General features: G+C 47.0%; 3 protein-coding genes across 6 annotated transcripts; 1 reads left to right on the top strand and 2 right to left on the bottom strand.

The window, feature by feature from the left end:
* The first annotated feature begins 10,851 nt into the window (after positions 1–10,851).
* On the top strand, positions 10,852–14,515 carry SSTR4 (somatostatin receptor 4). The gene has a single exon (XM_073339713.2). The coding sequence runs from the start codon at positions 11,886–11,888 to the stop codon at positions 13,125–13,127; it is 1,242 nt and encodes a 413-aa protein (XP_073195814.1). The 5' UTR covers positions 10,852–11,885; the 3' UTR covers positions 13,128–14,515.
* A 7,480-nt stretch (positions 14,516–21,995) lies between these two features.
* On the bottom strand, positions 21,996–26,804 carry THBD (thrombomodulin). The gene has a single exon (XM_073339712.2). It carries the CDS (start codon positions 26,693–26,695, stop codon positions 25,052–25,054), a length of 1,644 nt encoding a protein of 547 aa, XP_073195813.1. The 5' UTR covers positions 26,696–26,804; the 3' UTR covers positions 21,996–25,051.
* Positions 26,805–34,618: 7,814 nt separating this feature from the next.
* On the bottom strand, positions 34,619–58,052 carry CD93 (CD93 molecule). Of its 4 annotated transcripts, none has more exons than XM_078852360.1 (3): positions 55,909–58,051; positions 36,797–36,901; positions 34,722–34,807 (listed from the first exon to the last, which is right to left on the bottom strand). In XM_078852360.1, the coding sequence occupies exons 1-2, from the start codon at positions 57,795–57,797 to the stop codon at positions 36,856–36,858; spliced, it is 1,935 nt and encodes a 644-aa protein (XP_078708486.1). In that variant the 5' UTR covers positions 57,798–58,051; the 3' UTR covers positions 34,722–34,807; positions 36,797–36,855. The 4 variants fall into 4 exon arrangements, with proteins under 4 accessions (XP_073195811.2, XP_078708486.1, XP_078708487.1 ...); XM_078852361.1 differs by having other exon boundaries at positions 34,723–34,804; XM_073339710.2 differs by lacking the exon at positions 36,797–36,901 and having other exon boundaries at positions 34,619–34,804; positions 55,909–58,052.
* Between the last annotated feature and the right edge of the window lie 13,225 nt (positions 58,053–71,277).

The raw sequence follows: 71,277 nt of genomic DNA, 5'->3' as shown, positions 1-71,277 counted from the left end.
AGGTTCTACTCTACATGGCTCTCCCACAGACTTCCTGTGAGATCTGGGTTTCTTTGTGTCCAAGTTCCCCCCAATCCTTGCTGCCTCCTCCCCTTTTCCTGTCGAGAAGGTAAGCTCCTGGGAGAGGGGCTATCTTTGTCCACGTGTATGAACTGGTCTGCACCTAGCACTGGTCTGGAAGGAACTGATTTCAGATGCGACCTCTAGGTGCCACCATCATACAAATAATAAATCTAATTATACCAACAGAAAGGAATATTTTTTAATGTTACACTGAAAATGAGCCCTACGGACTCAGTGAGTGTTTCACAATAATACATTCAAAAATGATGAGTATCCAGTCAAATTCCCTTTGACTTCAGTGGGACCAGGATTTCACCCTCCATGTATTAGATTACAGGTGCTTTGAATGCATTACCTTAACGCATACCAGTTGTGGTAAGGAAGTCTAAGCAATAAGCCTTCAGCACTAGTACTGTATCTCATATGAAATTACTTCAGACAGTTCATGAAATCAAGAAGGAGTGGGTTTGTAGCTCCATAGTTGCTGAATCCAAAAAGATGCACCACTGAGAAAAGCTTCATGCTTGAAGATGAAACTCTAGGTTGACCATATTGTAGGGAGGACAGGACGTATTTTCATTAGCCAGCTGTCAAAAGATGCAAAGCCTCACCCATTGATTGCTTAGCAGATAAACAAATACAGTGCAGGGGACAGTTTCCCTAAATCCAGATTGAGCAAACATAGTTTTTCACCCAGACACGTGCAGAGCAGGAGGCGTTACAAGATAAGCATATTTTCTTCTCTCCATAGAGGGTAAATCCTGAGTCCTGTTACAGGTGCTGAAAGCCCCTGGCAGCGGAACCAGTGTGCTACAGCAATATAAGGTTTCTAGGACTGTAGGGGTTATGCACGAGACTTGCACATCCTTCTTGGGGTGGGTCTCTGTGCAGCAGGGGATAGGGGAGTTTGGTTGTGGCGCAGTGTGAACCAGAGGAGGGACTAATGACCTGCACCACACATTCTCTTGCCTGCCTCTCCTCTGTAACGGGGGGCATGAGGAGGGAATAGCTTCTGTGGAATAGCTCTACTGTTGTTCCATGTCTTAGGAGAAGGATTCCTCCTTCTCCTGACCTCCTGTGGATCTTTTCAGGATTCAGTTGGGTTCTGGGAGGTGGATTTCCTCCTAAGAGAAGTTCTTCCAATAAAGCGGGAGGGATAATTTTGTGAATTCTGTTTCTTCTGGTGTTTTTAGCTGTGCTTCACCAAAGTCTAGTACAGTACAGACTTTGGCACCCAGTAGGCACCCACAGGACAACTTTAGAAGAGGGGACACAGTGTTCTCATTCATTCATAGGCATTGCCATTCGGGCAGATCTTGATTCCCTTTGCTCAAGTTGAGTAGCACTGATAGCATTTGTGGAGTCCGATGGTATTAATGGGATCAGAATATGCTCCACAGAGCACTTAGCACTGTCCCACCAGTTAAGGGTATGAGAGAATTCTGTAAGTGAGCCTGGGATAAACTGCTTCACTTTGTCCTGGGCAATGGATCTTCTGGAGATCCCTCCTTAAAATTCTCCTTTGCTGTGATGCCTACAGAACACTTGACAATAGTTAGACAGCTGATATGCTAAGACTGCTATCAAGTTGTCTAGTGTTGTCTCACTGTTTCCTTGTGTCCCCTTTGTCTGTCTATATTCACCTGTTGTCTTTCGACCTCTACTTAGATTGTAAGCTTTTGGGGGCAGGGACTGTCTCTTTGTTATGTGTTTGTACAGTGCCTAGTACCATGAAGTCCTTGTCTGTGATTGGGGCTCTTAGGCAGCAAGGCAAGACATAATATTATTAATTATTATTATATTGATAAGGAGGGACCTTCCAAAGCTGTTGATCCAACCTAAGTCACAGGCACGAAAATTCACAACCAATGAGAGCAAGAGAGAATATACAGGAGGATACATGAAGTGTTATATAAAGATTTCATAAGCATGAGTTGGGAATGGCCATATCACTCATGAGTCCAGCTGGTGGGCATTTTCCAAATTTTGAGTTTTCACCGGACATTTTCATTGGAAATTCAGTTTCTGCCCCAAAACAAAGACATTTTTCAATAATATTTTTCCCAGTAATTTTCAACACTAAAGCTGGGGGAGATGTTGTCATTTTTCAAAATTTAATCAAATTTCCATATATATTTTCTTACCACTTGAGAGGTGAAAACCACAATTGAGTTTCGCTAATCATCTCAATGAAGGCCTGTAAAACCTTTACACCACACCATTGTATATTTTCTGTATGGCACCTATTTTACACACAGTCAGGATCTATGCAGTATTGTTGTAGCCAAGCTAGTGGTGTGCACCAACACTTCTTAGCAATTACTGAGGTTTTAGCAGTTACCATCAGCCTATTCCTACCATGGAGTTTGGCTTGAAAAACTAAGAATTAATCCTGTGTGCTACAGTACGGCATTTAGTTGTTAGTATACTGAGTCACCAGAAACATCATCACCTGGCAAGTAGAGACCCTGTGTTTTGACCTGAAGAAGAGCTCTGTATCGCTCAAAAGCTTGCCTCTCTCACACACAGAAGTTGGTCCAATTAAAAGGTATTATCTCACCCAGTTTGTCTCACAAATTCAGAAGGTTTTAAAACTGTTTTCAAATTTTTGTTGGGACTACTATTTTCTACCTTTCCAATTCCCTTAGTTACACTTGAGTTGGTTGGGAATTGTCCATTGATATAGTGGGTTTGGTTTCTTATTTTGTTTGCAGAAAATGCAGTTTCTGCAAAATCAATGTTTTGATTTTGGCAAAATATTTTTTTTTCTGAAAATTTTCACTTTTCATGTGAGATATAATCTGACCAGGGAAACTCGCCCAGGGAGGATAATGAAGGCATGAGCAACTTAAACTACGTCTCCCATGAGGTACTACAGCAGGGGGACACAGCAGGGACACAGATTAAAGTTGAACCATGCTGAAATGAAATGTTTTCAATTCCATTCACCAAATTAAAAAAAAGCACAGTTCTGAATTCAGGAATGTCAAGATGTTTTATTTCAATCAGAACTGTTTCACCATTTCCGAACTGAAATATTTTCAAGCTTTCCTTTCCACAAAATGTTTTGACTTTTCATGCCAATTTGGATGGAAATCCCAATTTTTACAGTTACCATGAGTCTGACTGAGCAGAAACAAGTGAAAAACAATCAGTTTGAGATCCTCTACAATGACCTCAAATAGCTTTTCTGGACATGCAAATGCCATGGCCTTTAAAGTTCTAGATCTCAAGGACCTGTCAGGGTTAGAAACAAGCACTCACTGGAAAGCCGTGAATATCTCCTATCCCATGGTACAAAATTTCCATTCCCAGTCCAAACGGGCTATAAGACATTACTCCTTAAACCTGTCAACAGTCCAGACTTGGCCTCAGACCAAAGAAATTTAGGTGTGGGGGAATTTCACACAGAGGAAGTGGAAAGAGAGATTTTTATGGTAGGTTGATTTTTTTTTTTAAATAGTGCATGAGTTGATAGTTGCATAACTTTTGTTATTTATTTATGTTACAGTAACACCTAGAGGCCCTGACTAAGATCAGGCCTCATTGTGCTAGGCACTGCATAAACACACAGTAAGGGGCAGTCCCTGGCCCGAAGAGCTTTCAGTCTAAACGGACATGACAGAAAAATGGTGACAGAAAAGAAGGATTTATCATTCCCATTTTACAGATGGAAAACTGAGGCCCAGGAAGTCTGTGACATAGCCAAGAATGGAATCTAGATCTCCTGAGTCCCAGCCCAGTGGTTTTACCACAAGACCAACCTAAGACATAAGCATTGCCTCATCTGTAAGTTACAAGTTGGTTTCAACTACTGGTGTGTCACGTCCAGCTGACAATATTCAGAGCAATGTGAGCATGGACATGGTATGCCTTTGCAAAATGCCATGCATTCAGACATATATGAAAGCCCATGATACATTATTAACACAGTACATGGAACTCTTGATCTCACTTGCCAGCTGATGATGTTTCTAATGACTCACTATACTAATTAAACACTAGATTTCAGGACACGGGATTAATTCTTATTGTTTCAAGCCAAATTCCATGATAGGAATAAGTAATTGCTAAAACCTCGGTAATTGCTAAGAAGTTTTGGAGCACACCACTTTCCTCCTTTACAGTAAAAGAGTATTTAATCATTTCCTGTTCAATTCTAGCACTTGGAGCAATTCAATGTAATCTGCGTTCCATTACACTGTTTTATTGCACACCTTCCGGTTTATTGCTGTAACAGGAACCATGTTTAACACGGCACCCCCACCTCCAGAACAGAATGTATTACTTGGCCATAGCTTCTTTTAGGAATGTTCGTATGAGCTTGCCAGACTGAGGCTTCACTTTCACCACATTAAAATGTTCAGGATCCTCCAGCAAGACACAGAAAGCAATGGGGAAGTTGCTATAATGAAATGCATTGGGCGGTATTCAGGGCATCTGTACCTCCTCAGAGTCTCCGCTCGTATAAATCAGCATAAAGCTGAAGCTGTGCCCAGTTACACCAGCTGAGGATTTGGCCCCGGGTATCTTAGTGTTTTCCATACAGCAGTCAGTTGTGAAGGGAAAGACAAGGTGCAGGAGGTAATCTCTGTTACTGGAGCAACTTCTGTAGGTGAAAGAGACAAGCTTTGGAGTCCCATAAAGCTCTTCTTTGGGTCACTGGCAAGCTTCTCTTTCCCCCGCAGAAGTCGGTCCAATAAAAGAGATCGCCTCCCCCAACTTGTCTCGCTAATATCCTGGGACCAACAGGGCTACAACACCACTGCAAACAAGTTGTGGAGGGAGGCATCTTGTAGAAGAGATGATGGATGGCGGCCGGACATGTGTAAGCAGACTGCTTGAGGGCAAGGAAGAGGTCATCAAAACAAGTGCCAGAAACCATATTGCTAACTTCCAAAGGGTCAAAAATTATGAGTCAGATTTCAAAAAATCATGAGGACTGCCCCCAAAATCAGGAATTGGTTTTTGTTTTTAAAGGTGACGCGTGGGGGTTTGGGGCTGCCTTTTGATTGTTGACCCCCCTCTGCTCACCCCAGTGTGTGTGTGAGACGGTTACAAGTGCCGCCATCTCTCCCGATTTTATACTGTGAGGTGATTTGGCCCCTGCTCTCGGCGCGCTCACTGGCTGCCAGGTGGGGCGAAGCTTCCAGCTTCTCCCTAACCCCCCAAATTCTAACTCATTCTGCGCCCCCAGCCCCAAATCTGCCTGCTCCCCAGCCCAGCAATTACTACTGCCCAGCCCCCCTGCCCTACAACCACCCTGTGCCCCTCACTGCATCTCTGCTCCTCCTGCAGATCTAGAGGTCTTCCACCCCCACCCCGGTCAGTGTCGCAGGAATGGAGAGGGGTGGGAGGAGGAGCTGAGAGCAGACTGGTCCATTGCTCATGGGGGGGGGGGTGAGGAGGGAGCAGAGTCGCCCCAAGCTGATGGGGTTTTTCTGCTCCCTTCTCTGCTCTCCCTTACCCCAAATCTCCTTTTGGGTCCCGCAGGGCTGGGGAGGGGAGAGCTCTCCCTGCCGCCAAAGCAGCCCTGATTGGCTGTTCTTCCCCAGGAGGCAGGGAAGTGGAAGAGGCAACCAATCAGAGGGGCCTTCCCCCTGGGCAGGGCTAGAAATTGGAGGAGGGCTGGAGTTTCTCATGTCATTGTGAAACTGGCTCAGCCGCGGTCCAAGTGGTGAGCGTTGGCACCACTGGACGTTGGAGGAGACTGTGGGCTGCACCGGAATTAACTGGCCACGGCCTCTGAAGCGCAGCCAGATGCCCCGACTCAGCAGATGGGGCCCATGGCAGTGGTCACAGACGGCACTTATGTTCTCGGGATGGCGAGATGGGACGGTGGGCACGTGTTAATGGAGCTGCTGACGCGGGCATGTAAAGGTGGGGGCCCTCCCTGCGCAACCCCTTGTGGTCAGGTGAGGTACTGCTGGTGAGCCCCACTTTAGTTTCCACAGATGGGACACCAGAATGTTCCCTGCAAAGGACCCATGTCAAGGGAAGCCAAAAAACAAACACAATCCAAACGAGTCCGTCTCCTCGAATAGAGTCTCATGGAAGGAGCAGTTGTAATCAGAGCAAAGGCCCTTAGGACCCTGCTTCAGAGCTCCTCAACTCAGAGTCCTCAAACAAAGTCTCTACCTGGTCAGGCTTCTCTTCTGGAGCAGCAAGGGAGAGATCTCACCACCACTTGCAAACTGGATAGCTTCTAGTCCCCTCTCTGCTCTGCTTCCTGTTCCTGTTTAAATAGGACAGCCTTCAGGTGGAGCAGGTAGCCCTCTTGATTACCCGAGGCTGTTTTGGTTGTGAGCACCTGGCTGTCCCTTAAAGGGGTAGTACACTCCTTTGCAAGGTACCACCATTTCCTTCCTCAGGAACAAGAAACAGGCCTGTGATGAAATGCTGAGAATCAGGTGTCCCAGACTACTGGAGACACACCCTTTGTGTTATCAAGGAGGACTTGTGGCACCTTAGAGACTAACAAATTTATTTGAGCATAAGCTTTCGTGAGCTACAGCTCACTTCATTGGATGCTGTAGCTCACGAAAGCTTATTGTAACCCTTCTGCCCGTCAGAGTTGGCAGCAACAAGGGCCGGGTTCAGTATCTAGGGGATCCATTCCAATAACACAATGCAAACCGGCTCGAGCCCCCACCCAGTGACCTGGGACAAATCTATACCACCCCCGCTGGGCGCCTCCAAGAGGCAATACTTCCCCTCTCGCAAGCACAGAGTCTGAGTGTAGCAAAAGTCTTTTAATAAGAGAGAGAAACAATGTGGCATTATGTTGGGGAAACACCACCAACCGGATTCATAACACAACCCATGAGCAAAAACAACCCCACCCCAGGCAAATTGGGGCATGCCCTTTTCCCTTTGGTTCTTGAGTCCAGCAACCCCAAAAGTCCAATGCCCCAAAAGTCTCTGTCCCTGGTCAGGGCAGCCCCAGAGTTCGAAAGTTTATCGGCGGAGCTTTACCTCCCAACCTGGGTGGAAATGGGACGGGGGTAAGAGGCACCTTACGTGATCTGAAGCTGACCGCCCCATAGCTCCATAGCGGCGCTCCGCTCCGCTCCGCCAGCCGCCCCACAAAACTCCTTCGCGCAGCTGCACTCCGCTCCACTAGCCGCCCCACGAACTCCTTCGCTCAGCTGCGCTCCGCTCCGCCAGCCGCCCCACGAACTCCTTCGCTCAGCTGCGCTCCGCTCCGCCAGCCGCCCCACGAACTCCTTCGCTCAGCTGCGCTCCGCTCCGCCAGCCACCCCACGAACTCCTTCGCTCAGCTCCACGGCCCACAAGCAGCTCCTGCCATCCACACACTGCTCCGTGTCGAACTGCTTTGCCAGCCGTCCCGCAAACTGCTCCACAATATATCTTCAGGCTCCCCCACTACTTAACACAACACTCAGTGATTTCAGCGCTTAGGTGAATTCAGCTTATAATAGGGGAGCCCCAGTGCTGGTGCACTGTCAGCCCAAAGTGAGCTCAGCAGCCTATAACTAGACTTCTAATGAAATCAAAATTAGCTCTGATATTCCACAGTGGAGAGAGGAGGAAGTGCAATTAGCATGTAAGGCCCTCACCAAGGGGCCCATGCCACCAAGTATTAATACTTGTCCCCAGCCTCTCTCCATTCACACACTTTTGGAACCCATGACCCTTGCCTAGCGAGTGCTACTTAGATGATGGTGAATCCCTCCATCGTAACAAAAGGCCACGTACAGTTCCAAGCACAGTTCCCATAATCAGGGTAATAACAATTTATTCTTCCTGCCCCAATAACAGAGACACTGGGGATCCCACAGCAGCCAAAGTGACCATTTGGGCAGCTATGGTCTCATTCTAGGCGTGGTGGGTGTGCCTATGCAAATGAGATCGGCCCCTGAAGTTCTTTTCCACAACTTGCCATACCTCACCACCAGATGTCAGGGTGGAGCTCATCCTGACACTGCTTACATCATGTACGGATGCTGTAGCTCACGAAAGCTTATGCTCAAATAAATTTGTTAGTTTCTAAGGTGCCACAAGTCCTCCTTTTTGCAGATACAGACTAACACGGCTGCTACTCTGAAACCTTTGTGTTATAACATTTATATAATGCTTTGGGAACATTTTAATTAACCCGGTGATGGGACAGCCAACCTGCTCCAGAACCTCTGCCAGCCTGTTGTATTCCTCCTTCCATCATGTCTTTATTTATAAAAAGAAGTGTGTCGTTTTCTTGCTGACATTGCATGTCTCAAATAGACAGATTGACCAATCCCATTTCCAGTCACTTACTCCAGAAGCTGGGATACCATCCAGCACAAAGCTTTCAGGAGGTATATGAGCACCCATTTGTGGCCACAGGTCTCTCTGCAGTGCCCTCCCTTCAGTAGCCCCCTCACACTCCACAAAGTCTTTGTTGTAGCTTAGCACCTCTTTCTGGGGCTGGTTCAATACTAAATACAATAGGAGCCGTGATCACAAAATAATCCAACATAAAGTACAAAACCATACGCTCTACCTGAAGCCACCAGTTCCCAGCCCTCTCTGGACAGAGCTCTGGCCGTGCATCCATCTGACCCCCACCTCCCCAGCCTCCCAACCAGCCACACTCCCTGAAGCCTCCTGCTGCCTTTTATGTTAAATCACCTGATTCCCCTCAGGTAAATCTCTTCTTTTAATCCAGGCTGCCTTAGCCCCAGGCTCTCCAGCCCATGAGCAAGCCACCATGTTATAAGATATACATACGTATTTTCCAAATAAAATACGCTGTGGAGAACCCATGTGGAGGATGCTGTGAGTGGTGCTCACTTCAGAGCAGAAAACCCAGAGCAATTATTTCCCTGATGTAAACTATCCAGTTCCTTTTCTATTTCCTGGGGCGGGTTGGGACTCCCATCGCCACAGTCCTCCAGCCCTGGAATGAAAACTCAAACACACAGACATATTCAAAATATCGTCAAAGGACCCCTGATAGACACCACACAGCTGCTACAGAGTAGGGCTGGCTGGAAAACAAGAATTCTGTTTGGCAAAAAACCCTCAGAATTTCAACATTCGTTTCCATTCTACATCAGAACAAACCCAAGACCTTTCCAATTTTGGGGGGGGGGGGGGAGAGAGAGATACCCATCCCAGAATAGGAGACTCATCTGAGAGATGGAAGGTCCAAGTTCAAGTTTCTGGGCTGAATGAGGCAATGCAAGGACTTGAACCTGGGTTTCCCATTGCCCATTTCCCACATCTCTCATTCTCCCTCCGGAAATTCCACGTGAGATCTGAGAAATCTTCACAATGAAAGTTTAGCCGAACTGATACCTTTGCACAAAAAGTTCAGTTTCCCTGAATCTACATTTTCTGATGGAAATGTGAAGCCATGGACAAATCCCCTGCCAACTCCACTACCAAGATAAGACTGGCTTGTTCTGATAGCGACCCCCAGGTGGAGATGCCAAAGAAAGACACTCATGATAAATGAACAGAAAAAGCAAAATGAAAACAAATAGAAAAGGGGACCCAACAAAGAGCTCTGTGTGGCTCGAAAGCTTGTATCTGTCCCCCACAGAAGTTGGTCCAATAAAAGATATTCCCTCACCCACCTTATCTCTCTAGAAAAGAACAGACACACTGGTGGTCAAATCCTTTGCTACCATCACAGCTGACTACTCCATTCCTACGGGCTGATGGCTGCACCTTGATTTTCCTCCACATCACACCTGGTTGGTCCGGGGCAGCCAGGCGTCCCCTCTGGGTGAGGCTGGGGTCATTGCTTTAGCTGCACCTCACTAGGCATAATCAGAGTCCACATTTCCTCCCCAGGTCCCTTTCTCTAGGCCAGCTGTCTGCTTCATTCAAGAGCTCTAGCTCATTCTGCTCCTTGTTCTTTCTGCCCTTTCCCCACTGGGCTTGTTCAGAGAATCCTTCCCTTGCTCCCGGAGGGATGGATTCCGATACCCTTACACACGCCAAACGGGACTTTACTCCACGAATAATCCAAGCCAATGGGACTGCTTGTGGAGTAAGGAGAGTCAGGGGATCAGAATGACTTCTGCACTCGGTTTTTGCTTGGTCTGTTTCAGTGGTTTTCAACCTTTTTATTTTTCATTTGCGGTCACCTTTGGAAATGACGAATGGAGACGTGGGATCCTTTGGAAATCTATTGTCTGTGTATATATTGTTGAAGTCTGTTCAGTCAGTTTTCAGTCTAAGCCTTTTGCGGACCCCTCAGACATAGTCTGAGCAGACCCCCAGATTGAGAACCACTGGTTTATTTGATTCCCTTCCTTCCTTTTCCCTGCTCTGCTTCTGTGTCCACTTCAGTAGACTGGCAAGAGAAATTCCATCTGGGGGACGAGGGGGGGGAGGCAAACCCCAACCCTTTGCTCTTCTCTGCAGTGGGAAGTGATTTCAAACCAAACACTTGAGTGCTAGCCAATCGGGGAGGGCCATCTCTAGTTGCCAAGGAAACCTTCCTTCCTCAAATGCGTAGCCCATGTGGAGACACCTTGCATTGTGCGGTGTGCCGCTTGCCTGCATGACTGTCTCCCAGAGGTACCTCCTTGAGTCCTGTACGTATATAATTTGCGCAGTCCTTTGGGATGATAAATGTAAATGTTGCTACTGAGTGGGGACAATTTTGCCGTGAACCTCTCTCCCCCTCGCCAAGATGCCCGGATTGCCGGTTGTGAGCCCCTGCAATGCAACCAGCAGCTATTACGCAGGGTTACCGGCAACTGTTTGATCTGTGTATTATGAACCTCCCCCCCCCCCACCTTCTAACAGCCTTCTCGGACTGACAGTGGAGATACTGCAAAAGGAAGCGTTTCCCTCAGCCATTTTCAGAGCACTGGCAAGGCGAATATCAAACAGAAGGGGGAAGGGTTGGCATTGATTTTAAAGGTGAAACTCCTGATCAGAAAGTTGTACCTTCTTGTGGAAACATGCCAGAAATGATTCAAGCAAATGAGAATAACTCAGATTAAAATGGAAGGAGAATGGCCTGTCTTTTACTTTTAAAAGGCCAGATCCCGCTAACTTTATTCACCTTGATTAGGACCTTCTTGTGCCCGGAGCCTGTTGATGTCATTGCGGCTGTCTGCCGGGTAGGAGTACTGCTCAGCAGCGGTAAAGTTTGTTCATTCTATGGACCTTCCTTGCAGGGGCTAATGAAATAATTAAGGTCTGGGGAACACCTCAGTGAAGAGGAAAAGTTTAATTATTCTCATTCCTTTGTATTTAACGGCCAGCGGCCACTGCTGCAGAGGCGTCGCAGCAAATGACAGCACCCCCTGGCTCTGCGTCCATTGTCTGAATCGGTCAATGCCGAAGCTTCCGAGGGCTGCATGTTGCAGTACACTATTGTCTCGCCGTGAAGCAAATCAAAGGCACCCTCGCCGGTGGGAGGGCGGCCTGTGATTGGAGCTACCGGAGGTGTGTGACAGCGATTTGACAATTAAGGGAGCAGCAGCAGAGAGCACAATTTTGCAGCTGCTGCTGCTACAGGCACTGAAAACTCACATTTCTGCCTCTTTCTCTCTCTCTGTCTCTCTTTGAACCATCTGCATGCTGAGAAGCGTACCTGCCAGGCGGCATCCTCCAACCCCGGCAGTATTCTTCATCTCCCGGCAGCACCATCCGTTGGCAGGCAGCAGCCACTTGTCCCCCAACAGAATCCAGCTCCTGGCAGCAGCCTCCATCCTTCAGCAGCCTCCATTCCTTAGCAGGCAAAACCAGCCATCCCCCTCCCCAGCATCACCCATGCTCTAGCATCATCCATCCCCAACCACATCCAGGCCCTGCAGCCCTTTGCTCCCTCTCCTCCCGATGGGACAGCTGCCAGCATGAGCACCGATGCCAAGCACCTGCCTGCAGGATCCCAGGAGGGGAGCGGGGCTATGTGGACTCCATCCAGCTGGATGGCTTCTGACGTCCCTCCCAACGCCAGCACCTCCTTGGCACAGCTGGATCAGCGGCAAAGGGCGGAGGAGTGGGGTGGCAATGCCGGAGAGATTACGGGCACGGTAGTGATCCAGTGTCTCTACGCCCTGGTGTGCCTGCTGGGGCTGCTCGGCAACTCACTGGTGATCTTCGTCATCCTGCGCTACGCCAAGATGAAGACGGCGACCAACATTTACCTGCTCAACCTGGCCATCGCCGACGAGCTCCTCATGCTCAGCATCCCCTTCGTGGCGGCCTCGGCTGCCCTGCACCATTGGCCCTTCGGCCGGGCCCTGTGCCGCACCGTGCTGGGCGTGGACGGGCTCAACATGTTCACCAGCGTCTTCTGCCTGACCGTGCTCAGCCTGGACCGCTACATCGCTGTGGTGCACCCGCTGCGGGCAGCCACCTACCGCCGGCCCCGGGTGGCCAAGATGGTCAACGGAGGGGTCTGGCTGCTCTCGCTTCTGGTGGCCTCGCCCATTCCCATCTTCGCCGGCACCGCCAGCACGCACGATGGCCGAGCAGTGGCCTGCAACCTGCTGTGGCCTAGTCCGGCCTGGGCGGCTGCCTTTGTGGTCTACACGACCTTGCTGGGCTTCCTGCTGCCGGTGCTGGCCATGGGCCTCTGCTACCTGCCGATTGTGGGCAAGATGCGGGCGGTGGCTCAGCAGGTGGGCTGGCAGCAGTGGCGGCATTCGGAGGGGAAGCTGACCCGGCTGGCGTTGATCGTGGTGGCCATGTTCATGGTGTGCTGGATGCCCTTTCACGTGGTTCAGCTGGTGAATCTGCTGCTGCCCGGCCACCTGGATGCCACCGTGAACAGTGCCTCTCTCGTCCTCAGCTACTCCAACAGCTGCACCAACCCCATCCTCTACGGCTTCCTCTCGGACAACTTCAGGCACTCCTTCCATGGGGCGCTACGGCGGTGCTGCAATGCCAGCTTCTGCTGCTGCCGCCACCCGGACCTGGATGGCGCTGAGGAGGAAGAGGAGGAGGAGCCGCTAGATTACTGTGCCGTCCCCAAGGGGGAGGAGACGAGCAAGGGCTGCATGTGCCCGTCTTTGCATTGCCAGCGGGAGCCGGTGCACCCTGAGCCCTGCTGTACACCCGGCACCCTCCTTGCAAAGACCACCACCTTCTAGATGGCATGTGTCCTCCTCCTCGGGACCCCTGCCTTCCGAAAGGGTGCCTCCTCCTGGCCCAGCCCGCGCCTTGCAGGACCAGCATCTTGTAATGAGCACCATCACCCTGCTGCTGCATCTCACCCTTCAGAAACAGACGAGCGGGGTAAAGAAGCCTGCGTAAGTCCTCAGCCTGGGGCCATTTGCTTCTAGGTTGGCTCCTGCCTTTGGGCTGTGGCTGGGATGGGGCTTGTATGGCTGCTGGGTAAGCTGGCTGAGGGAGCTGCCCCTGCTTTTTTTCTCTTTGGGTAGCTGGGCTTGTTTCTTGATCGATTCCTTCTGTAGCCTGAGCAGTCCCTTGCCACTGAGACCGTGGGGACCATGCTTGGAGTAAGGTGCCACTCAAGGTGGCAAAGGGTCTAGAATGAGGATTCTCTTAGCCACTCCCATCCCAGGCATTTGCTCACAGGGCAGGAGTACTCTGTTGGCTTCTCTGACATGGGTTGTTTCCTATGAGCCTGCTCAGCACAAGAGGCTAGGGATATAATACAGGTTAATGGTCAGCATTGGGTCCACATCCTGAGCCCGATGACTTCAGGAGGAGTTTTTCTGCAGCTCTCACTGGGAACAGGCTCAGCCCTTCTAAGGCCAGGCTGGTAATTAAAATGCAAGAGAGAGAGAGAGAGAGAGAGAGAGAGAGAGTATATCTTCTTTAATCTTTTGTGACCAGTGTTTGGAAAGGAATGTGCCATCCTTAGCAATTTATTACTAGATTTTCAAAAGGGCACAACTCCCATTAAGAACAATGGGGGCTGCAGGGTCCTTTTGAAAATCCACCCATTAACCTAGTAAAGTGTGTCTAAAGGGAAAATAGTACCCTAGTTTGCAGAAAGTACGAGTGACAGTAACCTAACCCCAAAGTACTGATTTAAGGCTCAGTCTAGCTCCGATTTAGTGAATGAGAATTTTGCCATTGACATGAACATAAACAGAATCTAGACTTTTTAAATGCTTGAGGTTCTTTTAGATCCTTAGAAAGAGCAACGGTGGGTAGGACTGAGCTGCAGTTGTGTCATGAATGATCCAATCTGTAATTGTGCCATAGAAAAATAAAAAGCCATAATGTTGGCCTGTAACACTGTTATTATTATCCCTCAGGATTACATTACAGGAGTGGTTTTGTGTTTTAAACAAACAGCCTTCACAACATACAAGATCTTTAGGCATAAAAAGGGAGAAGCTACAGTCTAAACTGTATCCCGGTGAATCAGCAATAAATCCTAACCATGAACTGACTCTGAAGGTTTGGGTAGTCAGGAGTTTTGTTCCACCCTCCGCAGAATTCCTGCATTTTAGGTGCTCAAATGCACTTGTTCTTGTTTGGCTTTCCTTAAAATTCTTGCAGTACCTAAAAACACTGTCTCCTGGAAGTCACTGATTGTGATGGTCCTAACATGCTCTTGAGCTGCCCGTTCATAGCCTTAAAGAGATTTCTCCAAGTGCTCCAGCAATCACTGGAATCGTTGTTGTCCGAGTTTTCCATAATCGTTCCACTTTGTGGCAGAGCTCTGCATAGTACTTCACGTACGTCTCGTCTTGTTTCCTTTTTATGTTTCTGTCTGCTGGCGTGGCAACATCCATCAACACGGTCTCATTGGTCTTCTCTTCTACAACACTCATTATTGTTACTTATTACCATTACCAAAGCTCCTAGTGAGAGACCAGGACTCCATTGCACTAGAAACCCAGAACAAAAAGACAGTTGGAGAGCTCACAATCTAAGTAGTCACATGTCCAAAGACAAACGCTGGAGACCACTTTAATCCTCATCACTCTCAGTTGACAAAGGAGTACAATAATTTGAGGTGGACAGGTTTATCTGTGATGCTTCAGATTTGGGCCCCCACCAGGGATTGAACCATTTACTTAACATGCTTACCGTTCCACACTGCGAGTAGTCCCGTTGTCAGTCGATGAGACAGCTCGCAGCGTGGATAAGCATGTGCGTCTATCTTTTCGAGATCAGGGCGTTGGGAGCCATAGCAGTCCTGGGAAGATTTATGTAAGGGATTCCATCTGCTGGATATGCCCTGTAAAATGGCATGAAGTGACTCCTGTCCTCTGGCTAACCACTGCACTCTCCTGGCAGCTCATCACGGGGCTGGTTCTCCTGGCTCTTCACTTTGTGCAGTCCTTTCCACCAGTGTAAAGTGTCCCTAGTGTTCTGATCCAGTAACATGTCGCGCCCATTTTGCCTTCATGTAAAGGATGGCACAAGATGCAGGGCAACGGAGACTCAGGCCCCACAAACGCTTGCACAGCGACCACCAGTGCTGGGCCCTGCACGATTTCCCAGAGCTGCTGATCACTCTTCAACTGCATCACTGCCAGCTGATGTACAGGCAAAGGTTATGTTCCCAAAGAACAACTCCGTGCTGCTCTTTTGACTTTGACAATTGTTACGATGTTCTTAACTTTCAATTGCACACAAGGGAGGCAAAGGGATCTTGGCATGGGAGAGGTTCTTTAATAACATTTCAATTATGCTCAAGCAACAAAACGTACAAATCTAATTTCTGGGTGTGTCCTGTGCTGGGATAGTGCCATGCCTTGGATGTGTACAATAGCACTCAGCCCCATGACTACAAATGTTCCCAACATTGAAACACGCCCTTCTCTCCCTTGCTGCTCACAGGAGCCTTGACACGGCATGTAACTCAGGATATTGTCAAATCTCGAGAGTGCTTTAGTTAAGTGTCTTCGATTCAGAGATCTAAGGCCAGAATTGTCACCTAATCTGACCCCTTGTAGCCACAGAACGTCACCCAGCGAGTCCTACATCAAACCCAGCATTGCAGGATGAACTAGACTAGAGTGTATCTTGTAGAAAGACGTCCGGTATTGATTTAAAGACTCCAAGTGGTGGCAAATTTGCCACATCCCTTCGCAACCTGTCCCAGTGGTTAATTACCCTCACTGGTAAAAACATGCATCTTATTTCCCATCTGACTGAGTTAAGATGATAACCCTAAAAAAAAATCCCACTGGATAGCTTCTTTTAGGGGTGGCTATAGAGTAGGTTTTTGTTTATGTTGTGACTTTTTTCACTTAAAACACCTCTGGATATTTAATTGATTTTTTCCATTGTTTTTTGCTATAAAAATTATTCAAAGTAGAAGGGTCAGAGGAAATAGTAGAAAAGGCGTGTTTGGGGGACTTTTACTATGATTAATTTAAGGGGGGGGCCTTTTTCTTGATTTTTCAGCTAGTTCAGATACACTGGATGGGATTTTCAGAAGCCGTCAGTGTTGGCCTATGGCTTTGTCTACACGAGAAAGTTCTGCCTCCTCACTATGCTGGTATAGGGCTAGTGTTATTCTGGTCTGGTTAAAGTGGGGCAAACACACACACACTGGAACGGGGTGGGGATGAGGAATAAACTGTATTGGTATAAAGCATCTTTATTCCAGCATAACTGTATCCTCCTCAGAGCTTGTGCCAGTAGAAGTGTATCAGTAAAAAATATCACACCCCTAACCATCATATTTATACCAGTCCAACTTTCCTATGGAGACCAGGCCTAATTCTGTTCCCATGTGGTAAAACTCCTCTTCATTTCAATGGGAGGCCGTGTCTACACTACAGTTGCTACAGTGGCCCAGGTCCGGCACTGCAGCGACGTGCCGCTGTAGTGTCATAGTGTAGGTGATTCCTACAGCACCAAAAGGGGTTTTTCCATCACTTTACATAATCTACCTCCCTGAGCATTGGTAGCTAGGTTGAAGGAAGAATTCTTCCATTGACCTATCCACGTCTACACCAGGGGTGAGGTCAGCCTAGCCATGTACTCAATGGTGGGAATTGTTCACACCCCCTGAGCACCATAGCTATGTCAACCTAACTTTTAAGTGCTGATCAGACCTTAGACCAGAAGTGGGCAAATGAGGGCCCGCAGGCCACATTCGGTCCACGGGACCGTCCTGCCCAGCCCCTGTGCTCCCGGCCGAGGAGGCTAGCCCCCGGCCCCTCCCCCGCTGTCCCCCCTTCCCTGCAGCCTCAGTTCGCCACGCCACCGCGGTGGTGTGGCTGGCTCCGGCTGGGCAAGCTTCTGCTGTTCTGAGCAGCATGGTAAGGCAGTGAGGGGAGGGGGAGGGGAGGGGGGGGGTTGGATAAGGGGCAGGGGGTTCCAGGGGGCAGTCAGGGGACAGGGAGCAGTGGGCGGTTGGATGGGGTGGAGGTTCTGGAGGGGGGGTCAGGGGATGGCAAACAGGGGCAGTTGGATAGGCCTGGGAGTCCTGGGGGGGCCTGTGAGGGGCAGGGGTGTGAATAGGGCTCAGGGGACAGGGAGCAGGGGGCTTGGATGGGGGTGGGGTCCCGGGGGAGCGGTTAGGGGACAAGGAATGGGGGGTTGGACGGGTCGGGGATTCTGAGGGGGGCAGTTGGGAGCGGGAAGTGGGGGGGCAGATAGGGGGCAGGGCCCAGGCTGTTTGGGGGCACAGCCTTCCCTACCCGGCCCTCCATACAGTTTCACAACCCTGATGTGGTCCATGGGCCCAAAAATTTGCCCACCCCTGCCTTAGACCAACACTGACTGCTTTTGAACGTCCCACCGAAGGCCTAGGACTCTGAACCAACATATATCCTGGGGAAGATTGTTACTGTTGGTGTTCAGAAGTTTCTCTGGCCTTCCCTTTCTGTTCAGGACGTTAACCTAGTTACAAAGCCTGGATTCACTGGAGAAGAGGACAATGTTCAATTAGAACATTTAACATGGAGTACATGGGGGCAGAGAAGCAATTAAGAGTGGCCTGTCCCAAATGAAGGACTTGGAAGTCTGGATCAGACAGGTAACTTCTCTTTGTAAAAGTCTGGATCAGTTTCCCCACGAATCACCACGTTCCAATGAAGCTTCATTTCTCCAGCTTGGTTATTTTTGTCACTTACAAATCAAAATTCAAAAACTCAAGTGTTGGGTATTTAATGCCTCCTGATTTTACTTGTTATTCATCATCTCGGGCCAGTTACTCCAAGACAAAGTGAATGCTAAACACCACCAAACCAGAGTGGTAGCATTATGCAACTGCTTTGTACCTACTTTGCATGCATCCTGCACTGGTGTCAATGATTGCACAGGGAGCAAGAAACAAGGTGCAAGATCAAGACCGTACAGCTGGCAGTGTGAACAGGACATGAATTCCACTGGAAGTAGGGTGACCAGATGTCCCGTTTTTAAAGGGACAGTCCCGTTTTGGGGGACTTTTTCTTATACAGGCGCCTATTATCTGCCACCCCCTGTCCCGTTTTTTCACAGCTGCTATCTGGTAACCCTAACTGGAAGTCCCTTTAGAGGAATCTATTTCTTGGTGGTGGGGGTGCGGGGAGTTTGGTTCTCAGTGTTGTTTATTTTATAAGTATGTGGGGCGGGGGGGGGGGGGGAGTGTCATGGCAGCATGTTCTCCTCCACATAACTGGTTAGCACATCTCCTCTCTATAACTGGTGAGCTCTGCTAACTGGTATTAGTGGATGGCAGGGGGAGGGGCACTCCTTCCACAGACTTCCCGCCCCCCATGAGGTAGGCTGCACCCTCGCAAGCTCCAACAGAGAGCAGTCACTGTGTTTAACTGCAATTACCTGGCCCCTGTACCAAGACTCCTTACGTTCCTCCCCCCGCAGTTTGTACTATCAGGAATTTGTGCTGCAGCTCCCTAATGCACAGGAAGAATTTGTCTGCTGCTACATGCTGCCCACTGAGTGCCTGGGAGCAGAGCTGACCAGTGCATGGAGGGCAGGGGAACAAGGGCGATGGGTCCTCCTCCTCTCCAACCCCTTTAGGGCATCAGAGGGTGCATAGAGGGAGCAGCCTCTGTCTCATTGTCACAGGCATGTGGGCAGGGCACTTAAAACAGATGGCAAGTTCCTTGGGTGCATCTCCTCCACGCGCTGTAGAAAGAGCCTGGCAATATCCGGCCCTTCAATTACATTTTGCTTCACCCTGAACAGTTAAAACAATATTTGGTAGCTCTCCCGCTGTCGGCAGACAGGTGAGCTGGCTGACACAGCAGCCCAGGGCAAAGCTCAAAAGGCAGAGGGAGAAAAGGACTGAAATCAGGGGGGAATCGTTCACCCACAGCTGGATCTTCCAAGAGTTCATTCAAATGAAGGCTCAGCTGGGAGTTTAAACCCTGACCTGACTTTGCCGTCCAAGATCTCCCACACGTAAATCAGGGTGGGGTGGATCATCTGGAACCCATATTCAATGGATTACATCAGTGGCAGGTGGGGTATTTGTAGGGCTGGAATTCATCGTATCACACTAAATCCCACTTCCCTTTCTCATAGGAATTGTCCCATGGGTCTCCTGCGAGCCTCCTGGTGTAGGATTTAGTCTCTCATATGCCATCCAAAGGGAAACACTTGGATGCACTGTTAGATGTAAACTTTTGGGGTTGTTTTAAAACAAAACAATATTATTTATGGGCATACAATGAAGGAACTCTAGGGGAAACATCTGTATTTCATTTACTTGTAGCTGCTTTAAATAAAATTGAAGTGGACGTACATAATGTAAACCTCTTAGAATAATGAAAGCTTGCTTCCCAGTTGCTCCTTTCCTGCACCGGGGCAGGGAGAATGCAGAGATGAAGAGAGGGGATGAAGTGGCTTTTAGTATGGTCTGGGGCTATGCATGGCACTGCCTGCCCTTTGGTATAAGTCAGAGAAGCCTCAAGGTGACTCTAATTTACATGCTGCTTCCCATGGCTCTCAATTAGCTCTGAGAAGCAATGAACAGCCATAGTGCCATCCAGTCCAGCCACACCCCTGATCTATCTCCTGTGCTTGGACCTGGAAGCCAGGCTGCTGTAGAGCATTTCACCAGCTTTTCACTGGCCAGGTGTTCTTAGAGGGCCATTTTCACCCCTTTGAGGTTCCTTTATGTTAGAGTGGTTTAAATGTCACTGAGAATCAGGCCTGGAGACTTTAAAAGCCTGTGAGTAATAAGGGGACATGGCCAAAAAGTCTCTCTGAAAGGAGTTATTAAAATGGCGAATGATGGGTCCTGGAGGTGCTGCAGCAAGAGTTGGTAATCGACTTTTAGAAAACCAAAGGGGCAAATCCTACTCTCCATTACATCGTTACCCTCCAAGGAGTTGGACCCGTGCAGCTGGGGGCGGACAGGAACATTTGGGCTCAAATCCTGGGAAAGAGAGCACAGCTGAGAACAAATAAATAAAAGGTAACTCCTGCACCAAACACAAGCCCCTGGATGCATGGGGCTGGAGCACAGAAACAAGGGCACTTCCGGATGATGTTGGGGTTTTCATTCATCAGCCTGGATTTACAGTAAGGTTGGATTCCCTTTAATTTTCTGGTTCTGGGACTTTTGTTGCTTTGGTTTAGAGAAATAAAGGGGGCCAGGGAAACCAAAATAAGAATTGCCAGTAGTTTGCAAGTTCCTTGAGTTGCACCTATGTGGACTGGTTCCACAACCTAGCTGCTGCCCTTGAATAAAGTGACCAGTTCCTAACCATCCTTGAATGAGATCACTGGAATCCAGCCACCCTGGATGGAAGCTTTGCAAAACCAGCTACCCTTGCCCAAAACCTCCTGACCACCCATGGATAGTGGGCCACCCCTTCATCTTTTATTGTCAATCTTCTCTCTTAGGGGTGAAGTCCTGGACGTGAATGGCCAAACCCCCATGGACTTCAAGGGGGCCAAGGTTTCACCCATCACCTTTTAATTGCATTTTCTTGCCAAAGAAAATGCTTCTGGCAACCTTTCCTCCCCCAACCTTGATCCCTCCTCATTTCTTTGGAACATATGTGCCCATCAGATTCCCCAGCCCCCTCTGTTCCCTGCAGAAGTCAGTAAAACTAGGATACTGGGCAGGACATTTCTTCTGTGATTATTTTTATTCATGCAGCACTTTTCTTTCTCAAAGCACTGTACAAGGATTAATCAATCCTCACAACCCTCCTGAGAGGAAGGTAATCTTTGTACAGATGGGAAAGTGGAGCACAGAGAGTTTAAAGAGATGTGGCAAAGTCACACAGCGAGTCCCGGTGGAGCCCGCCAGGCCTCCCCACTCTCAGTCTTGTGTTTAATTCACCAGTGCCACAATTTCTGATCAGAACACACAGAGGAGATTCTCTTCTCCCCTGTGCAGCGCTCAAAAGTAGCTCAGAACTTTTTGCTGAAGCTTTCTTTAAACAGACTCACCCCTGGGTTGGGAATGGGAGTAAATTCAGCCCAAAAAGGAATTTATTTCTCAAATTTATGAGCAACTGGAAAAGGAAGATTATAGCAGGAGCTGCATTTCAACTTTAACAGGTGCCACTACTGCTAATTTAATCTGCGGTAATGTACAAACTTTAGGCCCAATCCTTGCTCATATTAAACTCCCATTCAAGTCAACAGGATTTGGATAAAGACACATGGCAAAATTGTCTCAGCCACAGGAAACTCCCACAGGGCCAAATCCTGTTCACACTCACAAAAATCCACTGACTTCAAAGGAGTTTTGTATGTGTGTATAGATAGATATTTCAGTGGAGTGACATGAAGGATACATCTGGCCCTACGTAGCTATCATTTTATTTCTATTTCATTAACATTGATCTTTTAATGTTAATCTTGTTCTCCATTATTTACAGTCCATTATCACGGATAATAATCACACTTGCAAAATAGTTATAAAAGAATGTTTGGCCTGATTTTCAAAGGTGCTGGAACTTGCAGCACGCATGGACTCCAATGGGATCTGTGGGAGTTGGGCACTTCTGATAATCTGGCCAGTAACAAAATTGTTCTTGGTAAGGAAAGATCAGCATCTGCTGTTATTAGGGAGGTTGTGGGGAGAGGAGAGAAAGAACATTTCATTACCACATTTTCTATAAACCAGGTTTGTCAAGCTTTATTTGTATGCCTGTGAAATCACGCAGTGATTTTGCATTGCATAGGGTACATTTCCAATAAATAACTATTTACAAATGTGCTGCATTTACAAAACCATGGATTGAACCATTTACAGTAAGAAAGCTAGATTTCATGTAACACATTTCTTCTTCTGTTTGTTTTTTTTCAAAATTTGAAATGTATTTTGATCATTCTGGCATATCAGGAAAAAAATAATACCATGTGTTAGCAGTCTCACTTTGTATGTACCTACAGTTATTTTCACCCCAAAAGGGGAAGATTAGAAAAATCAAGTTTCTCAATCTCTTAACAGTAAACTTTCTTAAGAACAACCAGCTGGTAGCCTGCATACTTCTTTATCAATCAGTTCATCAATCAGGGTAGGGATAGGATACAGAGGGACCTAGACAAATTAGAGGATTAGGCCAAAAGAAATCTGATGAGGTTCAACAAGGACAAGTGCAGAGTCCTGCATTTAGGAAGGAAGAATCCCGTGCACTGCTACAGACTAGGGACCGAGTGGCTAGGCAGCAGTTCTGCAGAAAAAGATCCAGGGGTTACAGTGGACAAGAAGCTGGATATGAGTCAACAGTGTGCCCTTGTTGCCAAGAAGGCTAACGGCATTTTGGGCTGTATAAGTAGGGGCACTGCCAGCTGATCGAGGGACGTGATCATTCCCCTCTATTCGGCATTGGCGAGGCCTCATCTGGAGTACTGTGTCCAGTTTTGGGCCCCACACTACAAGCAGGATGTGGAAGAACTGGAAAGAGTCCAGCAGAGGACAACAAAAATGATTAGGGGGCTGGAGCACATGAGTTATGAGGAGAGGCTGAGGGAACTGGGATTATTTAGTCTGCAGAAGAGAAGAATGAGGAGGGATTTGATAGCTGCTTTCAACTACCTGAAAGGGGGTTCCAAAGAGGATGGATCTAGACTGTTCTCAGTGGTACCAGATGATAGAACAAGGAGTAATGGTCTCAAGTTGCAGTGCGGGAGGTTTAGGTTGGATATAAGGAAAAACTTTTTCACTAGGAGGGTGGTGAAGCACTGGAATGGGTTACCTAGGGAGGTGGTGGAATCTCCTTCCTTAGAAGTTTAAGGTCAGGCTTAACAAAGCCTTGGTTGGGATTATTTAGTTGGGGATTATGTCCTGCTTTGAGCAGGGGGTTGGACTAGATGACCTCCAAGCGGTCACCTATATGTCTGGGTTTGCTATCCCAGAATTGTAAAATGTACTGCTAGAAAACTGAGCACTGCTGCATATCAATATTTCATAGGCACGGGACCCTATCTAGTAGAGCTCAATCATGCTCCTCTTGAAGCCAATGTCAAAGCTTCCATAGAAGCAGAAAAAGGCCCTTGGAGTTCTCTCAGCATTTGGGCTTATTTTCTCCCACAATCTCATTAAGGTTATACTGCCCGTCTCCTTTGAACACTGGTCTGACCCTTGGCTTTTATAGCCTCCTAACCCTTCATCTCAACACTTGATAAAAGGATCTGGAAAGGAAAATGTGAAATAAATTTTTCGGATTTTGCCCACTATAGTACTGGATGGCAGACAGAGGACCTGAGCCTGCTCCCATTGAAGTCAATGGAAGTTTTGCCACTGTGTGGGTAGGACAGGGCCCATAGCAACCATCTGGACAGGGGCTGAGGGATTTAGCAGCGCTGGGCAAAAATGCCCTGCCATCATGTTAATAGGCAGCAGAGTTAAAACAAACAAAAGGAAGTATTTTTTCACACAATGCACAGTCAACCTGTGGAACTCCTGCCAGAGGATGTTGTGAAGGCCAAGACTATAACAGGGTTTAAAAAAAAACAAACTAGATAAATTCATGGAGGATGAACAGGGAGTGTGTCCCTAGCCTATGTTTGCCAGAAGCTGGGAATGGGCAACAGGAGATGGATCACTTGAGGATTCCCTGTTCTGTTCATTCTCTCTGGGGCACCTGGCATTGGCCACTGTCAGAAGACAGGATACTGGGCTAGATGGACCTTTGGTCTGACCCGGTATGGCGGTTCGTATGTTCTCATCAACAGGAGAATATGAAGTGGTTTTATTAATGATGTTTTAAGCTGACAGTGAGAGAAGGGGGAAAAAACCTCTAGAGAAAATGTGAATGGAACACACAACCGTCAGCTGGGAAGGCTTTTCCACCATAGCAAGAATGACACACCATTGACAGTTCCATGTACCCAAACACCCGCCCCCCTCAAAAACAAAAAACCTGTAACAAACAAACAAACAGCAACCAAATCAGCAGAGTTCTGACCCTGAAAGGGAGAAGGGGCAGAGATTCCATGAAGTCCATAAGGGGCTTTGCTTTTGCTATTGATTTTACATGAAAGGTGCTCAGATACTGTGGTAATGGGTGGCAGCACAAACCCCTAAAATAGATAAATGTGGGGAGCTGCAATTTCTTACAGATAACAAAGAGGACAGGACGATGGAAGGTAGGGGAAGAACTGATGGAAAGGTCTTTGCCACTTGTTAGTAATTAGCAGTTTTTAAAAAATAAACCAAACCTATATCTGTCGCAGGAGCATTCCACCTCTTCTCGATTGCTCAGTAGCTCCAGCCTGATGTGGGAAAGAACTCATGACACTGTCTCTGGATGAAAGCTGCTTTCACCATACCACTTCAAAGTCTAGTCAGTTGCATATATTCTCTTGTTTTATAGTCAGATTTCAATAGTCAGTTCCAAACAAGGGCAGTTTTTTCAATGCACAAAAAATAATGAAGTTCTCTCTTTAAACCCCACAAAGCTCGCCAAGTCTGGAAAAGGGGGGAAATCAAAAAGGCATCTAGGGGTTTCTTTAAAGATGCACAAATGGGACTAGCTCAGCATTGTATGCTCTACCATTCAGTTTTCTCATCTCTTGCAAAGCATATTTTTCTGCAGCTCGTTGAAAAATAGTGAATATTTTCCCTGCAAAGTTTTAATGACTTTCCTTGAAAAGTTTTCATCAGAAATTTGAAAAATTTCACCCAATTCCATCTTTTCCCCTTTCAATCCAATGGGATTCTTTACAGTTTCTGGTTAGTAGAGGGGCATCCGGGGGGAACTTGCTGCAGCATCACTCCCTTTTCTGTCCTGTTGCTACATTTATAATCCATGGCTCCATGAACTGGGAAGTGCTTCTTCATCAGGTGGTAGAGAATGGCCATCAGGACCAGAATTGTGGACAAGATGCCAATAATGATTCCGATCAGCACTCCAGGGTGGAGGCTGTCTGCAGGCGGTGGGACATGGGGGGGGACTGCTGTTTTTGGGTAGGGTTCCATTTCACCTGAAAACTCATCTTCAGAAATACAAGAGTGCTGCTTGTCAAGGCTGTACCCCTCCTGGCAAGAACAGGTGTAGCTGCCTGGCTTATTTGTGCACAGCTGTTCACAATAGTTTAGCTCACACTCATCAATATCAACACACATCTTTGCACTACCGTTGTGGTGATCCAAAACAAAGCCATCAGGGCAGTAGCACGTATCCTGTGTATGGGGGTCACAGTCTGCTGGGCATTCAGTCTGGTTGCAAAATAGGACACATTTATGGGGGTCCAGGGGGGATGGGGCGTATCCACTGGAGCAGCTGCAGCGGTAACCCCCTGGCACATCGTCACACTGGTGTTGACATTTCTCTCCGTCGCAATCTCTCACGTCCTCACATTTGCCCTCCACCAGCTCGTAGCCCGCGTGGCACTGGCAGGTGAAGCCCCCCTTGGTGTTGATGCACACTTGGTCACAAAGGCCCGGGTTGGTTTTACAGTCATCAATGTCTCTGCAGCTGATGCCATCCCCGGCCAGCTCATAGCCCTCGTGGCACATGCAAGTGAAGTTGAGGGCGAGGGGGATGCAGTGGTGCTCGCAGGGGGCGTCGGCACACAGGGAAGAGCAGCTGCGTTGGTCCTGGTCCAGCTGCTTCCCCTGGGGGCAGGTGCAGCGCGGAGTCCCGCCGTCCCCCTGGCAGGAATCCTCGCACCCGCCGTTCTCCAGCTGGCAGTGCCAGGCCCCGGGGCTGGCTGAGCTCCACCGCATGCCCCCGCTGCTGTGCTCTTGGCACACCAGCTCCACGCCCAGGGCCGGGATTGAGGCAGTGGTCTGGGGAGGAAGGACCAGGAGGTCACTGTCCTGCGCCCCGAAGGGGGTGGTGTAGGTCACAGCCAGGCCTGCCCCGGGGGAGAGCTTGGCGCACGTGTCAGGGTAATTGTACTCACACAGGAAGCCGTCTGCTTCGGAGTCACACCGCTTCTCCTCCCAGGTGAGATTCAGCGCCGCCACGGCGACACACCGGCGCCCGCAGACGGGGCCGCCCGGCCTCCACTGGGTGTAGTCCGTGCGCTCGTCGCCCGTGACCCAGCGGAACCCCCGCAGCGGGCGGGCGGGCTCCGAGCACGCCTGGCCCGGGGGCAGCTGCAGCCCGATCCACAGGCTGGAGTCGCTCTGGTTCCGCACCAGCAGGGCGATGGCGGTCTCCGCCACCGTGGAGCGCACGGTCATGAGCTGCCCCCCGCGGGCCTGGCAGAGCCGGCTGGCGCCGGGGAACCGCTGCCGCCCCCAGAACAGGCCGAAGCAGACGTGCTCGATGCACTGGGCGCCCACGGGCTGCGGCGGGGCGGGAGCCGAGCGCCCGAGCTGGGCCGTGGCCACCAGCGCCAGGCAGAGCCCCAGCATGGTGCGGGGCGGCGGAGCTGAGCAGGGGCTGGCTGTCGGGGGGCTCCCCGCGAGCAATCGGCTGCTCCCCGGCGCGCCCGGCGCTGGGAAGTTTCGGTCATGCCTCCGCTCGCTCGGTGCCCACGTTTTTATAGGGGCGCTGCAGCGCAGGAAGCGCCGTCCGGGGCTGGGATCGCCCCCAGCTGCCGGAGCAAATCACGGTCACCCGAGGGGCGGAAGGAGGGTGGGTGGGAGACTCATTGTCTGCAGAAGGAGGCCGGGGGGGGGGGCTGATGAAACAATCAGACCCCCTCCGCCCTGTGAACTCGCCTGTCCCTGGAAGAACAGCTTGGCCCTTTGCCGCACCAGGGAGTCGGCCGGATAGGCGGGGGGACACTCAGCGCGCCCCACCCCAAGCAGGGATTTCGGGGGTCTCTGAGCCCACGCCCTGAAACGCGCTTTAGCGCAGCAAGGAGAGGGGGTGGCTCATTCCGGCCCCACAAGAGACCCGTTTGGATCCAGGGCAAAAGGAGGAGGTTAGTTCTGGGAACATGAAGTGGATCGTTATGTCCCAACTCTGCTTTTTGGTCTAGGTACGAACTGCTGCGTGTGAACGCTTCCCCTGCTCCTTGCAAAGAGACCATTCAGGGAGCAGATTTCTCAGCACGGATCTTCCAGGCGTGGGCATGTGTCCCTGTCACACGCCTGGCTGGACGCTTTTAAACCCGATCCCAGCTCCCGTTTCCCCAAGTGCACGAGAAGCAACCCGTGCCTGCTCCCAGGTTATAACAGAGGATTGGTGTTGAATGTGGATTGGCTCTGTGCGGGACTGCCTGTTCCCTAGGGAAGCCATGTGGCTTCCCCTAATAGCCCCTTCTTATTTCATCAGATTTGATATTATTGCTCGTATGTATCGTACTAGTGGGGCAAGATCCCGAACATTACAGGGGAGCCGCACAGCACAGGGTGGAGGATTTACTGAGCGGGTGTAACGAAAACCAGAGGGGGGGGAATGGCAATGAGACCTGCAGACTGTGGAGACTGTCTCATGGGAGCTGTAGGCGCACACCGCCTATAGCTCCAGCTGGGGGCGCTGCTGAGCTCCCCAGCGTCACTGGCGGGAGCACGGACATGGATTCCCCTGCGCAAGGCTGGGGAAGCAAAGGACACGTTGCAGAGCTGAGCTGTAAACCGAACCCGCCTTGTTGAGCTAGCAGACCCGCAGCCCGGTCGGTGCGCTTCGCTTCGGCCTCTGCAGAGCGGATTGCCTGCTCCGCATTCCCCGTTGGGAAGTGAGGGAAGGAACTCGGGTCTCTCTGGGGGGGAGCTGGAGTCTTCTTTCTCCCTGGCTTTTGCAGACGAATTCCGCCCGCGTGTTGAGAGCTCTTCCCAGCCCGCCCGTGGGAAAACGAGCCAGCAACCACACCAGACCCATCCCTGACCCTGATGGACAACAGCAGCTGCAAGTGTCGCTGACGTGAACACAGGGAGGGATACTTAACAGCGGATTTGGGGGGTGGTGAAGCGCCGGAACCGGTTCCCTAGGGAGGTGGTGGAATCTCCATCCTTAGAGGTTTTTAAGGCCTGGCTTGACAAAGGCCTGGCTGGGATGATTTCGTTGGTGTTGGTCCTGCTTTGAGCAGGGGGTTGGACTAGATGACCTCCTGAGGTCTCTTCCAACCCTAATCTTCTATGATTCTGTCAGTTTCTTCTGTGTTGTCTAAAATTACACCCCACCCCCCCAGTGTAGTAACTTAAATAAAAATAATGAATGTACTCCCAGCCCCCAAATCTGGACATTTCTTCCTCATAAAGGGATCACCAGTGAGGTTTCTCCCAACCCTAAAGCCTTTGTATGCAGCGTCCGTGTAAGTCTGCAACCTGCAATTATTAAAACATTTGGAAGCTGGCCAGCTCCATGCACTGCAGCAGGAACTGGGAGCCCCGTGGTTCTGATTCCCATTCACCCTGTTCTTCCCTGCTCTGGGAGAGTGGAGAGGTGAGGGGCACTTCTGTTTTCCCTGAGCTGAAATATGATTCTGGACTGGACACCTTGTGCCTGTCATAGAATCATAGAAGGTCAAGGTTGGACGGGACCTCAGGAGGTCATCTAGTCCGACCCCCTGCTCAAAGCAGGATCAATCCCCAACTAAAACATCCTGTCAAGAGGAAAAGGTCACTTGGCTGCCTGGCTGGAGCCACATGCGTCAGCCTGCACAGCCCCACCAAGCAGGGGTTCCGGGAGGTCAGGAATACCCCTCCTTGTGGGCAGGGCAGTCTGGAGTGACTCAGATGTGCGTCAGAGGCATGGGCTGGAAAGGGAAAGGTTCCCCTCTCTTCCCAAAGTACAAGAGCACCAGCCAGCAGCATGCAAGGGAGCTGGGCCTCTGCCAGGCCAGTGCGGTCTGGAGCAGCAGGAAGTTTCACTACGGACAAAGGGTAAGATCGTCGCAATACATGCATCTGATGAAGTGAGCTGTAGCTCACAAAAGCTTATGCTCAAATAAATTTGTTAGTCTCTAAGGTGCCACAAGTCCTCCTTTTCTTTTTGCCAATACGTTTTGAAGCAGAACTTTCCCTTGAGTTTTCTGGGGAGCTCTGCCCTACACTGGATTGGACCACACCAAGCTTGAAGATCATAGCAGGTGTTGTGAGGAGAAATACATTAAAAGTTGAAAAGTGCTTTGAGCTGTACTGATGGAAAGCGCTAGGTAAGAGCTAGGGATTATCACTCTGATTAAATAATCCACTGCCCATGTCTAGCTTCTTCCATCCAAGACTCTCAAAGCTCAGGAGCCATCTGTATCTATCAGAGTATATCTCCATCTGTGTCTCTATATGTATCATTCATAGTACATGAGTTCCTCAGATAAATTATAAAGTTCTACCTTCATTATTATATGACAGTAGTGTCTAGAGGTCCCGCCCGAGATCAGGGCATTCAGGAGATCTGCATGCTCTTCCCTGCTCTGCCACTGCTTTCCTGGGTGACCTCAGTCAAGTCACTTTGCCTCCCTGTGCCTCAGTTTCCCTATCTTAAAATAGGAATAATGATATCTACCTCCGTTGGAAAGTGCCTTAAGATTTATGGATGAAAAGTGCTACAAGAGAGGTATTCTCATTATTGTGCTAGGCACAGCATGTGCGTAGAGCAAGAGAAAGCCCCAAAGCGCTTACAGGCTAAATAGACAAGACAGACAAAGAATAGGAGAAAGGAAGTGCTATTACCCTCATTTTACAGAGAGGGAACCGAGGCACAGAGAGATTAAGTGACTTGCAGAAAATCACACAGGGAGTCTGTGTCAAAGACAGGGATTTAGCTCAGATCACCTGAGTTCCAGTCCAGTGCCTTAACCACAAGCTCATCCTTGCGCCACACCATATTTCAGGGTGGTGTTATGGGCTACATGCAGCCCTCACTGTGTGCACATGCATTTCTGATATCCAAAGGCTTGAGAAACTGATTTAAACTCACTGAACAGAGCCAGCAGTGAGGACTGTTTAATACAAATAATAATTCCAGTTAATGGGCAGTTGGGGTCTGAGGAACTAAGCTCAGACTATGTGATCTAATGGTGCCTTCTAGCCTTAAAAATCTATTAATCTATTACATGGTTGGGGGCTTAGGCCATCTGAGTGTCTCAGGCTGCCTCCTTTTATTTGCTCCTCTGGTAGGAGATTTCAGTCCCTCCATAGCTGGGACGCATGCAAAAAGAGTATGGATTTATTTCATATAACCTGTTCCCAGCTGTCATTTTGCTGCTTCCCAGCCAACTACTCATACAGGGCTACATGCCACGTGTCTTGCAGCTGTCCTTACTGGCCGGAGTGGGCACGCAGCGAGTTCAGCTCCCACTCTGCTGTACAGAGTACTTACCAACTCCACAGCCTGTCCCGTAACGCACTGCCTATGCAATGTTTCAGGGAGCAGCACAGTACTACCATGATAATACTAAAGTCAATTCTATATCGCACAGTTTGTACTGGTGACCCCTTTCACACAGCAAGCTTTTGAGTGCGACCCCCCCCCTTATAAATTAAAAACACTTTTTATATACTTAACACCATTATAAATGCTGGAGGCAAAGCGGGAGTTGGGGTGGAGGCTGACAGCTCGTGACCCCCCCACATTATAACCTTGTAACCCCCTGAGGGGTCATGACCCCCAGTTTGAGAACCCCAATATAGCACTTCAGACCTGCACATCTCAAAGTGCTCTACAAAGGTGGGTGAGCTCTGCTATCCCCATTACTCCAGAGAGGGTAACTGAGGCCCAGAGAAACTAAGTGTCTTGTTCAAGGTTAGGCAGTAAGTCAGTCCCTGAATTGGGAATAGACCCCAGTCTGCAGACTCTTAACACATAGGATTGCAGCTGCCTCTGTTACAGAAATAGTGTCTTCTGTTAGCCAGTAATTCCTCTCAGCAGCGATAAAAGGTCACTCTGGTACACCATGGTTGAGGAGGATTTTACTGAACATGTAAATAATAGAAGCACTCCAAGACATTCCTTTTAGTTTTGGAGCAGTGCCTTACGCAGCGGTGGCTGGTGCCCAATGTAAGTGGGGGTGGGGGTCCATACCCTTCTCCCCCATCTGATTCCCATCCTTCCTAGAGCTTGACCAGATTTTCACACTGGAAAACCAGGAGACTGGTGGGGTGTTGAGGGAGAGTTATAGTGGAGGATGATAAACAGAGATACTTCACAGTGAAGGACATGGTGGAAGAACACTGGTTTCCCCTCTGTAGTTCCTTCAGTGCCTTCTCATCTCACTGTCCCTCCACTCTAACCTTTTCCTGCCCGTTGCCCTCATGCCCACCCACATCCCTTCAGCCATACTCATCATCATCCCTCATTTCACCCCCACGTGCCGCCTGCCCCATGCTCTTCCCTCCCAGCTCAGAACTCTCCACCCAGTCCCCTGGAGCCCCTTTCCTCCAGCTCAGCCTCCTCTTGTTCAGAAAGTCCCTAGTCCCAGCTCAAGCTCAAGCCCTGCTGCCCCATCCCACCTGACCCCACCAGGCTCAGCCCCTTCTCCCATGAGGAGGTAAAATCCACAACTCCTCAGGCTAGGACTCCCCCCTCCCCCCAAAACAGAGAAACTCTCCACTGCTCAGAATCTCCCCTGGCTCAACTCTTCCCCCATCCCACCCAGGCTCTGAACCCAACCTCCTCTTATAATCCTCTGAATGCTCCAGGGACCATCTCACCCGTGCCTGTCTGCTCCATTCTTGTGAACGGGCAGGGAATTCAATTCCACGGCGCTACCTTTTCACATGAGCAGAACCAGCACGGAGTGGATGACATGACAGTTAAGTGCATGCCAGCCATCACAATATGCTGTGCTCCCTAGATGTGCTCTTGAGGGGTCCCCAGTGGAAAAGCCAGGGGCAAAATTCCAGCCCCCTTAACATCAATGGGAGTTTTGCTTTTGATTTCAGTGTGGCCAGGATCTCACGCCTGGATTTTAACAGCATTGCAGCCATTGGTAGGAAGGTGTGAAAGTTTTTTCAGTGGCAAGGCGACATTTTTGAAGAAGAAGCTCTGTGTAGCTTGAAGGCTAGTCTCTCTCACCAACAGAAGTTGGTCCAATGAAAGATATTACCCCACCCTGCCTTCTCTCTAATATGTTTTAACTCCTGTCTCTGCCAGCAGATGGCATTTGATTGCGCACTCCAAGGATGCTGAGCTGCGGTTAAGTAAGTGCAATGGTGGTTAAACACATTACAATATAGTAGTGTTTTTATTCTGCTAACTCACTTAAGGGAAAACAAGATGCTTTCACTTTCTAATGGAGGCTGTTTCGTTTTTGTAGGCTAGAGACATACAGCAACAGCAGATCTTGACTTCGACATATGAAGCGGGTAACAAAGAGGCCAGGCGCGCGTTGGCGTGTCAGGCTCCTTAATAAAGGGTTAGACTGGGGAAGATTCTCTGTTCTTTGGAAGAGGAGAAAGAAGCCTGAAAGCTTCGGTGGGAATTTACTGAAATTTCCCATAGCAGCTGGGGACTTGGAAAACATTACCTCTTGCTTGAAGCATTATATTAATAATGATGAATGATCATCACAGGCCCCTTGCATTCTACAGTGGTTAACTGCAAAATAAAGCAGAGGCAGGGGAGTGGAGGTAAAATGGATTAGCTGATGAGACAGCCTTTGGGGATTTCCTCTCTGCGTTTTCGTGTTAGCTTCTGGTTACCCAACCCGAACAAACGGCGCTGACCCAGACTCAGCCTCTAGATTAGTCAGAGAATTTCATAAGCTGTCCACTTGCATGCTGTGCCAGCTGCATGGACATGTCCCCTGGGATGGTAAACAGAGCCCAGCATACAGGTGCAGTTGCTGGCAATCTGAATGATTTGGGCTCCAAAGAGGATATTTTTCAGGACTATACACAACTCCTCTCCCTCCCTTCCCCTAGGGCGCCCACCTTTCAAAATGCAAAAACAGAATGCATGGCATTTAAAAAAGTAGGGGGAGAGGGAGTTATAGTATATGTGCACATTTTATATTCTATATTTAATAATGGTAATTAAAAACTAAATATCAATTTGCCAATGTGTCTTGTTCTTCATTGGACTGCATCGCCAAAGCAGATTAGTTTCAGCTGTTTGGAAACCTGGGAGACGTGTAACAAGTCACATGCTACTGGGATGATAACTGAGGTCTTACATTGGCTACACCACGTGTCAGTCGTTCCGGGACTATGTCAGCATTGTGGATAGCGTGGCAGTGGCGGGGCTTTGCACTGCGCTGTAGTTGCTATGGTTTGACCCTTGCTAAGCGGTAAATTTGAACTGTGTCAAGGGGAATCAGGGACAAATGCTGTCCTGGAGTCATTCAGCCCAGGACTGGGACTTGAAATCTACATTTCGGGACTGCCCCGCCCAATTAGGGACCGGTGGTCACCCTACCCCCACTCCCACCCCCATATTATGCAGTTACATGGCAGTACAAATGACTGCCTAATTCTTTCTTTTGTAAAACTGCTGCATAAAGGCCTGATCCAAGCCCACTGGAGGCCATGGAAAGCTCTCGTGAACATCCCTGGACTCTGGATCAGGCCCTAAAGTTCTCATTTTATGCTGCAGTAATGCGCAGCAGAGGCCAAGGCGTGGCTGCGAAGGCAGAAGTAAATGAATGCTTTCAGAAGACATGCTTGCTCAGCGGAGCCTCACCAGAACAGAGCACCTGCTACCCCACAGGGGAGATACTCTACATAAAACAGTGCTGCCTCTCTCTGTGGCTGTCCTATGCTGGTCTGGGGGGAGCTCATGTGCAAAGGATTTGGCAGTGACTATTCAGTACAAGATAAAAATGAAAGAGCTGGGGGGCGGGAGGGGAGGAAGTGACATAAAAGAGTACTCTGGCCTGATCCCAGTGTAGAAATCGGACGTGTTATCATGGAGATCACTTCCGATCCATCTCAGAAGCACAGAAATGTAACTCCAGCTCCAGGACCAACATTTCCAAGTCTTGAAGCACAAAAACGTACCCCATTAATTACAGGGGAGATTCTGTCCTCATCTGCAGATCTGAGTATCTGAGCCAGGATTTGGCTCTAGGCTTCTAACAAGGCAGATTTATAGATATTTTCTGCACCTATCACCATTTTCCCTCTTAATTCCTTCTAATTCTTAAACACTTTACAAAACATAAATAAAACCGATAATACATGTAACTGGCTTGACCAACACACAACACCGTAGGTCATGTATTCAGTGAAGAGAAGGCTTCATTACATTCCCTTTGCAGTGCAATTTGACTTGCTGGGGAAAGCATAACCTTTTACCAACTTTAATCCTTCCAGTGATATTTTTGTATGTAGGCTCAGCCGTACTGTCAGAGGGCAGCCAGCACAAAGGGAAAGTTAAAAACAATCATCTAAATCTCCGTCATTCAGAGGAAAGTGTATTTGATCCTTTTCTTCAATTTAAAAAGCAGTATTTTACCACAAAACAGAATCACAGCAGTTAGCTTCTGGAATTCCCTGCAGGGAAAAAAAAATCAATATCACTCTTTACTTGGTTCATTCCAATGATGTTATTCTCTTTCATTCACATGGTACGTCTGATCCTTTTCCAGTCCAGTCCAAGCCACAGAGGTTACAGGAGGTTGTGGAGATTGGCTCCTGCTGTGCAAATAGAGACGGGGGAAAATAATAATAAACCTCTAAAATTCTGTCCTCTGGTGAGTTGCACGGTTGGCCAAGCTGAATCAGAGGGGGAAGAGCTCATGCAAGCAACTTCCTTGCCTCACATGCTCCCTAATCTTGCCCTCTTTTACCACACTTACCAGCTACCCCGTGGCCATGCAGAAGACTACTCAGGACTGCCATGGGCTATTTGACCATCCAGAGTGGAGATGGACCGGTGACTCCCCATTTTGCCTATGGGCTGTTCGAACAAGTTATCTAGGAGGTTACTAAACCTCTGCTGGAGAAGTTTGTGGGTGTTCACCTCCCCCAACTCAATTGCCTTTTGGGGATGGGGTAATGGGGCGTTCCAAACCCACTGGGTGCATTAATTGCCAATATCAATATCAAAAGAGCCTGGCCATTTTGTAAACAATAGCATTAGGGTTGCAAAGTTTTGGCTAATTTCTTGCTAAACATGACAGTGAAGAGCCAGCTGCCTTGTTTTCTGATTGTTACCTGGCTGAGGAGCGGTAGCAGAATTTTGGGGCCTTTCATAGACAGCAATAGTGACTTATTATCTGTCCCATTCCTAATGGTTCCTAACATTTTGTTAGCTTTTTTGACTGCTGCTGCACCTTGAGCAGATGTTTTCGGAGAGCTATCCACAATGACTCCAGGATCTCTTCCTTCAGTGGTAACAGCTAATTTAGACCCCATCATTTTGGATGTATAATTGGGATTGTGTTTTCCAGTGTACATTGCTTTGAATTTATAAGCACTGAATTTCATCTGCTATTGTGTTGCTCAGTCACCCAGTCTAGTGAAATCCCTTTGTAACTCTTCATAGCCTGCTTTAGACTTAACTATCTTGAGTAGTTTGTAGATGATACAAAAGTTTGCCACCTCACTGTTTACCCTTTTCCCAGTTCATTTATAATAAGTTGAACAGTACTGGTCCCAGTATGGATCCCTGGGGGACACCACTACTGACCTCTCTCCATTCTGAAAATTGACCGTTTATTCCTACCCTTTGTTTCCTGTCTTTTATCAGTTCGTGATCAGCTTCCCCTTTGGAGGAGAAATCCATGACATGGAATCAAAGTTTTCCTAGTGTAACTTGTTTATTTAAATGATACATTCCAGTCCTTGAACAGAGTGGTCACAAACAGCATGCAAGCAATCCCTTCTTCCAGAAATCGCAGCCTGAACTCCAACACCTGGTTCCTAGGAAGCCACTCCACCCCCAAAATTGACTCTGGAGAGATTAAAGCAAAGAGCAAATTCTCTTGTTGTTTGCTGCTGCTCACCCAAAAGAATATCCATCATAATGCTAACAACAATTCAGCATTTCTTCAAAACTGAACACTGCTCATACCCTAAAAGTGTTTTTTGCAGGGTTATGTGTAGCAGTGCCACCTGGTGAGTTCTGCAATAACATTATGTAATCAGGTACAAATAAGGGCAGATCCAGCAAAATACGCCTGGCCTTTTGGGCTCAGGAAGGCTGCAGCTTCCTGCTCCGTGGTACATTGACCTATTCAGAGAACAGGTCAGCCTACTCCAGAAGAGCTCCAGCTCAGCAGTGCAAATTGCAATGCCTCAAAGGAGTTGAAAATCTCCTACAAATTATCTCTCCTCCCTCCCACTTCACAGTGGTAGAGCATACTTGGCAGTCTCTCGCTCTAAGAAATGAGACCACAATCCAGAAAAGCATTTAAGTATGAGTTTAGATTTAAGCATGCCTATTGTCAATTGACTGCAGTGAGACTATTCACATGTTTAAAGTTATGCACATGCTTAAACGCTTTGCTGGATCAGAACCTCAGATTCCACCACATGTTGCCCAGGGTTTCCTGTGGCTTTCCCTGTGGCTTCCCTGCAGTGTTGTTTTTGCTTTAGAAGTTGCGTTTTAATTTAGAACAGAACAGTAATTAGAGCTGCAAAATATCTTCTCCACTTCCTGTTTCGCACAAGGCACCCCCTTACCCTTTCACCTGCCATGGTCTTCCTAAAGGGGAAAGGAGCATATCAGTCAGCCTCCTGAGTCAGCCTCCTGAGGTCCGCTGACCTATTACGTCTCTGGCTGCCATTCTGCAAAACATGAGCACAATCATCATTTCCCTGCGTTTCCACAACAGCAGCAGACAGTGAAGAAAGTCTAAGGACACTGTTGCTTCTGTACGGCGTAGGGTGCGACGCACTGGGCAGTGTCATTGTCAAGGTTCCTTTTCCACTCTGAATTTTAGGGTACAGATGTGGGGACCTGCATGAAAGACCCCCTAAGCTTTTTCTTACCAGCTTAGGTTAAAAACTTCCCCAAGGTACAAACTTCCCCTTGACCTTGAATCCTATGCTGCCACCACCAAGCGTGTTAAACAAAGAACAGGGAAAGAGCCCCCTTGGAGACGTCTTCCCCCAAAATATCCCCCCAAGCCCTACACCCCCTTTCCTGGGGAAGGTTTGATAAAAATCCTCACCAATTGGTACAGGTGAACACAGACCCAAACCCTTGGATCTTAAGAACAATCAGGTTCTTAAAAGAAGAATTTTAATAAAGAAAAGGTAAAAGAATCACCTCTGTAAAATCAGGATGGTAAATACCTTACAGGGTAATCAGATTCAAAACATAGAGAATCCCTCTAGGCAAAACCTTAAGTTACAAAAAGACACAAAAACAGGAATATACATTCCATTCTGCACAGCCATTTTACCAGCCATTAAACAAAAGGAAATCTAACGCATTTCTAGCTAGATTATTTACTAGCAGAAGTTCTGAGACTGCATTCCTGATCTGTTCCTGGCAAAAGCATCACACAGACAGACAGACCCTTTGTTTCCCCCCCTCCAGCTTTGAAAGTATCTTGTGTCCTCATTGGTCATTTTGGTCAGGTGCCAGCGAGGTTATCTTAGCTTCTTAACCCTTTACAGGTGAAAGGGTTTTGCCTCTGGTCAGGAGGGATTTTATAGCACTGTATACAGAAAGGTGGTTACCCTTCCCTTTATTTTTATGACCGTTGTGTTCCAGGAGTTGCAATTCAGCCGACAGTGATGAAATGTACAGAATGATAGGCCCTGATTCACCGCTGCATTATGACTCTGGGTGATCCCACTGGTTTCAATGGCTATAGACCATCACACAACCGGAGTAACACAGTAGAGAGGCAGATCCATAACGTTTTCTCAAGAACACGAATATGCAGGTGGTGTGCAATACAGACCTATAAGCTGAACAGTGATTTCACTAACTATCTAGGGCACTCCTGGGACTACCAAATCTTTGCAAAGTCATCAGTTCACCAAGACCTACACTGTGCCCAGCCTCATGCTTCAGGGTGTAAATAAATTCCCTCAGAGGGCTAGGAAGGAACACTTTCCTACCAGAAATTCCCAGCGACTATTAGAATCTGTTGATTCTCACAACTGGTTTCTACTGGAGGCTAGATGGGGTGGTAACCAGTAATGGCTATCAAGGGTGGGATTTGCCAGAGCATATAAAGGAGTTAGACACCCAACTCCTGTTGACTAGTGCTGGTCAGAAAGTTTCCAGTGAAACTTCTCCTCTGGAAAGTTAATTTTCATTTAACTGAAAACTCTGCCACGGGAAGTGACTGCTTTCCTTGAAAACTTTATTTTTCACTGAAGAAAAAAAAAAGAAGAAGAAGAAGAAGAAGAATTTGGCCCCAAAGTGAGAAGGTTTGATTTTCAGTTTTTCATTTCAGTCCATTTTCATCTAAATTTTCTGCAGTGGAAACAATCCATTTCCCTACCAGCTCCATTAGGGACTTTCATTGGGACTCGGGCACGTTTGTTTCTTACTCCCTTTTGAAAATTCCAGCCCTAACGCATAAAAGAAAAAATGTTTGCATGATTTCATTTCAGCACTATGGATTTGCCTGGGTTAGGAAAGAGGGTTGAGGCTAGGTCAGGGATAGTGATGGAACCCTGTTGTAACAAGCACCTTTAGTGTAGACGCAGGTTAACACCATTTACCCCAATTTTACTGGTCAAGGTCAATCCTGGGGAAAAGGCTGTGGTTATATATGTGCCAAGTGGATGTACAAAGCTACCATACTTTACATTCACTTTGCATAGGTGCAAATGATTACCCATGGTGTCAGAGAGAGGAGGAAAAAGCCCAGGAAAGAAAGACTTACAAGACAGCTGCCAATTACTCCCTAGGTATAATTAGAGCTGAGTGAATAATTGACTTTTTTGCCATGGGGGGCTCAACCAAAAAATCCTCCCACAATTTTGGTTTCAAGGAGAAACTAATTTTGAGGGGGTTTCTCATGAAAACAAAAATAAAAATTAATGATGGATCAAAGACACACAGAAAAGAAAAAAAAACTAAAAAATTCAGGTTTTTGTTTCAGCTGGTATTTTGATCCAAGATCAAGATTTTTTGGAAGACTGTTTCATTTTGGGGGGGGTTCATCCCTTAAAATATCGCTAAACTTCACAACAATATGTCATTTACAAGCAAAACGTTGAAATATTTAATTTGAAAATGGTTTTGACATTAAAAAAAAATCCTTTTCTTCCCACCAAAACTATTCACCCAATCTAACCCAGATTCCCAGTACTTTTGGTGCCCTGAAATTTTTTTTGCCCAGCTCAATAATTCACCCAAAAGGGGCACAGTTTACTCATAATCTTTGTCATCCTTCCAGATTCTCTCTGTTTGCTTTTAAAGGGAACATTGCCATAATGTACTTAAAACATGCCTGTATTCAGAAAAAAAAACCTCATTGGGAGAAAAACCCCATCAGCATTTGGCAACAGATCTTCCAGAAAGGAAGGATACAATCATCTGTGCTGCTTTCATACTTGAAGAGTTTTCAGCAGCAAAGGGGCAGAATGTGGCTCTAAGACAGAGCAGGTCAACATCTTTAGTTCAACTTTTCCCCAAAATGCCTTTTTTAAAAAAAAAAAACAACAAAAAAGTTATTGATTAAATAAACATTTTTCATTTTCAGATTCTGATTTTTCTGTAATTTGTCCCCCCCCATTCCTCCCCATTTTTAATGGCAAAATGAGGTGGGGGGGGGCAGAGGGGCGGAACAAAAACTAAAATCTGAACATTAAAACAAAAATTCATTTTTTTTGGGCGGGGGAAATCAGTAAAAAAAAAAAGTCACAATCTTTTTAAGCTGAAAAATTATTCTTTTGAAACCTACCTGATGAGAGTGATTTCAAAATTTTCTAAGGAAAATGATGGCATTTTCCAACCAGCTCAACTGGAAAAGACGAAACAAAGTGTGAGATTCTACACCTACTCCTTGCTCCTCAGTTGAACAGCTGCAGAGCACCAAAGTTTCTATGGGCGTTGGCTTTCCCTTTAATCATAATTTTTTGTTCTGCTCATGTTCAGTTTCAACTAACTCAAACCACCATAGGCATCTGATCATGTGGATTTCCCAGTCTGATTTGGGGGTTTTCGCCTTCTGCAGCATGGCGGTGCAGGCATGGGCAGCAGGTAGCAAAGGCTGGGGGAGGCTGAGCCTCCCCAAACAGCCAGGCGTGGCCCCGTCCACACTCCACACTCAGGCCCTGCACCCCCGCTTCCTGCTTGGCGTGGCTCCAGTCTCCCTGTGGGTGGCCTGCCCTCCTGGCGCTCTGGGTCTGGGGCCCCGCCGCCGTCCTGGCACTGGGGGCCCTAGCCTGGGCCGGGGGCCAGCAGCCGTGGGAGGGAGGGGGGCGTGGAAGGGGCAGGCCCTTGGGCAGAAGGGGTTAGGCTAGGGGCTAACCTCCCCCAGCCAGTGGTTCACGTGCCGCCCATGGGTCCAGGGGACTTACCAGGATTATCTGGGTGTATCTCATTTAATAATTTCCCTGTCACTGTGAGGCCTCGGGCACTGGTGCACTTCCGTTCCTCCTATTCTCTGCCTGTGGCAAGACAGCCTAGACTCCTGTGGGCTGTAATACTTGGTTTAATTTCGGTTATTGGATTTAGTGTGTGGGTGCTGGGTGGTACTGGAGGCCAGTGATCATGGGCGGCGCGTGAACCGCTGGCTGGGGGAGGCTAGCCCCCAGTCCCACCCCTTCCATCCAAGGCTCTGCCCCTTCTGTTTGCCCTGGAAGCCAGCCCCCACCCCACCCCCATGGCCACCAGCCCCCACCCCAGGCTGGCTATTGCCCACAGCGCCCCCAGGAAAGGCGAGTGGCCTGGCCCTAACCCCTGGAGCCCAGCCGAAGCAGAGCCCTGAGGGCAGAGTGTGAGTGGGGCCACTCCTGGCTGTTTGTGGATGCTCAGCCTCCCCTACCCGCCACCCATGCCTGTGATACACAGGAGGTCAGACTAGATCGTCTGGTGAACCCTTCCGGCCTTCAACTCTATGACACGCACAGAAACATTTCCCCCAGATGTACTTCTTTCCCCTTTGTGAGGCTTGATTAAAAGCAGTCTCTCAATCATACTGCAGTGCAGTTTACAAAGTTATAGTAACACACTGCCGGCTGTCAACTGTGATAACAAAAGAGGGACCTTTAATTTTTTTCATCTGAGTCATCTCAAACTGAGTCATCTAAAACTGTCATAAATTTTATATCAAAGGAGTGCCGATAGGGAATATTTCCAATAATTTCGCCTGACCTCTGGTTGCTTGATGAGACTATGTCAAGGTTTTTTTGGTTTGATTTTAAAATAAGATTCTTAACTTTTGAATGCAGATGGGTTATACACAGACAAGCATGACAGATTTTTTTTGTCTTTTTTGAAAAGCCACAGAAATCCCCAGTTACGATGCTGTACCTAGACAGCCGAAAAGGAAATCCCAACCCTTTTTTATATAGAAATGTGGGCCAGTTTAGGAACACTACAGAAGCCCATCCAAGTCAAACTTTCACCTGTCTTGGAACATTTTAGAACTACAATGAAAAAATATTAAGTCATTTCAGCATGACTGACCACAAGAAGGAAATAGCACAAGAATCTCTGCTCATTTTTGGCTTTCTTCCTGAGGAGCTCGTAGAATGGACCAAACACAGGATTCAGCAGCTTGGCCATACTGAGGATGATGAAATCAGCCTCGTATAGAAGCACATTTGAGAATCGAGGGTGCTGCCTTCTGAACCAAATGCTGAAAAGAGGGTTTTAGGATTTTCAGGTCTGATCCAAAGCCCACTGAAGTCAGTGGGGGGGAAAAAAAAAAAAAGACTCCCATAGACAGGTGTTGCGTGTAGTGAGCAGAGTTTGGTAAAAATTCATACATAAAAGACCGAGCCCTATGCCTGACCTGCCAGGTTTCTATTCCAGAAGAGAACATGCAACACTGAAGAAACCTGGCCCATGTTTCTGAAGACATTTGAAGCGTTTAGAACCAGTTTGCCCAATGCTTCATACTCTAAATATTGGGCTCAATCCTGCACAATTAACACAGTGGCAGAACTCCCACTGGGTCTGATTCTCCAGTGCCATACCTCTCGTGTAGTTATTTATACCTCTGCCAAGTCGGTACAATATGCTGCCAAATCATCATTCTCTGTTCACGTATGCCAGTGCTTGTGTTTTACCCCTGCTTTATAAAGGATTATATAAGGGGCACGGGAATGGAGAATCAGGCCCATTCCCTTTAGCAGTGCAGAATCAAGTGCTAAGCGTCTTCTGGGAGATATGCAGCGCATGCAGCTCCCACTCTTTGCTTCCTAGGAGGCGGTCAGCATTGTGGAGGATAAGGCTCATTCACAAGAGGCCCTAGAAGTCCCAAGACTACTTCTAGTCCTAATGCCTATTGCTACAAGGGGGTCTCTCTTCAGTTCTCTAGCAGTCCCTCTGTAACGTGGGACTTCGGTGCTGCCAGGGTTCCTGCTGGGAATAGCTGCTATTGAAAGACAGCTGTCGTTATGAGAAAACAAAGTTATTAAAAGCCAGGATATTCAGGACAAAGAATGACATTCTCCCCTGAACTCAGATGTCTTCTGACTTTGTTGCAAGACAGAGGAAGAGACACTGGGGCAGGGGGAGACCTCAGACAACTGAGGAAACGTAAAGCCAACATGGCAAAAAGAGAGAGAGATTCTCATTTACATAGATACCAAAGAAATTAATGCCTGCTTTATAGCCCCTTTAGGCTGCCAGAGCAGCGAAAAGGGGACTTAGTACAATGGACAATCTGGCCCAGAGCGACTAGTGAAGATTCCATACTGTGCCACGTGATCAGAGGAAAGAGTGATGTGACCGGGTGCTCAGCTCACCGCTGGCTGCTGCCGCCGCCTCCCAACGGGTCTGAGGATTAGCTCTGCCAGGCCAATGCCCCTTCCAGCAGTCGCACTCCATCACTGTCTCCTCCTCTCTCAGCCTCCTCATCGTGACTCGGCCCTCTGGCCAGGTCACTGCGTGGTTTCCCCTTCTGGGAATCCCAGAGTCCTTCTGCACAAACAGTCTCACTCCGGCAGTCTTCTCCAGCACTGCCCTGATGGTGTCACTTCCTTAGTGGCTACTAGAGGAACCCCGGCCCACACTCTACTCTGGGTTGCACCTCAGGGACCCTCTCGTCAGCAGCCAGGGTCTATTGATTCCCTCCTGAATCTTGCTGCCTTTTCCTGAGCCTCTTCTGTACCTTCTGGCTCTCCCCACTCCTCTGAGTTTGCCAGCCCAAACTTCCTCCTCACAGGGATTAACCGTAGGCTACCTGCCTCTACAGCCCCAACCACATTCCTGGGGAGAGGGGAGCATAGGTGGCGAGTTATATGGGTCCATGGTGACCATGCTCTAGCAATATTCAGGAATGTGGGCCCAGCTCCACCAATGTTTGGGCTTAAATTTTCAGAGCCATCTTGTCCATAGGATGGACTGGGGCAACCGCCCAGGGCCCCACGCTCTGTGTGGCCCCACGCTTCACAGGGACCCGGGGTCCAGGGCACCCTGGGGGGTTAGCAGAGGGGTTAGTGGGGGAGCTGGCACTGGCAGGAGCAAGTGACCCACCCCGCCTCTTCCTGCCCCTGCTCTGCCCCCACCCTCCTTTTCCCCCCAAGCTCCAGCCCTTGCCCCACCTCTTTCCGTCTTCTGCCTCCTCCCCTGAGCAATGCCGGGAGCTGTGCGTGTGGGGCAGGGTGGAGGGGACTGGGGCCGGGTTGCTTGCTGCTGCCCGCACCAGCCCCCCTGCTAACCCCCCAGGCTGACCTGGACCCCATGTCCCCCTGAAGCATGGGGCCCCCCAAAGCGCAGGGTCTGGGGCAATTGCCCCAGTCCCTCCTGTAGATGGGATGGCTCTGCTTGGACCTGTTTGGGACACCACCAAAAATTATACAAATCTGGCACCTATGGAAGGGAGGTGACGGCAGACTACTTCCCTGCAGCACCCCTCTGCTGCCAGCTTCCTGGCTTTATAAACCCAGCCCAGCCCCTCCTGCAGCTGGGCTCCCTCAGCCAATTAGCCCTTAGTGCTTCCTGGCTTTCCTCTGCCTAGAACAGCGGTTCTCACCCAGGGGTCTGCAGCCCACTTGAGGGGGGAGGTGGGTGAGCAGCTTTAATGGGGTCTGCCAAAATAAACCGGGCTTTGGCCCCAGGTGGCAGGGCTGAGAGAGGGAGGACGGACCACCTCCACCCCCACCCCCGGATCACCTCAGCGGGCCACCCAGCCTGTGCGTCAGCACCAGCAACGAGCTCCCCCCGAGTAAGTAAAACAAAAATAATGGTTCTGTTTATTTTTGCACTTATGTTATCCTTTTCTTTTTTATATTCTAGATGTGTGCGCTTGTGTTTAACTGTATAACTATCAATCGAATACAGCTTTTAATCTACTGGGTATGTAGGAAACTAGTTGTTGGGGCAAAGGTGGGCCATGCAGTTTTTAGAGCATGGGGTGGGGACTAAAGGAAAAGATTGAGAACCCCTGGTTGATAGGTTAACTGGCCTAATTTACCCCTCCAGGCCTTGTGTGGAGTGGACTCCCTATCCCAAGGGGTCTCCATCACTGCAATAGGCCCAGCTGCAAGAGTTTTATAATCCATGTGCTGTTAACATGTTAACAATAAAGATTCATCATTCCAAGAATTTCCTGTTGGGAAATTAAACTTGGATTCTCAGTTAGCCTGTTTTGGAAGTTAACACAGGCTAGACCTCTTTGAACTAGGCCCTTTGAAGTCAGAGTCCAATTGGCTGAATACAGTTTAGTTATTATGGGTCTGATTCTCATTTACATAGGTGCCTTTTTACATATCTCTGGCAGTGTAAAGGCCCTTTACAGGTGGGTGTAAATGTAATTGACTTGTTGGTTAGATTTGCTGTGAGCAGGTTTAATGGGCACCCTATTAAAATAACCTACAACTATGGGAGTTTTGCCTACATAAGGGGCTCCCAACATTTCTGACATGGGTGATGGACATATTCTTTAAAAAATCCCCCTTGTGCATGACAAGAATATTGAGGCGATGTAATATTGAGAGTAAATTTTACTTCTCAGGACACAGGAACATCCAACAGTATTTGTTTGCATTCATTTTGATTAAAATGAGTAAGAGAAAATCCTGCCCATTTTCCCTACAAATGGATGCATGGATGTGCACCACGTGATGATCACACTCGTTAGCATGGATGCTTATCCCAGAAAATAAGACGCCAAAGTATATTCTCATTCTCTGTGAAAACTCCGACTATAGAGGGGGTGCTACCACTATATCTCGGGGCATCTATCAAGTGAGAGCTGCAATCGTGCCCACATTTAGTACAGGTCTTTCCTCCGACCTGAATGGGTGCCTTGTCACCGTTAGAACAGAGGCCACAGACAAAATGGAAGTGCACCAAGCCACAAGTGGTTTACTTGAAAGAGTTCTCAACTATGTGGCCAGGAAGAACAAACAAGTTCTCCCATGATACACAGCAAAAGAATTCACAGAGCAGCTCAGCTGACTACAGTGCTGAGAACCGTGCGACGGGCCCCCAGAAATCTTAGAGCCACACACTCGTAGAGCTGGGTAAATAGCTGATTTGAGTTGACCGGCAATTTGGGGGGGATTGATTTGAAGTGAGTTTTTTTAAATTTTTGGTGAATAAAAAAAAAACAAAAAACACACTTTTGGGGTCAATGAAATGTTTTGTTTTGATTTTGAGGGATTTTTTAAAAACTTTAAACATTTTAAAAATAAAATTAAAAGGAAATTTCAAAACAAAGTCATTTCAAATTGAAAAATCCAAATGCTTCTTTCAGAAAGCCTCAAAACAAAGTTAGGTTTTTGGGAATTGTTTCAGGTTTTCCTGACTGAAACAATTCAGCAACATCAACGTACCCTGGGGAAGTATTTCTATGTTGCTACATTGGCATTTTTTGCCAAAAACAGTTTCAATCAAAAAATTTCACCCAGCTCTACACCACGAGTGAGTACAGCATCAGTGTGGACACAGCAACTTGAGTGTCAGTTTGAGGGGAAGCAGCTGCATTGCAAAATAACAGGAGAAAAATAACTCCAATGATCCACATTCCAGTTAATTCTGCAGGGAAAGACATACCCTTGGGGGTAGATTTTCACTGTCACCCAGTTTCCTCCCACTCTACTCACTCCTGAGGTCGTGTGTCACACTTGAGGTTTAGCATCACAGAAAACAGTGAATTTGGTCACGGGGCATGGCACGGCAATGAGCTGTCCCAGCTCTAAGCAAAGGTTAAATGCAGAAGAACTGGGTGGTAACGGCAAATGAAAACGTTTTTAATCCTCTTGATATGAAAGCAGATGTACGTGAGTGGGGGTGGATCCCTAACCATGATGACAGAGGCTCTGACTCATACACCACTAGGCAGATTACTTTTATATTTTTATTTATAAAATTGTTACATTTATATTAGTTCTTCTATTGAGGGAGTTACAATGTGTATCAGCTGACAGCTCTGCCATTTCATTGTGGTTTTGAGCACATATAGAAGTTGCCTAGAGAAATGACAGACTGACATCTTGCTCAGCTAACAGGCAGCTCTGGAATTTCATTTGAGGGAAAAGGACCAAATATACAAATCATTAGGTGCTCAATCCAAAACATACTTACGTCAATGGGAACACTCCCACTGACTTCAATGGAGTTTGAATCAGGCCTTAGAGAAGTAACGTTTGAAATCCAGTTCACCCATGTGCCTCCCAAAAGGGATTGCTAGATTAATTATCTGTTGACTGCATACAACTACAAACACTAATCATCAGTGCCATAGCATGAGGGGGAAACCAAGTGAGATAGCAAAAGAAGAGAAAAAACACACAGCAGAAGAAAAACATCTTCTACAATAGAAGAGGCCATGTAAGTTAACACAACACCATTGAAGACAAGAGAGCTATACCAGTGAGGCTCTGGGACCTGTACTGTGCATCTTTTGTTTCTCATACTGCCATCCTAATCCATTTTAGAAAAATAATGAGCATTGTGGACAGGTGCCATCCCAGGACCTCCTTGCCTCAGTTTCCCTTTGAGCTCCCAGAAATAACCCACTCACAGCAAGAGTCTTTAGAACAGTATTCCCCCTCTCCTAGGATCTAATTGATTCAGCATAGTTTAGCTCCCAAAGCAAGCTCCCTTTCTATCAGTGTTCCTATAGCCTGCCTTTGGGAATTGAATGGTTCAAGTTCTGATCTCCCAGCCCACAAACTCACTCCTGTAGATGAGATTCTCACAACCCTCTTCCTATGCTCTTAGCAGCTCTTGCTGGCCTGGGCTTGAAGCCTCATTTTGAGAGGCTCACAGAATCATCCCACCACTCCCTTAATCTTCCCAGCTGGGTGTAATAACCTCAAACCTCTGTCTGGATTGGCTGGCAGAGAGAGGAGGCTTGCTCCACCCAGGCTCCTGGGCCCTTAAAGGAACAGTAATCTGAGTTTTTCCCATACCTTCCCCCTACCAGACATTAACTGTTCCTCAGGGACCAACTTCCTTTGTTCTAGTGATTGCTTCATTTACGTCCCAGGACACGCAGCGGGATGACTGGCCTCTCAAACTACCTCCTCTGGCCATAAAAGACCAGTGCCCCATTACAGGTATCTGCTTCAGATGTAACAGTGGTGGCTGATGTATAACCGTACCTACAATGGACACAGGTGTTGAACTTGTCTGCGCCCCAGTATTTTGGGGGATATGGAGAAGGAAAGCTTCAAGTCTTGCACATTCAGGGAGGTCAGACTATTATTCCTTCTCGCGATCTCTCTGCTGACTCTAACATCCTCTGAGACATAAGTGAGAACAGCAGATTCCTAACCTGGGAAGTTCTCTGGGTTCATCTTTAAAAAACATTAATTCTTGTCTTCCTAGCAATCTGGATCCTTCCTTCGGTCACATTGTCACAAGTAGCACTGTAGCCCAGTGGGCTAGTTTGCCTTTATTATATTTATTGCTTTGCATTATATTCAGCAGTAATGCAAGAAACCTACAGGCCTGTATTCTGTAAGACATTAGCTTCAGCAAGTTAGCATAAGGCTTGAAACCTATAAACTTTGAACAGATAAACTTTGCACAGATAAATGGTCCAATGGAAAACCGCAAGTATTTGGGGAGCTGAAAATAGAGTTTAAGGGGAAGTTCTGACGTAAATAATTCAACCACAGAAGTGTCCTGGCAACGAACTGGTTACAGGTACATGGGATATATTTAAGGCTAGCCTGCTTGCTTATATATCTTTTCTTGTAAGTGTCTTATTTTCTTATGGGTTTGATTATTTTATTATAATAGGTTTATAGGTCTATATTAGAGTATATTTTGTCTGTAACACAAGGGACCTGCAGGCCACATCCTGTATGGCGAGCTAAGGCCAGGTTAGAATACATATGTTTGGGACCTTTCACCTAGATAGATGGTGAAGAGCTAAAGCATAAGGTCCATGTATGGCTGTGACCTATAACATAGAGGATGCGTTAAAGTAGGTTGGCACAGGGGCTTTCCTAAGTTCATACCCTTTTAAACTTATCATGTACACCACAACTTGGAAAGAACCGAAATACTCGGTTAGGACAGAAATAACAAATGTGATACCTAACCACAAAAGGGCCATGGTAATGAATGGACATATATGATAATGAGTTGAGATCATTGATATACTAACCTATACGAAAAAAACATTCCAACATTAGCAAGGTGAGGAAATACAAATAAGGAAGGGGAAAAAATCCCCTACTGAATATGCATCAAATACAACAGTGTCAGCGTAACATATTACAAAAACGGCATCCCAGCCTAGGCGTGGTATGAGAGAGAGGTGTAGTCCTTGGGAGGTGCCAGGATGATGGCCACTGGTGATGATGGGGAAGGTGATGGTGATGAGGACAATGACCGCTAACATTTCACGTTGTTCTATAGGAGATGGTGTGATTATACAGATGTGGAGAAGGACATTCTGTAGTACCTCTATCTACCTTTACTGATTTGGGGTGTTTGTGACTATGCTAAATGTATGAATAAACTCTATTTGTAAATATAAGAGTTCCTATAGTGCAACTGTGCACGTCAGGGTTCCCACCAGTATAATAATTTGAATAATACTGGGCCTGAACTTGGGGCAAGAACCTGGCAACCCTCGAAGTGATAACTGGAGACTCTTAAGTAATCAATATAATTAATATGCAATCTAAAGATCAGGCAACAGCACTGCAATGTACTTGGTTAGACATGAAGGTCACCTACTGACTTTGAAGGGACCTGAGAGAGTCAAATGCCAAGAAAGGACTAAAAGATAAAAATAATGAAAACAGGCACAGATTAGAGGGGGAGGGTATGTGATGGGACATATACTCTACACTGGTATAGAGATAGCTAATTGAAGCCAGAGAGCAATTAGCCCATCCAGTTGCACCAGAAAGATGGGCCAGGCCCAATTAAGGATCAGTCCCAGTAGAAGTAGGGTAACTAATAGAGGAAGGATTCTAGGGCAGTAGAAGTCTTAGGGATTCTCTTCTGGGATAGGAGCCTCTGGTAAGGACCAGACTGAAGTAAGCTCTTGTGATAGGCCTTGATAAGAGACACCCCTGAGCCAGCCCAGGGCTGGGACTTCAGAGACAGAGAGAATTAAACTGGTAGGGAGGAATCATCTAGGAGGTGTCACTGTGCAATAGCGGGAAAGACCTCTGCGGAGACTGGGAAGGGGAGAAGAGCCTGTGGAAGAGTGACCCCAGAAAGGGGCTTGGGAACAGGTCCTAGAAACAGGCTGAGGTAAGAAGTAGTCTAGGAAAGCAGAAAGGGGGCTGAGGGTGCAGACCTTAGGTGCTTGTTACAGGGCCAGTAGACTGGAACCCAGAGTACAGGAAGGGCCTAAGTTTGTGAAAGTCCCCCCAATATATGAGGTGTAAGGACCATTGAGCTCAGAGATGGGCTGAAGACCTGGTGTAAGGCCATTGGACCATAGTATTAAGAAGAGGCACAGTGGCTGTCAGCAAGGGGTGTCAGAGGAGGACAGTCTAATAAGCTATGCCCAGCCATGAGGGGGCACATTGGCTGGTGAGTCACTCTTCTACAAGGGAAATGAAAAGGCATTTTTAAAGCACTTGTTTTTGCAGCGTGAGACACTTTGGAGAACATGGTAGATTTGAGAGAGCCATGTTAATCCTTGCAGAGTGCATCATATTTTGTTATTTGACACCTTTTCCTCCAAATCTTTCCATACTCCCTGCCCCACAGAAAAAAGGGGGTCTGCAGATCCTGGGGGAAACTTCAGAGGCCCAGAACGATCCTTGTGGAGATTTTATATCTCAGCACTGGTCCCAGGGAGTGCGATGCCCTGGCTTACCCTGACAGTGTCCCAGTTCATTTGCGATCTACTGCACCTGTGACAAGTAAGGGCCAAAATAACTAATATGGGCCTGATCCAAAGGCCGCTGAAATCAGTGGAAGTCTTTCCATTGACTTCAAGCTCTTGGTTGAGAAATCCCACGGCAGTAAATGGTAGGTCTGAATGTAGGCTGACTGAAAGAATGGACAAACTATGATTTTTGGATCTCTTTCCCCTATCCATCCTGTTTAGATTCTAAGCTCTTCAGTGTAATAGCACTCTCTACCCTGGGCTTGTATAATGCCTAGCACAATCTTGGTTAGGCCCAAGGCATACCATAATAAACATCAATAGCAATAATAGTGGTTTCTGACCATGTTATAGCAATGACTGCGCTACAGAATCAGCAGTTCAGTTCCACCCTATTGCACTTCTGTCAGATATAACCACATTTCTGTTTTCTTCTCCAGATCACCAGCCTAAATTAGATAGGGGTAGTACATGACCTACCTATCTCACTTCCCTGGATAAATATTGAGACTATGCCCATCACAGTGGTACCTAATTTTAGTCATCTCTTCCTATGGCAGATGCTGATACTAGCCAAAATGAATCCAGAAAAGCTTTTCCTGTTTTGAAAATGCTCATTTATTCATGTCCAGCTGCTGTTAGAGAACATCTTTTTTCTTAATATACCATTTAACAAAAACTTCTGTGATTGGTAGGACACAGGGGCTATAGAAATGAGAATCTTTAGAGGGGGTCTGGTCAGTAAGGCTAGTTCAAATTTTTGCTTATGTTTCAATTTTTCCTAGATGAATCTTTCATCAGCCGCGCAGATCTATCTTGGTAACCCCAAATGATTAATATTTTGCTGTTTTAAAGAAATTAGTGTTCTGTGCCTTGGTCCTGCCGTGAGAGCCACATGAATAGACCCCTGCCCCCTCCAGAACGACACTGAAGTCAAAAAGGCTCCATGTGGGTCTGTCTGAGTGCATTCCATTGGCCTTAGACTTAAATTCTGGGGAGCAGGAACCTTTACTTCGTATACATTTGTACATCACCTAGAACAAAAGGGCCCTGATTTTGCCTGAGGCCTCTAAACACTTTATTAGTATACATATTAAATCATTATTAGATGAAAGGTACCTAACTGACAGCTCCAGAAACCAAAGTCCTCTGTACAGAGCGGGGGCAGCATGAGTAGTGACAATGCAGATAGTTTTCCAGCACTGCCCTGCTTAATCTTGACTAGCAAGGACAATTTATCAGGGGGCTAGTCAAAAATTTTCCCTCAAAACCCGGGTTTCTGTCAATTTTTTTTTTAATCTAAATGACATTTTTCACAGAGGGTATCTGCTTTCCTTAAAAAAACAAAAATCAATTATTTGTCAGTTTTAGTATAAAAAAGGTCTTGGTTTGGGGGCAGTTTTAAGCAAATTATTAGAAACACCACAAATAAAACAATGTATCATGTATTGCCTCAATAAGTATTATCATGTTTATTTCAAAGCATCAATGACACATTTCATTTGGATTTTATTTGTACGTGCTTCCATCAGAAGAGCAATGTATCCACTGAGGTAATGCTATTTACGGTATTAAAGTTAAAAAAAAGGAAACCACTGTTTAAGAACACCTGTAATATCATCATACACAAATGTAACATTGATGTACCAATGATGCTGTTACCTGTGAAGAACAGAATATTTTTGGGCATGTATTATTTCAACCTGTGGGCAGCCACATGGAATTACCAATAATTAAAAGGATCTGAAAAAGTGTGTGTGGGGGGGTCTTATCACACCACATCTGCCTGGCCCCAGTAGTTCTGCCCACCCAGCCTCACCTCTGTTCCTCCTGCATCTCCTGGAATTCTTCACCCTGGTTTCCCAGGCCTGGAGGAAGGGGGAGGAGGTTCTGCAGTGAGAGCCTCTTGTATCCCTTCCCAGGCCTGGTTGCATTGGGATGGGGAGGAGCTGTCCCATTGCTCACAGGAGGGGCAGGGGAAGGAAGGATCAGAGCTGTTCTGAGATGCTGGAGTCTTTCCGCTCCCTTTGTGCATCCTGTGAGATTGGTACTGGGTTGCTAAGGGAAAAAGGAGAAGACTCTGGTCTGCTTCCTCCAGCTGCTCAGATTAGCTGCTCTTCACCAAAGGTGGGCAAGTCGGGAAAGCCGCCAATGAGAAGGACGTTCCTCAGGTGGTACTAAAAATGTGAGCATCTCAGCAAGCTGGCTGGCTTTTTAGCAATTGTATTTCCCAGGCCTGTATCATGTTTAAACCTGGTGCACTTTAAGCACTGGTAATTCCCATTAGCACTGAGGAGGTTTGTGCATACAACCCTGGCATAACAGGAATATAACAACACATACAAAGCACTTGCTGTGTTTAAAGCATTTCACATGTGTTAACAAATCAGTCCTCACAATGCCCACATGAGGTTAGCAGGTAAACACTATTATTCCCCATTTTCAGGGAGGAAATTGAAGTTACTCATCCAGCTCCACAGAGTAAATACATACAGAGCCCACATTAACGTTTGGGATCTCCTGACTCTTCATTTAGGTACCATAATCTGTTCCTTTGCCATTCCTACTCACTTCAAGGGCTTGATCCGTAGCCCAGTGAAGTCCATGGGAGTCTTTCCACTGACTTCAATTGGCTCTGCATTGAGCCCTGAATCAAGAAAACTAATTCATGGCAAAAAGCAAGCAAGGGCTGAATTCATCACTGATGTGACTCCACTGAGATGAAACTGGCCTCAAGAGGTTTCACCTGGTGAGGTAAAGGGCAGTTAAAGCTAAACCTACATACATAGCAAATCAATGTTTTTTGGTGGCCTTAACTGATTAGAATTTTTTACTCATAATTCTGTGAGACACACCAGAATACACAAAATTTATATAATACTAAAAACTCAGGATTATGGATTGAACTATTAACCTTTCTGAATAAATATGTGAGATTTTACACTGGCTTTATGGTTCCACACCTATACTTTCTAGTTTCCCATTCATTTTGAATGAAAAGAGTTAACATGGAAACACCTGGATATCTTCCACTATAAAATGAATGGGGAAAGACTGAGGATTATAAACATCTTGAAAACGACACAAAGCAAAACGAATAATCCCAGAATTTTAAAGTTTGTTGGTATGACTGTTCATACAGGCCCTGACCCAGCACAGCATTTAAGCACATGCATAACATTAATCTTAGTCCTATTGTTGGGACTACAAAGATGCTTAAAGCTACTCACGTGCTTAAATGCTTGACTAGATTGGTGTCATAACAAAGAATTAGTTAGTATGAATTTTCTGCAGGTCTTCCCAATAAACCAGGGATGAGTACACTGCTTCTTTCAACTATTGTCCAGAGAAATGGAAGCATATACAAACTATTCAAAACATTTACAGCTGCTAGAAGTTACATTTTCCTGTTTTCTTGACTTGTACAATGGATAACCAGAGAAGAAAAACAGCAGGAAAGGGTTTTCCTCCACACACTAAAAAGAACAGGATGTAGCTGTGAGGCTCACAGCTAACTCTTTTGTGTTAAGTTCACATTTCTGTCAAATGTGGCCTCAAGTATACAATAAAAGCTGCAAGAATATAAAGGTGGTGGGTATTTCAGGGAAAATATGTACCCTTATAACCAGATCCATATTCCTCTTTAGCACCTTTTGTACTCTGTATAGGCATGGTACTGCTTCATTGAAGTAAATGGCAAAACTGGTGTTGACTTGATTGGGAGCAAGACTTGGACTCTAAGCTTAGATTTTCAAAAGTGACTAGTGATTGGGTATCTCAGTTTTGGGTGTGCCCAGTCTGAAACATCTTAAAGGGGCCTCATTTAAAAAAACAACCAGCCCTCTGAAAATCAGGCACCATTAGGTCTCTTAAGTGGAGCACCCAGAAATGGAGGCACCTAAAATCATCAATCATTTAAAAAAAAAACAATAATTCTGCTTTGTCATAAATACACTTTATAAACATATCCAAGGAAACAATGGTGAATAGCACAATGAAATCCATAAGATGTATTTAAGGAGAAAAATCGATGAGCTAGTTCAGAACAGCATGGGGGCCATGGCTCCATCTCCTCCTGACCACTTCTGGAGCAATGAGTGCAGAGACTGAGATTGTGACTGAACTTTACATGCAGCATGCAAGGGGCTAACAGACACCCACTTTCTCCCCAGCATTGCAGACCCATACAAGGGCCAGGGATGACTTCACCTTGAGAAAAGTGATATGACTTTGGAAGGGGATAGCCTAATTACCCTAATTAGCAAAATACACTACAACCCCAGGCAGTTTCTCATCAATGGGTGAAAAACAAATATACTCAGCCTGGACTACTTACAAGCTTCTATGACACTGTAATACACACATATTTGAATAAAACAGGCATGGTTTGGGTTTTGATATTACTATATTTTGAAAGAGGAGATTATTTTCTATCCTAAGTGACAATAGATGGGCAACTCCTCCTCAAATACCTTTTCCTAACTTCTTGATCTTGCATCCTCTTATGCTTTCTCAACTGGACACCATCAAATTAGGCCTGAATAAAGACTGGGAGTGGATGGATCACTACAAAAACTAATTTTCCCTGCTGATACTTACACCTTCTTGTCAGCTGTTTGAAATGGGCCACCTTGATTACACTGGCCTCATTAGCACTACAAAAGTGATTTTTCCTCCCTTGGTATTCACCCCTTCTTGTCAACTGTTGAGAATAGCCCACTTCCACCTTACTTGAATTGGCTCATTAGCACTGACCCCCCACTTGGTAAGGCAGCTCCTATCTTTTCATGTGCTGTGTATTTATACCTGCCTACTGTATTTTCCACTCCATGCATCTGATGAAGTGGGTTTTAGCTCACGAAAGCTTATGCCTAAATAAATTTGTTAGTTTCTAAGGTGTCACAAGGACTCCTTGTTGTTTTTGCTGATACAGACTAACACAGCTACCACTCTGAAACCTGTCAGGTACACAAGTGTTTGCAAGATCAGGGCCATGATTATTCTGATTGTAAAGACGTTTACCTTTTTGAAAGTTCCAATGAGCTCTTCAGTGTGATTGCTTTTATTTTTCAAAAGAAACCTATCACTCTGGGCCTAATCCTTGTCCTATTAAAATCAGTGGGAGTTTTGATACTGATTTCAGTGGGAACAGCAGGGGGATCTTGATCCAAGTGGCAGACTTACTGTTCCTCTGACACTGAGACAATGCCAAACCCAGGGTTCTAAAGTGAAAACAAAAGTTAAGTCACATAATGAAAGCATAGTTTTATATAATATGGGAAATATTCTCTGCTGCACACAATTATCCTTAGTTTAGTGTTCCCTCTCTCCAGAGAACCCTGATGCTACCCTAGTCCCTGCAAGCATGCTACCCTTTCTGCAGACTCCTGCCTTTACCTGTAGTCATTGTCTACTGCTTTTTTCTCTGCCTGCTCAAGTACCCAGCAGTAGTTGTCTGTGGCGCTCCTGGCTTTCCTCTTTTCCTTCTTGGCTTTCCTCTTCCTATAGATGAGCAAGCCCAGGGCAAAAGCCATCAGCAGCAGGATAACCACCAGGCTGCCCAGGATATAGTACAGGAGCAGTTTGGGGCCATCGGTGGCCTGGTCAGCGTCGGGTTTCATCATGGGTTCCCCAACCCCTGCCGCCCTGCTGACGGCAGCTGGCTGGAGGGTGCTGGGTTCTGCTCCCCCTGGCTGGGCTCGGGTGGTTGGATCAGAGCGCGGGGCTGGGCTCTCGGTAGCAGGGTGGGTGTCCGGCGGCTGTCCACCCCCAGCCGTCGGCTCCTCTTCTCCTGGGGGGCGCAGGGACGGGGACGGGGCCGCGCTGCCGGCGGTGGTGGGGCTGGAGCCGGAGAGGCAGGAGACGCCGTTGGGGGCCAGCGCCCAGCCCGGCGGGCAGAGGCACTGGTAGCTGCCGGGCTGGTTGACGCAGCGCTCCTGGCAGGGCTCCCCCAGGCACTCGTCCACGTCCCGGCAGGAGGCCCCGTCGGGGCCCCGCTGGTAGCCCGGCCGGCAGGCGCAGAGGAAGGAGCCCGGCGTGTTGGCGCAGAGCTGGGCGCAGGGCGCGCCCTGGGCGCACTCGTCCAAGTCCCGGCACTGGCGGCCGCCGGGCCCCGTGGGCTCGTAGCCCGGCGGGCAGGTGCAGGCGAAGCCCCCCGCCGTGTTGAGGCAGCTGCCCTGGCAGGGCTCCCCCAGGCACTCGTCCACGTCCCCGCAGCTCACCCCGTCCCCGGCCAGCGCGTAGCCCGCGGGGCAGCGGCACTCGAAGCCCCCCGGCCGGCCCAGGCACAGCCCCTGGCACGGCCGGGCGCTGCAGTAGTCCACGGGCGAGCAGGAGAGCAGGTCCCCGCCCAGCCGGTAGCCCGCGCGGCAGGCGCAGCGGAACGAGCCGCCGGCCAGCTCCAGGCACTGGTGCTGGCAGCCCCCGTTGCTGTAGGCGCAGCCGTGGCGGGGCGAGGCGCACAGCGGGCCCGGGCTGTTCCACGCGAACCCGCCGCCCTCCTGCGCCGTGCACACCAGGAAGGGCCCCGGCGCCTGACCCTCGCACGACACGGCGGCCAGGGAGCCGAAGGGCACGGCCGCCAGGGAGGCGTTGTTCAGGCCGAAGGGGGTGGTGTAGGTGACGCTGCCGGGCCCGGCCAGCGCCAGCTGGCGGCACATGCCCTGGAAGCTGAACTTGCAGAGGTAGCCCTGGACCCTGGCGGAGGAGCCGCTGCAGGGCCCGTCGGCCCAGCCCAGCCCGGGGGAGCTGGGGGCGGTGCTGTTCCGGTGCAGGCTCACGCAGCGCCTGCTCGTGCAAGTCTCCCGGGGCTCCCGCAGCCAGCCGGTGTAGCTGGTCTCCTCCCCGCCGGAGGCCCAGCTGAAGCCCTTGAGGAGCTGGTGCTGCTGGTAACACTTGCCCTTCTCCCGATGGAGCCCGATCCAAAGCCTCGCCTGCCCCTCTGGCCCAGCTTCCCTCCTGGGCAGCTTGGCTAGCAGATCCTGGACATGCAAGGCCTCTTCCTGGCTCTTCATGGTCACCAGGTTGCCTCCGTTGCTCTTGCAGTTCTCCTGGGCATCCGCCCAATTGTGCTTGCCCCAGTGGATGGTGTAGCAGGCAGTCTGGGCGCACAGGGCCTCTGCCTCCTCACTTGCCCACGAGGGCACCCCCCAAAGCAATGCCTGGCCTAGGAAGAAAAGGGCGATTCCCATGGTTGCTTTGGTCTGGTCTGGCAGAGAGCGGCAGGATCGGTGCTGTTGCTGTCCCAGGCACCAGATGCACAGATGGGACCTGCAGGGGACACACATCAGATGTTAGAACAAAAGAGCAGAAGCTGTTTGCCTTTCAGATCCCTTTGGCCCAAGGAGCTGCCCTGCACGCATCCTGTGCTGTTGCGACTCTTATTTATCACCGGAGACTAGAGTTTCCTGTATTTTAGTTACTGGTGGCTTCATCCCCGTGGTTTGTTGATAACAATCAAGATATTCAGCTGCTTTTCTTTGCCTTCCTTTAAGTGAAGTGGTTTAACACCAGTTTAAAAAAAGATTTACCATTAAAGGGCTTTCTTTATTTTGGCCCAGTGCTCCCCTCCCCCTGTAGGAGAAACTTGCTGGAATGCTGCTTTCTTGTTTTATTTTTAAAGGACATAAACTACTTACTCATTGGTGACTTTTTCTAACCCCCAATAGGGAGTTCTAGTTTTCCAGTATCTATTGGAGAAACAACAACAAAAAAAGCATGGAATCCCTGCTTATGATCCTAAGCATAGTTAACATTTCATCTTCTAGAAGAAATGGAATACTTGGTGCATATAAGTCATCCACACAATTAATTTCAGGCACTCCCCTCCCCCCCCATTCTTGCACTTTAAATAGATGGAAAAGTCCTTAAATAGGGATTGGGTCGTGAGAATGTCTGAGCTCCATGCACTAAGCCAAGTTGTTTAAGGACACCAAACCAACTCAAACTCAGTGTACAGTGGGGAGTTCTCTAAATGCAGCCCACTTAGTCACTGATCTGTTGTCCAGAACCAGTCACTTCAAACAGAAGAAAAGCACTGAACAGCAGCTGCTCATACCTGGGACTTTTGAGCATCAGAGCAATGATATTCCAAGTTAATGGTTTTGGGGAATTTACAGATCAGTGATCAGTTGTATCATCAGTTCAGTTGCAGCTTGAGCCAAACCCAGGGAAGTCAATAGGAACCTTAAAGAAAGGGCCAAGTAGTTAGTGTGAGAGGTTTTACTGGATGAACAAATGCATTAAAAATGCACAAGCCTTCAGGCCCCAAAAGTCCCCTTTTCTGGGACTGGCAACTTTTACGAAAAGCACAATTGATACTGAGTTGATTGACCTCTTTGTAATAAAGTAGAAATACTTCATTTGAGAATCAGAAAGTGTTTTACTGACGTCAGTTAAAACTCACAGTTACTGAGGTGTAATTATTTACAACTATTATTTTGCAGATGGGGATTTGCATGAGATGCAGAGAGGTTAAAGGTCGGATTTTCTTTATACAATGGGGTCCTAGATCCATGCACATTTTCTGCCTGTGCATTCATGTGCTTGCTTTTGAGTGCACACTTATTGCAATTGTGAGCATAACTTAAATAGATGAAATGAAGGCATCTAAATATATATTAATGTGTCCAAATGTCTCATGTGGATGTCCAGATAGGCCTGTGTGTGCAAACATAGGTGCACTAATGAATATGCAAGTATGCCCATGGATCTTGGACTTCACTTTGGGGTATATCTCCCGCTCTTTAGGCCCACACAGAGTCCAGGATAGTGCCAAGATTATGGACCATGAAGGCAAATGGAACGGACTCAAGGAAGGGAGAGAGATAAAAGACAGGATGCTTCTTTTCCTCCCAGTTCTTGCCTTTGAGACATTCAGCTGAAAAAAGTTAACTTGGTCAAGGTAGGCAGTCATTTCAGTTGTCACAAGACAATGTACTGTACATACAGTTCATTTGTACAGTCATCAGAGTAACTGTGGCAATGTTAAAGGATGAAATACAGTAACCAAGGGAGAGAATAGAGAACAGATGCTAGAGAATGAGCCCAGGTGGGACATCTTGGCACAAGGGTCAACCATTGCCAGAGATATAGAAAGAGCAGTTTGATAGGCAGGGCTGTCCCTAGGGGAGTGCGGGGCCTGGCACAGATCAGCCTCCCCGCTAGTCTCCTCGCTGTCCGTCCAGCGCGTCCCCTCGTCCACGCGACTGCCGCTCTCCTCCTTGCTGTCCACCCGCCTACTTGCTTCCTCACCTCCTCCTGCCTGCCTGCCCGTCTGATGCTCGCCTCCCTGTTCGCCTCCTCACCCCACTCACCCACCCCCCTCCCGCCTCACCTGAATATCGGGACAAATGGCATCCTGATTGTACATTGGTTGGGACACGGGACAAAGGGCCCAATATCAGGACAGTGCTGATTTTATTGAAGTGTGGGGCCCCCCCAAAGCACGGGGCCCAGGATGGTCACCCCGATTCGCCCTACCCAAGGGACGGCTCTGTTGATAGGCAAAAATGGAACGAATAACAGCAAGCCAGAGATGTCTTCACATCTAAGGCGTTGGTCCAGGAAGACAGAACTGTGACTACAGTGTAGAAGCCTGTGTGGTCAAGGAGAATGAGAAAGCAGAGGTAGCCATCATCAGTAGGGAAAATCATAGAAACATAGAATATCAGGGTTGGAAGGGACCTCAGGAGGTCATCTAGTCCAACCCCCTGCTCAAAAGCAGGACCCATCCCCAATTAAATCATCCCAGCCAGGGCTTTGTCAAGGATAATAAAAAAGTTTATTAACTCTCTGCAGAAGAATGATTTCTTTGCTATGGCTAGACCAATACTCAAAGAGAAATTAGCCCAGCGTATTGTTGTGGGAAAGGTGGTTGGAGTGATGGAGGAGGGAGTTACTTTTGCAAAAACTTTGGGAAAGGGGAAATAGAGATGGGCCAATAGTTAGCTTCAGGGTCATGGGAGAGCTTTTTTAAAAAGGGGGGACTAAATTCTGAGCTGGGGTGTGAAGAAGCAGGCCCAACTCTATTGATTTAAATCAGAAGTCAGTGGAATTGTACCTGCTCACACTATGTTTGAATTTGGCTCAGGAACAGTGGTACGTTTTGGAGAGTTGGGGGAAGAACCAGAGAAAAAAGAGTGTTATATTGATAAAGGGGTGTTTGGGGCCCAACAAGAAATAAGATGTTTCTGAAACCCGTGGTCACTGTTACAACATTAAACAGTGCAGTATGGACTGAGGATTTGTTTCACATTATCGCTGGTGACTCCTACTGGGAAAACTACCATAAAATGTTTTAAACTTTTAATTAAAGACACAGAAAAAGCAGTTAACAGCCTTTAAAATGTGAAGTAGTAAGTCAGGCTTTCATTTTCACAATATCCCATATTCCCTTTCCCTTTAGCTGTAGAGAGTCTTTTGTAGAGAGAAACCTCTCCATGACTGTTTTTAGATGGTGTTAAAGATGGTATTAACTGTTTTTTGGGGGAGGAGAAAAGGTTAGTTCAGTCAGTCTGGATCTCTTGTCTCTTATTGGAGTCCGGTCCTGTTTCTTTAAGACAAAACAAGACAAACACACACAAAAGGGGAGAAAAAAGAGACCAGTAAACATGGAAAATGCAGCTTCTGTCTCTGGTGCTGACTCTCATGTGAGATCTTGCTGCTGAGGAAACACAAGCCCAGCACAGGGTCTTATCCACTCCAAGCCCTGGCAAACTTTTATCTGCATATGGCTGCTTAAGGCATTGCTTTCTCAGAGCAATGTTCCAAGAGGTGTAGACGTCTTGTTGGCTAAGCCAGAGACAGACCGAGGCAAACAGAGAGGGAGGAAAGAGGAGAAATGCAGTAGGAAGGAAAATGACAGATGTGTAGTGAGTGACTGCAGGAACTCAACTCTCACATTCCTGGTGTTCAGGAGTTAGCTGAAGGTGGTGATGTCATGGCCTGGTCGGGTCAGGACGATGAAGGCCCAAGAGTGTCAGGTTGGTGGTTAGGGTCTCATGAGACAGTGGGGGTAGGAGCCATGACGGTAAAGCTCGCTCCTTCCAGTCTACCCATCCTGCTGCTCCCATCTAGTGTCCCCCAAGTAAATAATGTTCAAGAAGGGGTGTAAACCTCATTCCATTCATATTAACCCATGAAAACACATTGCCACCCATATTTAGAATCTTTCAGCTTGTTGTCATGCCAACCGATGACTACCAGGAGCATTTGAAGATCTTTCCTCTTCAATTAACCTAAACAATCCAGTTTGTCCCAGTCTATTGGTCTCCAGCTTTTGCTGACTTTTACAAACAATTTTATGTAACAGACTGAATTGGATTTTTGTTTCCTTGGATACCGTAGAGTACAGGCCTCTACCCATCAGAAGTTATTGACAGTAGTGATGAGGGAGGGAGCAAGGGTTGGACGACAGGACAAACTGACAGGCGAGAGAAATGGATCAAGAGAGGAGGAAGTTTAATATAAGCCCCTTGTAGCCCTCTGAAGAACTACAATCTCTCCAGACCACCTCTGTCACCATGTGGAAGTGAAGGATTTGGGTGGAAAGCTTACCAAGTTTTGCAGATGCCTCTTGGTGTAGACATGACAATGATAGATTTGGCTCACTCCCGTTGGCCTCGTTTTGGGGAGAAGGGACAGGGGGTTGCCCTGTCAAACTGAAAGCCTCGAGCAGGCTTGGAATTTCTCCCCCCACACCCGTCCCTCTGGGCTTAATTGGAGCTGCCCCCAAAATATAGAAGTCAAACTACTCTCCCAACTAACTTTACCTCCAATGTTGAACCTGTAAACAACTGTGGCTCCCAACAAAATAAAAGTATTTTCATCAGTCCCACAATGCATTATTAATTCATCTTTACTTCTGGGTCATTTTATATGGCAATGAACATACTCTTAAATAACATACTCTTAAATTTGCAACTCAGAAAGATTTTCAAAAGGCACATTAAGACAGTCACACTTGGTGTTGAGCTCATGTTGGTATTTTTCCTTTTGGTATATTAAGTATATTAATCCAGTGGGGTTTATTTCCAGCCAAAATCCCTGTTGAATAGAATTCCATTTAAGGATCACAGTATCTGACCCTGTTGATTCACTACATACTTTAAAAGTTTAGCAAGTAGTACCACTGGCATTTTCCTAACTTTCAGCATTTTTTCTTTTTTAAATAAATATTGAAAATTGAACATTACCATTAGAGCTATTGATGAACATCTGAAAGTAAATAAGTAACAGTAGATTGTAATTTTTAAAAAGAACTCCATCTATCAAGTTTCTTAATCTTTTCCCAAATTCAGAGAATAATTTATAGCAACCCCTAAAGATACAAGCATACTTCTGTTGCCTATATGAAATAACCCATTTAATTTAACTTCCCCTCTATAGACATGATCTCACTTGAAAATAAAAAAGATCCAAATAATTATCCTGCCAATAAATAGCAATAAAAGTGCCCCCAATAAATTACATGTTTTTTTAATTTTTAATAAGCCATTTAACACTTGTACATATGAACTGATGTTTCAGATCACAATCAACCACAAATTGCCCTAGGAAGACTGGATCTCCTGCCAAATAGGGCACAATATATGTAAAAACGTATCAGATTATCAAAAGGATTCATTATAAAGCTGTTACCAAAGCCAGAAGAAGGAAATTTAGAAGATCTGTTAGAAGTCAACAACAATTCCCAAAGAAAGAATCAGGGTTGGAACAATGGACAATGGCATGCAAAAGTCATAAAGTAGCACCTGCATAAATAATAGCAGAAAGATCATGCTCTAGAAGAACAGAAGGAACTCATGCCTTCTCTGGGGATGTTTGAAACTACACAATTTCCATATACAGTAAAGTGGGCCAGACAGTGAGTATAAATGGACATTGCTCTGTTCAGTGGAGCTAAACTGATTTATGCCAGTTGAGACTCTGGCCCTGCAGTGTTGAGATGCTCACTGCAAACTTCAGTTATCACATTGTAAAAATGTAAGGTCTGCACAATGCTATTATTTGCAGTAGTTTATGTGTTGTCTATATAAGTCAAGGGAGATGAGAGACTAAGCTATTTTTGTTAATCGATGATGTCAGTGAAGAGTCAGTCGTCTCTACCATACAGTCCTTGGTATGTGATAGTGTCCATATGCAGTATGTGCAGAAGTTTCTCCCTGTGTTTTATATTTTGCATGCATTACTAGCCAATGCACTGACGGCCCAGTTCCAGGTGGTGCATGAATCTGTGCTGCTTTATGATAGTGCCATCAAACAAGCTCTTGCTGCTTCTCTCATGTCATGCCATGGCATACCATTCTATTTCTTTATCATTATTACTTTTTGATATGTTTATCGCAGTCGCAGCAAGTGGCCCCAGTAAAGATCAAGGGCCCGCTGCACTAGACACTGTATACACACATAATGAAAACAATACCTCTGCACCAAAAAGCTTATCATTTCTGTGATCTTATACCAGGCCCATCACTGTCGTGTCTGATAATCTGCAACTGGAATCAGTGGGAGTTTTGCTATTGACTTCAGGGGGATCAGAATCTGACCCAAACCCAAAGGCAACTTGCATTTGTAGGGCTTTTAAAATTGTACATCCCTGCGCTCGTTTGTAAATCAGACTACAATAGAGCCTCGCTAATTTGCACTAATGACTGGGACTAATCCGTGGCAGATTACTGAGTTTTGTGAAGTACCAAGTAAGTGAACAACCCTGAATTTAAATAAAAATAATCAAGGGTTCTCCCTCACGAACTGAACTTTTTCATTTATTTTGACAAGTGTAGTTTAGTTTTAATGATTTACAATCCACCTCATTGCATACTAATTAATGGACTGCAATAGACCTTTTTAAAAGTAGTAAAGTCTTAGTAATATGCAATCTCACTACAATACTCTTCCACTGCACCTTCTGAGCAGTGGAGTTTAACCATCAGTTTCTGGGGAGTATTACTGGATCTACAGCTTAGCGAAATGAGAATCAGCAAGCTTATATGAGAAAATCAAAGAAAAAGTGTTCAGCAAAAGTATTCCCCCACCCCACCCCCCGATATGGTGTTTCTTTATTTTGTTTGTACATGGCAGAAATATGCCATTGTTACAGTGACAGATTAAACAGAAGATTACAGCAGATTAAACTTTATTTGGATAATTGGCACATGGGTGAAAAATACCTTTAAAGTTCTCATATAACAGATGGGCTCCAAAGGTAGTGTTCTCTAATAATTATCTGTCTATCCATCTAACTCTTTGTCTGTCTAGCTGTACATTTATACTGTGCTCATCACTGTGGAATCTTAGCATCTTGAAAGAAAAGAAATGAAGTGGTTCTTTTGGGCAGAGTTAGGTCTTGCACTTTCTCTTGAAGATGGTCACCTATCAGTGGGCCACACACTGAAAAATCCCTCTCCAACTCTCAAAAGCTGAATTCTTGTGAAGGTACATGTTCATTCAGTGAACGTTGTGTCATATTGCTCCCGAATAGCTCAGCTGTTGTAGAAGGTCCTAGTTGTGGAATAAGGTCCATCAGGTAGCTCAATAGCTTGACATCAGCAGTAGCAAGTCTCAGCACTTCTCCGATGTGTTCAGCAGCTTGCAGGATAAAGCTCTATAAGAACAGAGGGAAGCTTGATGAAATGAAAGAGCTATGGATTTAGCACAAAAGGACATCTTTCTTTACACAGTGCCTTGTCAATATTATTCATTGCCCCAGGAAATCATTGAGACATAGCATGGTTTCATTTTTTGTAAAATGGAGGTCTGGATGACTTGAGGATAATTCATAACTCTTGTCACTCTGCAAGGTCAGGGAAAGAATGATCATTCAAACCTCATGATTAGGGGGTCAGAAAAGAACTACTTCCCACTCATTGATGGGAAAAGGATGACCACCATAGCCATTGGCATTAAGTGACACCACTGCTGATCATCTCACCAGACAGATCAATAGCTGAATGGAATGAGCATAGGTGCTGAATTAGCCTGACTCCAAAAAGCAGTCTCTGTAAACCACAAATGAGGCACGGTGGACATGTGTTGTTTGGATGCCTGCGATCCTACGGCTTGTATTATGCCCGTGCTTTGGATAAACTAAGGACTTCATTCTCTGGGATGGTCCATTCAGCACCCTTCAAGCAGCACAGAACTCATTCAGGGCATGATCCTGCAAGGTGCTGAACATCTCTGGAGGTACGAAGTATCCCTAACTCCAGTTAAATCAATGGGACCTGAAGAGGCTCAGGAAATCCAAGAGTTTCTCCAGATCAGGCCCCCAAAATAAACTCTTCTTCCCACTTGTACTCTAATAAATACAGTTGCATGTATGCGCTCCACTCCTTCAGCAAAGCTAATATTTCTAGCAGAAACATCTGGGTGGGGAGTCAGGAGTTGCAGTTATGCTCCCTTGCTTAGCCCCACAAGCTGGGCCTCAGCATTAGTTTTTTAAGAGCACAAACTGATGCTCATCTGTAGAACCTCCTGAGAGACAAATATCAGAAGTCACAAACAACGTCTTTAGCCAAGCGGCTGGAGGCCCTGGGAATTATTCAGAATGCCTGGAAGGAAGTAAAAAACAACACTGAAGACAAAAAAAAGTATTACACTAGCATAACACAGATTGCTGACTGCATCAGGAAACTCAGTGCAAACTCACACACACACCTGCCAGTGCTTGCTAATGGAAAGCAGATCTACACGCCTGGGGTAATAATGAGTGAGATTGTACCCCCGAAGGGGATCCGTTTGTAAGATTTTTCTTTTTTTTTTCTCCCTGCCCCCACTTTCATCATCTCATACTGGCAAATGAAGTGAGAGGGTGATCCACTGCATTGGGTATCACACCCCGAGAATGGATTTTGGGTCAGCAAAATGCTGTTTTATAGAGCTTGTGCAATTCGCATTTAGTATAACACAGCATAATTCTGTAAGTGTTGACTGGTGCCTCATTTTATTTGCAAACACATCTTCTACTTTGTACAAAATTGTCATCCTACCGAGTTATTACGTTGCTTTTAAATTTTACATATTATTTACTTAGGGCTAGATCCTACCACTCTTATTCATATTGAGAAGTACCATGCTCCACAAGCAGGCCCCCTGACTTCAGTGGGACTTCATGCAGAATAAGGTAGTACTCACTGTAAGGAAAGGTAGCAGAACCTGGCCCATAAGGAAGTGCACGGAACTATTTCATACTCTTTTGTTTTAAAATTTTAAAGTTCCTTATTAGATTTTTAAAGTAAACATAAGAACCAAGACAAGACTTGGGTTATTTGGCATTGTAGTAGTGGGAAAGGTATATTTTTACCTTGTTTTCTTTGGTAGGAAAACGAGGAATGTTCATGACCTGGTAACCCAGGTTATATTCTCCACTGGGATGTTAGGCATACTACTGCAAGCAAACACACAAGTTGCTAACAAAAAGGACAGTGGGGGTGAGGAAGGGCAGTGAACCAACAAAGCCACAAGAAGACCAACTTCCTACAAACACCAAATTGGACCCTACTGTGGGTGACTTTGGAGAGAGTCTAGACTAGCAGAAGTATGCCAAAAGGCAATGGACAGGATTCAGAGAGCCAGATTTTTCCAAAGCGTGACTCCTGCCAGCAAAGCAGCAAGGGGCCAAGTGAGGTTGACCTCTCTATCGGCAATTGCCTTTTCCTGACAACACCAGTAAATCAGACAGCGACTGTGAGAGCTGATTGCCAGGTCAGGTAGAAAGCAATCCACCTACCTGAGCTGGTGCACCAGAGGTAGTCTAAGGTCCCTGGTCAACTGGGCCTAAACATCAGAGGATCCAATATCTGAGGAATGGTGTTCCTTCACCTGGCTCTGTAAACCAGCAGAGAGCATGGTGATTATGATGCTCTTGCAAGGCAGAGATTTAAAAAGTCTCTTCTGTATCTGTAGCCCCATGAAAAGAAACCAGAAGTGAAAAAACCCTCCGTTTACTGCTGATCTTTTCATAGCTTAGTGCAGCCACACAATGGAGAAGCAACAAATCATAGATATTATCACCAAAGGATTGAATTGACATTGTTCTTTTAGTTTCAGGGGTTGGTTCCTCCCTTTCCTTCGTGCTTCATATAATCTCAAATGGAGGCTGAGCATTTCAACCTGAGAGAACTATTCTAGATAAAGAGGATTGGGTGGGTAGGTGGAATCTTACATGTGTCTGACCATGAGAAGGGTCAAAGAGAATTGAACTGGATGATTCCTTAACATGGGGGCCTTTCCAAGGCTCAGTGATGTCAGTGAGCATTTTTGCACTGACTGCAGTGGGTTCTGAATGAGGATGATGAGGTTTAAGGAAAGGTACCAGCAATGGAGACAAGGGGTACTGGTGTCTGACCACTGCCATGCTGCCCTATACATTTAGCCAGCATCTTTCCCTGCCTGCCCTGGATTACTGGATTCTGTGTTGCTTTCCATTGAAGTCAATGGTGCTTTGCTGATTTACACCCACTGAGGATGTGGCTGAAGAGTTAGAGCAGGATAATAGAACTACTGCCCCAAGGCATGGCAAATTCCCACTCTCTCAGATGTGAAAGAAATTAAAGACACATTTGAGATGTCTAAGAAATGGGACATTTTGGGAGCAAAGTGAAGGAACCGATGTTTTACTCAAAGAGGAGGAAAATCTTGGCAATCAAGCTACCAGGGCAAAGGGTGACAATTGGGTAGAGGTCTGTTAGGAATGGTGAATTCAGAAAATACTAACAAAATCCATAATGGAATTGTGAGCCTCATGTAGAGACTTGTATACTGTATTGGACATCCTGTTGGGAATTTTCTTAAGGATATAGTGGGAACTGCTTTTTCCCCTCCTCATACTGGTTATTATGGTCCAGTGATCATATGATCAGACATAGGCCCGGACTCTGTGGGTGCTGCAGGGCTGGAGCACGCATGGGGAAAAATTAGCGGGTGCTCTGCACCCACCATCAGCCAAGCTCCCCTTGCCCCCTCCTCGCCTCCTCCTCCCCCGAGCACGTCACATCCCCGCTCCTCCCCATCCCAGCGCTTCCCACCCACCACCTAACAGCTGTTTGGCGGTGATTAGGACTCTCTGGGAGGGAGGGAGAGGAGTGGGGACACGGCACGCTTCGGGGAGGAGGTGGTAAAGAGGCTGGGCAGGGTCGAGGGCAGGGGCAGGGAGGGGGGTCAAGCACCCACGGGGCAGAGGGGAAGTCGGCGCCTATGCAATCAGATTCTTTCCTTAATTTCCCTATGTAAGGACAGAAAATGATATTTAGAGAGAGACTCATATCAAAGGGTCCAGTTCTACAAGATGATCCCCACAGGCCCGTGTAAAAATAATATTGATCTATTTGTATTGTGGAAGCACCTTGGAGCCCTGGTCATGGCAGAGGATCGTATTATGCTAGGCGTTGTACAAATGCAGAACAAAATGATGGTCCCTGTCCCAAAGAGCCTACAGCAGCCTACAGCAGTTTGCCCACAGAGATTATCTTGCAAGATTGGGGCACATGAAGGCCACAGCTTTTTTATATTTCTAGTAGCATTTTGGATGGAGAGGAGGATATCTACTGTTGTGAAGAAGAATCACTTGAATGAAGACTGTTCTAACCTTCCTTTTGGGTCGGGTTCGGTAGTTGTTTCATTTGTTTTAAAGATCATTCTCATTTTCCAGAACTCTTTTAAAGGATACACTTTATACATTTAAGTTCTGCCTTCTGGAAAACTGTACAACAATATCAATCCGGCATCCGGGTGATTTATGTACCATGTTAACTTTCAGAGAGAGACTTCTATTTATTTTGTTGTGGGGGGTGCTAGGAAGGCCTTTAGAAGTTCAGCTTAAGAAAAATCAAAATCTCCCCTGATTGACTTGTTAGATGAGGAAGAGGATATCTGGACTCTGACTATTTATCTACCTGAAATCCCAACTAGAAATACTGTGAAGCTATGTGCTAGTTTGTAAATTGTGTAAATTGGTGTTAGCTCCATTGAAGTCAATGTAATCTACTAAGGATGTATCCCACCATTCTTATTTTGTGCAGTTGAAATGGGCATTGTCGAAGGAGGATTCTTCAGTTATTAAATATTGTGATTCTATTATTCTGTATTTGTGAAGTGCTGATGCTGTGCTTAGCAATGTATCAGAGACAAATAAAGACAGAGCTTTGCCTTGAGGAGCTTAGTCTAAAAGATGCATTTATTTCCTTTTCCAATGCACAGCTAGATTTTTCCCTTATGTCTTTTTTTGCCATTATTACCAGGATCCAAGTTGTATGATTGTGTGTTTCTGTGTGTTATCCTTTTCTATCTCCCTTGGTTAAATTGGTTGTAGTTTTCAGGAGCAAACAAACAGTTGTTTGTTTAGAGAAGGCTCCCCCTGTATGACCAATATTATTGATCTTTTTTCCCTTTTCTTCCTAATGAGCTGGGGTTATTTTACTCGCGTTGTAAAACACTGCACTCTGCTATATCGAGGAATGGGGCTTGCATCAGCATGTCTCTGTTGTACTGCGGATTCCGGTAGCACTCACTGGAAGGAGCCATTGGTCTACTGCATGGAGATGCCTCACACTGAGATGGCCTCTGAGGAATTGCCTGACAAACGCTGGCCCATTAATATCATAGCAGGCTTTAGATCAGGCCCTGAAATCAATGGAAAGGCTCCCATTGACTTCAGTGGGCTTTGCCTCTGGTCCGCAGTTTAACCCAATCACTCGGCAAGAAACCCATGTCACCACTTGTGACTCTGATCCATACCCTTTCTGGCTGCTGTGTTTGATCCTGGGACTCCTGCTGATGGAGATCACCACTTCTTTCTTTGAAGAAGGAAATCTACAGTCCTCTCTATAGCAGGCAATCGTCCAACCAGTGCTTAAGAAACCACTGCTTGATGCAAATGACATGGCATATGATTGCCCACTTTGTCAGTGGAGACCATACTGTGTCTGAAAAGCCTGGAGCTCACAGCTGGCTAACTGAGACCCATGGCCAGTGATTGTTTCTGCCAGAGTGCCAAATGGAGAAAAGACGCTCTGCACTTTTGAAAACTAGGCCAACCAGTTAGATGCATAAAGTAGGATTTAGCAGCCTGTCTAGAGGCTCCTACTCCTGAAAATCTTGGCCTAGAGGGTCACTTTTCAGTAGAATTTTGGTACCCATCCTGCTACTGAACTCAACAGGCTATTGCAAGGTGTTGTCTCCCATCATTTCCAATATTGCCAACCCTGTATGTGGGATTCCTTGCTTCTGACACTACAGAATGCTGTTGACAAGGCACTGATTTGCTTACACTGTGATGTTCCTCTTCATATTGGGTCTATCTTCTATGGCCCTTTTGTGCTGCTCTGCAAATTATGCTGGCTTCAGCAGCTACCCAGGAATTCTTCCAGTGCAGAGTGAATCCCCAGGGGGTGGAGGTCTCAAGCTTTCATTCTGTCATCATTCATTTGTGACCTACAGTACGTGTCCCTTAATTCTCTTAGGTGCTGTATTCTGTGCTGACTTAAACCCCATGCAGTGTTGTGATAGCCAAAGGGATTGCACAGGGTGTATCAGTTTGGAATTTGCCCCTGAAAACTGTTAAGTTTAATGTATGTATCTTGATTTTAGTAAGGCTTTTGCTGCAGTCCCACATGGCAGTGTCATAAACAAACTAGGGAAATGTGGCCTAGATGAAATTATGATAAGATGGGTGCATAATTGGTTGAAAGACTGTACTCAAAGAGTAGTTGTCAGTGGTTCATTGTTAAACTGGGATGGGTGGGGAGGGGGAAGGTGTATTGAGTGGGG

This window comes from Lepidochelys kempii, chromosome 3 (genome assembly GCF_965140285.1).
Source record: "Lepidochelys kempii isolate rLepKem1 chromosome 3, rLepKem1.hap1, whole genome shotgun sequence".
Taxonomy (NCBI): Eukaryota; Metazoa; Chordata; order Testudines; family Cheloniidae; genus Lepidochelys; species Lepidochelys kempii.
This window is presented reverse-complemented; position numbering and strand designations above follow the sequence as displayed.

Bases quoted from the DNA above. Each gene is read 5' to 3' on its own strand.
- CD93 (XM_073339708.2), bottom strand. From the start codon at position 57,797: ATGTGTGTCCCCTGCAGGTCCCATCTGTGCATCTGGTGCCTGGGACAG. The intron at 55,734-55,908 runs GTAAAGGCAGGA...TTTTCACTTTAG, and splicing joins GCAGTAGACAATGACTACAG to AACCCTGGGTTTGGCATTGT.
- SSTR4 (XM_073339713.2), top strand. From the start codon at position 11,886: ATGAGCACCGATGCCAAGCACCTGCCTGCAGGATCCCAGGAGGGGAGC.
- THBD (XM_073339712.2), bottom strand. From the start codon at position 26,695: ATGCTGGGGCTCTGCCTGGCGCTGGTGGCCACGGCCCAGCTCGGGCGC.